Here is a 72,089-nt window from a genome sequence, read left to right as displayed (position 1 = left end):
ATTCTCCACTGTGCAAAAGGCATTACTTCCATCGGAGCAACCTGTCCCTGCCATAATAAGTCACTGCCGAAGTAAATCTAAAAGAGCACCTAGAAATGATATGAACATGAAGAGGTCAGCAACATTAATGAAGATAGAAGAAAAAGTAGATGAAGAGAATGACTTTAATAGTATGACAATTGAGGAGCTTAATTGGAGATTTGAGGAGTTTATTAAGAAATTCAATAGGCAGGTTAGGCTTGAGGCAAATAGAGATGTCTTGCAAATAGCTGATTAAGAGTGGTGTAGATCCCAAGAATTTTGCTTTTACCTTTAGAATGTGTTAAAGGTGTTGATGAGTTGATTTGGATGGAGTTTAGAGATAATTGATCGTGTTTAATTCAGTTGATTTAGTTTGGGTTCTCAATTTTATTTTATTTTTTGTTTTGGTTAGTTTAAAATTGGTACCAAAAATTTCTTATTTTGTACGATTAAAAAATATTTGTTAAATAAATTATGATATTTTTCAAGTTTTTATCCATGTTTATTATTTATTTTATATAAATTTTAAATTAATATAAAATAGAGAGAGAAAATTTGTTCTTTAATGAATATATTTATATGCTTTAATATTTTTCTATAATTATTACTTTATATGTTTTATTAATTTTATTGTTAAATTAAATTTTTGATTTGCTAATTTTGTAAATTTTCAATTTCAATCCTTTGGTTTTAATTTTAAAATAGATACATTTAGTTGTCATAATTTTGTCCTTATCATCAAATTGACATTTGTTAATCATTAAATTTTAATGTTAATCAATGACATCTAGACCTATTAATACTTAGGTGGCATGATATTTAAAGATAATATATATATATATATATATATATATATATATATATAGATAGATATATATGTGTGTGTGTAAATGAAGTTTAATAACAAAATAAATATCAATTATATGCTAAAATAAACACAAATGAAGATTTTTGTATTTTTTAAAACTTTAAATATTATGTCACTAAATATCACATTATTTAAGTGATGATAATGTCATGGGTTAATGTTAAAATTTAACGAACAACGAATGTCAAATTAGTGATAGGACTAATGTAACGATCCGTTATAATCATCACACTTACGAATTATAACTACAAGCAACAAAACTATAACTACTATTTAGAATTATATACTCACAATATCAGGATATGTACATTATAGCAAATATATAGGTAGATAGAACTAAAACAACTATACAAATATATGTACAGTAACCCAATAAGTATATAATATAAAATCCTAAATTGTTGGTCAAGCAATGTCTATACGAACTAACAAAAGTAGTTATCAACTACATCACCAACAATAATGGTCTCACTACAACTCCAAAAGCCCTCTCTTTAACTAACATTGTCCTACTCCCATGAAAATCATGATCATTGTAGTCCATACTACATGAAAAATACACAAGGATAAGTTAGATTTTAAAAGAATCAACATATCAACAGATTGACATAACTATAACCTAGAGCCCAGTTTAACAACACAAAACAACATACAACATGGAATTTACAACTTAACCCCTTAACAACTTACAACTTAGCATATAGACAAGACAACTTTTAAATGATCAACATACTTATACAACATCGTAACATGGCAACTTCCAATACAATACAACTTGACAACATGTCAACTAAAAAACATCAAGCAATATAACAACTTAACTTCAAGTTAGTGTTTCAACTTTAAACATAACAACAACTGAAACAACATTTTATTAATAACTTGAAAATAACTAAACATCTTGACAACTAAATCAACTACAATCACTACTTTCAACAACTAATACAACTTACAACAGGTATGACATTCTCAACATAACAACTTCAATCACAACATAAACAATTTAAACAAATGATGTGTCGTTACACATATCAATCTATGAAGATTTCTTATAACACATGATGAATAGTTTAAGTGCTAGACCCTACTGAATCACAACAATTAGTATAAAATCATAAATAACAGTTGACACCAAGGCTAGAAACAATGGCTGGCATAAAGTTAGAAGCAATGACTAACATAAAATAGAAGCAAATATCGACACTATGGTAAAAAATAGTGGTTAACACTAAGGTCAAAAAAAGCGGCCATCATAAAGCTAAAAACAATAGCTAACATAAGCTAGAAGCAACTGCTGACACTATAGTCAAAAACAACGACTATCATAAAATTAGAAACAACGTACAATTTCACATCTTAATTATCTTTCAACTTAAAACTTAATAGCTTTACATCTTTCAAATTACAACTTAACAAATTTATATCTTTACAATTTAAACATCTTTCATCTTACAACTCAACATCATAACTCATCTTAAAATAAATCAAATTACATCACACAACTTAATACACCTTTCAACACTTATCAACTTACAACTTTCAACTTTAACAACTATAACATTTTATCAGCATGCTAATTTACACCATATACCTCATCACAAGCAAGATCAACGTATACCCATCTATATGGTTAACATATCATTTTGTCAACTAACTTACACAATTTAACTTATAGCATATGCAACATACTTATAAACCATTTTTCACCTTAACAACATAATTAACATCAGTCATCATCCATCATGTTCTTACCGTAAGTCCACTGTCATCGTTAGGATCACCGCATCCGAGGTATTGTCTGCTTTAGCACTCGTTGGGCCGTCACAATTTTGTTTTTTAAAAGGCGTCTCGATGGGTTAAGGAGGAAGGGTGTTTATAAACTACCCTCAGCCTCGATTCCTAAGCGATGTGGGACTTTCAGGCATATCGAAACACATCATATAGTTCATATATCTTCATTCAACAATAAGACAACTTAAAACATCATACATGTATCAACATACAACTTATCAAAATCAACTATTATGCAATGACAACTTTTGCATAAAACAACACATAGGGAGTTCTACTACTCTTATCAAGTTCATCCTTACCTCATGAGAAAGCTAAAAATGTCAACTACAATTCTCATGAAGATCTCAATTTTTTAATCAATCATTTATTACGTTGAAAATCACAAAAACCACAACATTTATGACTAATGCTAACAGCTTGACCTTTTATCATTAAAAATATTATATCTTGAGTTCTAGACTTCCTTTTTAGGTGATTCTAAAGTTATTGGAAAGCTAACATTCAAAGCTACAACTTTCATGAAGATCACATAAGTAAATTCAATCATCTACTCACTTAAATGAGTCAATATTTCACTTAAGCGAGGTTAACTTGCTTAGAGTGACCAATAGCTCGCTTTGAGCAATCAAAATTCACTTAGAGCGATTGAAAACTCACTCAAAGTGACCATAACTCGCTTTAAGCAACCTAATTTAGAAATCATCTTTGAACAACCACTCAGATTCACTTGGAGCAACCCCATAGGTGCTTTAAGCAACCCAAACCCAGAAAACATGTATGATTTTAAGAAAAACTAGCAAACTCAAGATCAACTTCAAATCCTCTCAACCCAAACCCAAAACATGCATGTAACTCCAAGTATTATTGTTATAACAACATGAAACTCATAAAATTGAAGAAACTAAGACATATCAACAACACATCAATCTGTCATCATCAAATCTCCCCATCGAGAACACCACACTCACCCAAAAAAAATCATGTATATTTTTCTCAAAAACTTTCATGTTCAGTAATGATACTATATATTTTCAACAATCGTCTAGTAATTGATAACAAAATTGAAATATAAGTGGTGGCATCATTGTTATTAACAAATTTATATATAATATTTAAATTATTATTAAAACTTACCATCAGGGGATGTTAAAGACACAAAAATTGAAAATTCTTATTAGGAAGAAAAATTATTTGCACATTACATTAAAAAATATATAAATCCTTTTTTTTCTTGTCGAAAACTTTTCATTTCTGTAATACTTTATTAGCAATAATTATACTTACAATTTTTTTTAGATAATTAAACATAGGCCTTTTTATTAAAAGATTATGCTTGTCTTTCTTACACATTTGCGGGATAACAAGTAAACATGTATCTATGGATAATGTCTGAACTCGTCTTGACTTTGATAGGGAATATATGATTTGACAAGATATGAGTACAAATATGGATAATACCCAATTCATTAAATCGAGTACAGGAACGAGAATGAGTATATATATACGTCTCGTACCTGTACCTATAGCTACTTAAAATTTATAAATATTTTATTTTATTTTTTTAGAATTTACGTAAAATTTATGTAATTTCTTACTCTATTTTTAATTTATGTCAAATAAAGTTTAATTAATGTAATTTTGTAATTATTATTTTATTTTAAAATTATTTTTTATATTCTTTTACAAAAAATAATATTTAATTAATTTTTGAATGGGTAGAAGACAAGTACAGATATATATAATACATGACAGGTACATAGGTGAGAACACAAATTTCACACCCTCTAGATATGGGAATGAGGATAGTTATAGGATTTGAAAACTAGAATGAGGATGGATATAGAAAAATCCGTACCTGTCCTGTCTCGTTATCATCCCTAACTTTAAGGGTGCTACACATAATTTAAGGTTTAATTTTTTTATTGCAAAATTTTAATAGGTATGCACTGTGAGTGTAAAATTTTTTACGTCGGCTATCAATTAAAAAAATTATTATAAAAATCAACAACCATATTATATATATATATAATTATTTATGGTGTAAGACGTATTTATATTATTAATATAATTTTTTTATTTAATTTATAGTTTATATCAAAATAGATGAGGTACATATACCTTTGATATTGATGAATGATGTATTCAAATAACATATAGAAAGAGTACATTAAAAATTTTATAAAGTTAATTTGACTAGTTTATAGATTAATTTAATCAAAATATATTTATTTAGCAACTTATTTTCATTAGTTACTCTGACTGGTCTGGTCTATGGAGATAAGTTAGTTTAGCTTTTTTATCTACGTTAATTTATTTAAAAATTATGTTTACCTTAAATGATTAAATATGTTTTTTATGTTACTAACTAACTTATTAATTAATCTTATCAAAGAATTTTAATTCTTCAATTTCTCAGCTCTTAAACTTGTAAGTTTCAATTAATTTACATGGTAGTTTTACCAAATACTATATTTGCTCCTATATATAAAAAATAAATACATAATTCATCAGTGAAAGTAGTTAAATTAGTTAATTATAATTAATAATGTCATAATTTAAAATTTTATTTTAAAAAAATACTCATAGAATTAAATAATGCATGTGACAGTTATATATAATAACACTACTCAAAAATTAAGAAATAATTTTTTCATCGATTGAACATAATTTATAGTCTAATAAATTCATTCGGTTTTATGAAAAATAAGTAAAAGACTTGTTAACAAATGAAAGGTATGAAACAAAAATCATTTGGAAGTTTTATGCAATGAATTGAAGGCACTCTGATAAGTGATAATTTAGTGCAGAGTATTCATTATGTTGGAGAACCAAAAAAAAAAAAAAACACTAGTAAGGATGTGCATAAATCTGATGTGCTATACATAACAGTACCCAGTCCTACACTGATTAAACAAGCAAACTGAAAAACTGCTTGGCTACCTAGGGTACCCACTTGAGTACATCTATTACTTTAAAAAAGCCAAATCGATATAAAAACCCATAAATCAACATTGACCGTAAAGCAAGGCAAGGCTACATAATGAAGATGAGAGTACGTTGGTTTCCTACTAAGAAGGATGGGATGCTGATAGAAAGCAATAGAGGAGCCAAGAAAGTCCGTGTTAAACAGATAATTAAACTGTGATCCCAGCCTAGCAATTCACGTGTCATGTCTGGGGGATGACAGTTTGCCCAACCTCAAGGTTTAGATGAAGATATATGTTGAACTAAGCATTGCTATCGGTATTTTAAGGACTGGTTAAGAATGTATGAACAAGTTCCAACTCTCTTGCTATATCTATATTGGATGAATCATCAATCATCCTTTCATCAACCTTCAAAAATCTAGCAACTATTGAACATAAAAGCAGTAACTAACAAATACTAAAAATAGATTTACAACCATACACATTAACACATCCTATCATTAAATCAAGTCATCAACCATACTCATTGTCATTGAATCTCGCAACAATATAACATGAGTTAAATGCATAAACATAAACATTCCCCAAAACATAAATTGCCCATAAACACAAACAAACTTCTTCATTTCAAGTTTCGCCAAAATCTTCATTTCAAGGAAAAAAAGCTCCCTGCAATATATAAAGCTAGTGTTAAATGCAATTAATATAAAATTAGATATTCTAAGCTAAATGCAATTAATTATCATGTTACCTTGCTGCGGGAGACTAACAATCACAACCAGAAAATCTCTTCAAGGTCTGAATCTTCTAAGATATATAATAACATAATTAAACATCATTAAAATGAAAAGATTAGATGATGAGATGTAAAGCTAAAAGCTAAAAATCGATAAGTTAAAATGATTAACTTATATAATCATATACCTCCTTCATCTTGCTCCATATCAAATATTTTATGTGAATTCCCATTATTTCCCATGCACCAGCTTCTTGTACAGACCATAGCCTCGACTATGTCATGATCCAAAAGGTCTGAATCTTCTAAGATATCTAATAACATAATTAAACATGATTAAAATGAAAAGATAAAATGATGAGATGTAAAGCTAAAAGATAAAAAACAATAAGTTAGAAGGATTTACTTATATAATCATATACCTCTTTCAACTTGCACCACATCAAATGTTTTATGTGAATCCCCATTCTTTCTTATGCACCAGCTTCTCGCACAGACCAGAGCCTCTACTATGGTAGGATCCAAATAACTACGATAACGATTAAGGACACGATCCCCCATGCTAAATGCATGCTCAAATGACACAGTAGACAATGGAATGGCTAATATATCCCTAGCCATATGTGCAAGAACATAATACTTGGTGGACTTGCCTCTCCACCATTTCAAAATGTCAAATCCATCATAATTAACCTCTACATGATCCTCCATGTATCTCTCTAGCTCATTTCTTTTACGTTCATCTAGCATCTTCTTCACCATTATTTTATACTCCTCATCAATGTCACTAATACCACCATCATCATTACTCAAAATTGTTTGGGAGGTAACATCAGAGGATAGGCCACTAGACTCACAAGCATCAGGGATAATAGGATGCAATGACCAATAGTGTGCAAACAATTTTTTTATGAAATCCCCCAACTTTTTAAGTATGTCCTTGCATTTTTCAGGACCATACATTCTGCCAAAACAGAACTCGAGATATTTAAACTTGTATCGTGGATCAAGAAAAATGGCCACAAACAAGAGATTATTAATGTTCCCATCAATATCCCAATACTCGTCAAATTTCAATTTCATGTTAGTTGCCATACGTTGCAGCTCAAGATCATCACTCTCAATCCATGATCTCAATGCATTTTGAATCTTAACCCACTTCCACAAAAAAGAGTTAGAACTTACGTTCAAAAAACCAGAGAAAGAAAGTGTAGCCTCATAAAAAATCTTTAAAACCTTAATAAATACACGTGCACGATTCCAATCATCAGCATGTGGAGGCCCCCCTTCATTACCAAGAGAATTCACATAAGAATCATCCTCAACTTCAAGAAGATTAAATGCCTTTTCAAACTTTTCAGCAATCTCCAACATTAGATAGGTTGAATTCCATTTTGTTGGATCATCAAGTACAATCATATGATCAGAAGATATATTTGCTTCATTGACACACTTCTTAAAACATGCCAACCTAGATGAAGATGACCTAACATACTTACAAGCAGCCCTTATCCTTGCAATGCAACAATCTGTTTCTTTTAATCCCACAGAAACAATTGAATTCAATATATGGGCACAGCACCTCAAGTGCATATGCTCCCCATTCAGTAAGGTGGTGCCATTCCAAGCACTCATATTCTGAATCAAATGTGATGAAGCCAAATTATCAGGATTAGCATTATCAACTGTAATAGTACAAATTTTGGTAATTTCCCACTCGTTCAAGCAATTCACCAAAGCTTTACCTATGGTGTCTCCCTTATGGTCAGTAATCAATCCAAAACTCAAAGTCTTCTTGTTTAATTCCCACCCTTCATCAATATAGTGAGCAGTCACACACAAATAATTCCTATCCTGGATTGAAGTCCAGGTATCAGTAGTCAATGATACCATTTGCTTGTTGAGAGACAAATTAGACTTTAATATCTCTTTTTCAAATATGTACATCCCCATGCAATATTTAGCAATGGTCTTCTTACTGGGAATTTCAAATTGAGGTAGAAGAGCACTAACAAATTCACTAAATCCCGGATTTTCAACAAATTTAAAAGGAAGCTCATCAATGACAATCATCCTTGCAAGCACATAACAACAAAATTTTTGGTTGAATTCCACAGCCTCAAAACCTCGTTTCCTTTTGCTACCTACCTCTTGAGAAGATGAATCACCTTCGGATGAAGATGAATCACCTTCGGATGAAGATTCAGTGTTAGCAGCAGTCGGTAATCCAACTGGAGTTGGTAGAAGAGCACAAATAAATTCTCTAAATCCCGGATTTTCAACAAATTTTAAAGGAAGCATATCAATGATAATCATCTTGGTAAGTGCAGTTCTAAATTTTTCTTGGCTGAAGAATTCTTCTTGCTCATAACTACGTTTCCTTTTGTAATCTATCTCTTGCAAAGATGGAACACCTTCAGATGAAGTTTTACTGTTGGCATCAGCAGATGATTCCACTGGAGTTGGTTCTCGCAATTGTCCACATATCGGTGGAGTGGGACCACTTGCCCCAAGAGTCTCACTGGTATTATTTGTTCCACCGGGATATTGCCCCTGTTCAGCCATGTATTATGAAGCCAACTTGCACTTCTGAAATTTTGTAAAAGACAAAGTCGATGACAGATAAGTGCATATAGATAATATATATATATATATATATATATATATATATATTGGTGTGTTCTTAAAAAATAAGTCTAGTCAAAGACACTCACCAAATTTATAACTTCAGTCAAAGATGTTATCGATCACCAAATCAAATAAATCCCACTGTACACAAAATCACATATCCAAAATCAAAAGACATTTTTTTTTATATTGTGCTGAATATTGTACTAGTAGCTTCAACTAAAGCATCAAAGACAAGGAAAAGTAGCTCTGAGTATGTGTTCGAGACTTGGGAGAGGAAATATGGGATCTTTTCACGCTGAATGCTCAAAGTTCAAACCTTTTGTTCTTATTTTGATCCTTTTTCTTCCCAAAAGCTCAGCACTGGATTTTTTACTTTTATGTTCTAGAACTACTGGATTCCAATATCCATGGTCTTCTTTATAGCTGCTACAATATCACTTTTCTAAAGATACATGGCAAGTTACATTCTCTCTAAGCTAGTCACTACAAGAGTTAATCTTATAAATTTAAAATAAATAAAAAAATCCTTTTATTGGATTATTTTCATTGCTACCTTGGAGAAGCTTCTAACTATTGGAATAACTTCTACAGATTGATTTTCAAACTTTAGCTTGAGCTCTCTACATCTATTCTTTTGTGATGTTTATTAATTATCCTCAACTTTTCATTCAATCTGTGAAACTGATGCTAGTTTAAAATTTAAATATGGAGACATTCACTGTGTTATTACAGTATTTTCTTTCCTCATTCATGTCAAACTGATATTGCTTTTGTGAATAAGAGATATTTACAGAGTTCTTTGTGTTAACTTTGTAGCGGGCTCTACATTACAACGAATCATTAAATTGGAGAGAAAACGCTCTTTTGTTTTTACTATTTTGTTAACAATTGGCAGAAGGTTACAATACTCACAAAAATATTAAAACAATGCTAAATGACCCAATAGTTGTGTAACAGGGTCTAGTTCTGCAACTGATGCCAAGATTGATAGTTATACTAAGCTGAAGAGTACAGGAAGAAAAAGAAATATGCGCATAGTTAAGCTACGTTTCAAACTCGTGATACATCCATATCCAAATCCCAATCAGAAATATGTGCATTAAACCATTTTCATCAACTCAAAAGGTGTGTCTCTACTAGGTTGTTTGCTTCTATAATTTTTACAAAAATAATAAATATTTTAATATGTGTCTGTGTGTGTGTGACAGGTCTTTTGTTCATAACTGAGCACAAGTGAACCCCAAAACAGAACAAGAGTGCATGCATGATTGATGAAGCTTCAATGAATAGGTATCAGCAGGGTTTGAAGCACAAAGAAGAATAACAACTAGAAAATGATAGACGTAAAAAATGATCGAATGCGCACATATGTAATGATCAGAAGGTGGGTTCTGCAAACGCAACATTGAGATTAATATTAGATGTTTGTGGATGAAATGAAAGGAAAGAGATATTAGGGATACCTCATACGTGGTGTGTCAATGGAAGGACTAAGGAGAAAGGAATGCAGAGCTAGGGCACTTTGGCTCCATCATTCCAAAAGACACGTTGATGGACGTTACACTCTCATACAATATATTTTTATTTTTTACAAAAAAAAGTACCACTCACCAAAATACTTTTAAAAAAAAAAATGAGAATTGGGCTTCTCAGTGTGCCAATTCTAAAAAATGATATTCATTCTCTGTGCACACATTTTTTTATATATATTTTTATCTTCTATATTATAAAAATAGTTCATTATAGTGTGGGTTAGAAATAAATTCCAAGAACAGAAGTTCACTTTCAAAATAAAGTAACTATATACTATTGTCATTACACCTATCTTTCTTCCGCAAATATGCTAACTATTTTTTTTTTTTTTAAATTAATTATATACATTTAAAATATAAGAACACGAAATGTCTTTTTTCTCCAACTAAGATAACATGCATAAGGTCATATGTATAAATTTGTTATTATTGTTGTAACATTTCTTTCCAATGGATACAAACTATTGAGTAACATGTATTTTCAACTTTGAGAGAAAACTTTTTCTCGTGACACTCACATTAATTCATGTGTTACTACTCATATTCGGTTACCAAAAAAGAAAAAAATAAGTCCACCCAAATCTATCCACATACAATCATTATTAACTCTTTTTAAGAAAAATATTTCATCCAAAAAAAACGACCGTCACCCTATTAACATTTTTCCTTCGATTTTCTCAGGTATTGGTCTTGTGGGCGTGATATTATGAATTTTGGTAAGAACCTTTAGATTATTGTAAGAGATCTAGTCAATAAAGTGAGATAAGGACTGAAGCATATGAGTTGCAATTGAGTAATAATTCGAGTAATTAAGATAATGATTGAAGCATATGAATTGCATATGAGTAATTGGTTGATAATTCGAGTAATTAATAGTTGGTAATAATTTGTTTGATAATGAAATTAATGTTTTGTTATCTAATTTTTTTGTATGAAAATATTTAAATATTTTTATGATTTTTTTATGTGATTAATTAATTGGTATTTTATTTGTTGAGTTGGAGACTAAACATTTGAGTATTACAATTTATACTCCATAATTACATAAAAATGTAAAAAAAAAAAAAATTGAATTACATGAGTTATATAAGATGAGTCTTATGTATTGTGCACAAAAATAAGTTATGTGAGAAGGCTTAAATGGTTGAATTTAGGGATGGCGATCAGGGTTGGGTACGGGTTTTATGATACTCGTTCCGTCTCCGCGAGCCAAATTCATCCCGGTCCCCATACCCGTACTCGTCAGGTATGTGATTTTCATCCTCATCCCCGTCCCCGTCGGGTATCAGGTATACCCGTACCCGTCAAATTTTTTAATTTTTTTATAAAAAAATGATATTTTTAAATTTTTTTTATTATATTATAATTATAATTAGGTTATTTCTCTATCTCATATTATAATAAATAATCACACATAAAAAAAATATTAAATTTTTTTAATATAATTAAATTGAGAGTGAGTATTAAATTAAAAATGAGAACGGAAACATGTACGGGTACGAGTACAGGGCGGGTAAGTACATATTCATACCCGTACCCATACCCGATTTAAGATATCGGGTTTTACCCATATCCTTACCCGTACTCGATCAAACCGGGTATTCCCCGTCAAAGTCGCGACGGGTTTAGGAATTACCCGCGGGTACGGGTATATTTGTCATCTCTAGTTTAATTAGCTTTTCCAATGTGCATAATAATTGTAGCATTGTGTAATAGTTTTCCAATGACTTTATAATCACCTAAAAAATAAGATATATAACTCAGTTATTATCAAATTAATAAGTAAATGTCAAACTTAGGCTCAAGCACAGTGACTTTGTATTTTTTTAAAATAGTAGATGAAAAAAATAACTCATGAGATAAATATAAAAGTTGTATATATTTGTCTTAGTTTTTTAATAATTAATATCAAAATGATAGTGCATGCATATCTTTATATATTGTATTTGTACCACACAAGGTCATAAAAAGCTTAAGATAAAAATAAAAAAAAAACGTTTGTGAGTTATAAACTTATGGTGAGTGTTAAGAACACAAGAAAATAGAGAGAAACTTTTTCTTGTGATTTTTTATGTGAGAATTTAAATAATAATTATTGTGTGTATATGAAAAGTATTAAGGGTTTAAATTATGTGTTTGATATATAGTGTGATAACTATTAAGGTAGGAGTTGTTATGTGCATGTGAGTTATATGTTCGATTGAACCAAGTATATGTAGGAGTTATATGATGAATTTGTTAAGTGAATGACATTAATGTGTGATGTGTTCATGAGGTGAAGTGTTGCATAGAGTCTAGTATGTGATATGTGCATCATATGCATGAAATATTTTATTACCATATATGAGTATTCACCTTTAGGCCATGTGTACTAAACTTAAAGCCTTTAGTATCAGTCTCCAAGCCATGAGTACATGAGATTTATCGGCGTCACATGTATATATATTTAAAAAAGTTTTTGTCCATTGCATCGAGTGTATAAGTAGGATATATGTATGTTTATATTGGCAAGTTGTTATTACTTGTAGTTACATTGTTTTGTTTATGTTCTTAATTATAAGTTGTGTTTATGCGTATGGCTACTTAGTCTTATCTCACACTAGGAGTTAAAGTAATATGTATATCATTCTCCTATTTGTTTTGTTGCCATTTTCGACATGTTTTGCAAGAGGATCATTAGAACAATGATGATACTAGTGATAAGATTTAGGCCTTAACATGTTTATGGGTGAAGTTTTGATAAAATGTGACATCAGAGTCTATAAATTAGGATTTTATGTTCATTTTAGTTCATGGTGTACCATTCTCTTTTAATTATGAATTATAATTATTTGCAAAAAAAAATATATAACGATATAAGAGATCATTTAAATTAAACATCTTATATTACCAAAGTACATTGAGGTAAAGAAAATACAAGTTTATTGATTACACATACATTTTATTACAAGTCATTAATACTAACATTCTTACAACTAATAAAGTCAAGACACTTTGTACCTCTATATTTACTTAAAGGTGTTTAAATATTACCAATATTTATTAAATCAACTAGTGTTGTGCCTAGCCATTGAATCTCAAAGTATTGGATTAAAGTTTTGACTTTATAAGAATAGTTAATTTTCAATATTATTTTTTATTATTTAAAAGTTTAAGGATAAAACAGTTCAAAAATTATGTACATAAAATTAGGAAAACATTTTTATATATAGGTATAAATAACTGGTTTAGAAATAAAGGAAACTATTTTTTTTCACAAGTTCGCTTCCTATTTCTTATATTTATTTCGCAAGAAAAAATGTTACATGATTTGTTGACGAGGAAATAAACAATATAATTATAAGACCATTAAAGATGATTGACATTGACTCATTTGGTAGTGATATTATTTAAAAAATTTGTCCTATAAAGACAACAATATTACTTTGAATGTCTATTATCGATATATACATTTTTTAAGTTATAATATACAAATATAACTTACAAAACACATAGTAAAAACAAGTAACAAGATAAAGAGGACATACAATTTTTGAATTATTTTGATAAATAAAAAGGTGGTTTAGGAACTGTTATTTAACACCTTAATAATTTAAAATATGAAATTTTCTTAAGAAAATTCTATCATGAAAAATATTTTTTTTATTTTATATTAATAGTTACAATAGAAAAATAATATTTGGAATTTCCTACATGACTTGTGCTTAGGATTTTTTTTGGTGCCGTTTAATTTTTCATGGTAATTTGTTAACCATGAATTATTCATCCGTTGGATTTTGCTGATGTGGCTGTTAGTAGAGTAGCAACATAAAAAGTATGTGAAATCTAATCCTCTTTTTGGAACTTTGCTCCTTCCTTTTTTTGCCGTTAAGATTAGTAAAAAAATATATATATATAGTGATTTTGTCCAATACGTCATATACGCGGTAAAAACAAAATTTAGCAAACACTTATTCGAAATATCATAAGATTTTCATTAACCGTTATTTTTTTTTTTTTAAAATAAGAAAGATTATAAAGATGATCCCAGATTGAATCTAGATCTCATACTTATAACTATCCCAACTTTCCTACCCAACTATTAGGCTAACCCTAATGATTTACTTTTGAATTTACTTATTTAATTAAATAAATAACATTTTAATATTATATTAAATATAAACATTTTCTCTCAATATGCATTCAACAAAAATCAAATCAAATCTTTTAAATTACTACCATGTTTATTTTATTGTAACTACAAATTTTAAAAATCATTCGAATGATTTTAGGCATTGACAACTAATATTTTTTAATTATTAATGTATTTTTAGATTTTATTATTTTTAATTTGTAGATGTTCTTTTAATTTTTTTGAATTGTATCGGTAAAATTTAAAATAAACTTAAAAAAGAGAATTTACTTGGAAAATTTTGATTAACCTAAATCTAAAATATATTATTATTTGAATTTAAATTAAGATATATTATATCATTGTCTTCTTTAACATTTGTAATTTTGCTACAATTTAAAATATTAAACATTGAAATTTTATTTCATTTTGTATTGTGTTATTTTTTTTCTTCTATATTTCAAAGGAAAAAAGGATTTTGTCACGCATCTAAACAGTCTCAGAGTAAGGATTTTTTGTTGGGTACACAATAAAGTTTAATTGTTTTGAATCTAAACTATTATTGTTCAAATTTAAAACTGAGACAGTTTTATATCACATTATTATCATGATAATTATTATTATTATTTAATTTAATATATTTAATTTTATTATTAATTAAAATATTTTATTTTTAAAATTAATTTCATCTTATACAATATTTTTTCCCCTATATTGTGTTAGGTATAACTTAGGGTGAAAAAATCACTAAGCATATTTTTAAAAAATGATATAGCATAAGATCCACCAGCCTCCATAGATTTATGTTTTTGTGATCCCTGTACCAAGGATCTTAGGTTTTGAACCTCCAAAATATCATGAACATGAATTGAAAGTGTAAGCATATTTTATCGTACTATAAGGAAAAGAAAAGAAATAAATGAAGTTAATTTGAATAAGAAATGCAAATATAAGAAAAATAGTTTAAGTACTTGTATTTTTTAACTAGAGATTGAGATTTAACTCTCAATTTAATCATAAAATCGTAAATCATTATTAAAGTATTATTTTATTCTTAAAAAAGAGTTATGCCTCTTTATCATTTTACTCCTGTGAAGGCTAATCCAATAAAAAAGAGTTATTCTTCTTTATTAAAAAAAAAAATATGAGCTTGCAAAGTGATACAATTCTACGAAGGTTGAAGGGCCTTGCAAGGAAATGATACAATAATGGTGCTCTAAGGGAAGATTGGGTGCTCAACCAACAAACATGAGAAGAGAGAATGATATGCAGTGACTTTAGGGCTTCCAACACATTAAAAAAAAAACAATTTTAACATAATATTAAAATTGATTTTAAGGTAAAAGTGATTTGAATCACTATAAATTTTTTCAAATTCATTTTTGGTATTCCAAATACTTTTTGTATGCAATAAGTCATTCTAAAAAATAAAACATGATGAGATTGATTCTTAGTTGTACTTTTAGAAAGACAAGTCTTGTACACATATTTTAGTAAATAAAGATAGGCCTTATCAAGTTTTACTTTTAGAGAGATTAATTTAATAATAAAAAAAAGAGAATTAAAAATAAAATTTATTTTTTTTAGAGGAATTGACATTTAAAAGTAACTTTTACCCTTGATTTTAATAAAATTATGTATATGGATTTAAAATGAAAAAAGTTTTCCTTCAAATTGTTGATAGTGGTGTAGAACGACTGTTCTCAAGGGTTTGTTTAAATTTTAATATAATTTGCTATATTTTAATCTTTCATCAATACTTAAAAGCGAAAGTTTTAATTTTAAGCGTGTGGTTCAGTGGTAGGGGTTGATCCACGCTTAATCAAGGTAAGGGGTTCGAATCTTGCCTTGTGTATGTAGCCGCGTTATATCTTGGGCCCAATTATCCCACCTTTTGAGGTGCCTCCAACATAGCGAGGAGATTAGTCACTGCTATCGGCGATGAATACTCCAGGGACGAAAAAAAAAAAGCAAAGGTTTTCCCATTTGATGTAAATTCATAGTTAATCATGTTTGATGTGTTAATTTGTCTCATTAGGTCACATAAGATAAATAAAAAAGTAAAATTAATTTTTCTTAAGTATGATGGTGAATAGTACTATATATATGTAAATGGTGTTCATAAGTTAGGGTGACCTTTGAATATGAATTGACTTAATTATATTGGTTGAATTTTTTGAGAAATCAGGTATTACCTAACCCAATTCATTTATACTAACAAATTTTAATTTTTTAAACTCATCAACTTATGAACATAATAAAAAATAAAATAAAATAATATATATATATATATATATATATATATATATATATATATCAAGTTAAAATAAAATGAAAGATCCTCAAACCTCAATTGTACTATTTTTCTCATGTTAAGTTTCCATGCCATGCATAGATTAATTATCAACTTCATTAGGACCCAACAAGATACTTAACTTGGTTACTTCTCATTTATATTATTTTTAGTTTGTTATGACATTTGCCAACTAGGTCATATTAGACCAATCGAGGAATAACATTTGAAATCATTTAAAAATTTATGAAAATTTAAATATTTTCTTACTATCACATTCTAAAAATAAATAATTAAATAAACATAATTAGATCAAGTGATTTTTATTTCAGATTCAATAAAGCTTGTAAATGTCACAAATGAAGCTAGATAAAAAATACAACAAATTAGTTGTTACACACTTTTAGGATGCTTAAAAAAGTTATCCTCTCGGTGATTTTATTTTTCTCGACAATCAAAATATGGTCTATTTGGCTTATAATCATGTACTTCATGCCCACACCAAGCACATGGAGGTGAGTATTTTTTTATTTTTAATATATAAGAATTGATTATATTATTTTAACTTAAATTTGGTTTAGTCACACGTGTAATTGTTCCGAGCTTAAAAAAATGGGCCAAACCGTAACTAACCCCGTGCATGAGTTGAGATGGATTTCTAAAGTTGAAGCCCAGATTTATTTTGGGTTGCCTTAACCCAATTTTTTATTGGTCATGAAAAACTTATTTGCTCAATTTATTTATCTTTTTATTTTTTTATAATTATAAAATCACAAATTATAAATTAATGCTACATATTTTGTTACGTCAAATTCAAGGTTAATATTATATATTTACCGGATTTTATTTTTAATTTCAAGCATTTATTTATTGTTTCAATATTATACATTTTATGTTTTTATTATCATGATGATTATATTTATTATTTTTATCAACAAAAATAAAATTTATAACAATATATAGAAATAATATTTTTCAAAGACATTTATACTCCTATTTTATATTTAAAAAAAAACATTTTATAAAATAAATAATTACTCACTTAAAAGTAATCACTAATTTTTTTTGAGATGCAAAATACTTTTTTCGCTCCTAATTATGATAATAACAATAAAATCCACACTTAAATTTATGTTTACAATATCTCAAATTTTCTAAAATTAGGCCAATTTTAATGATTTTTATATTATTTTTATAATACATATGAAAAATTAAAAATATATATTGTTTGTGTTTATTAATTTTGTATGCTATATAGTTATGAAAGTTTTTAAATTACTTTAAAAGAGACTAAATTAAATACCAATGAATAAAATATAATATTTTTTTTAACATAAACAAACCACATATATTTTGATATATTAACAAAATCAATCAATGTTTTTTTTAAGAAATTTAATATATTAAAGTTAGTAACCGTTATTTTTTTTTCTTTACAAAAAAGTTTTAAGTATTTATTATTGATAAGTGAATTTCAAAATAAATAAATTAAAAGAAATCTTTTTTATAAATATTATAAAGGAGATATTGAGATATATAACCAATTTTTATCTTATTTTTTAATAAACTATTATACTCTTTAAATATAAAAAAAATTATTCTATTTTCTTTAAATAATTAAATATAATATTTTAATATTTTATCTATATATATAATTATTTGAGACACAAATTTATATATTTATATATATTATAAAGAGAATATTAAAATATATAACCATATTTGATCTGTACTTTTTAATAGATTATTATATTTTTTAAATATAAAAAAATTCTTATATATATTTTAAATAATTATATATAATCTTTTAATATTTTATCTACATAATTATTAGAGACCGAGTTGTCTTCATCCTTATATAAATAGAAATCCTCAAACCTAATTAGGGTTATGAGACGGAGAATCCTGGATTGCTTGCAGCATTGACCTACCTTCCTCTCTCTCTCTCGTTTCGCTAGGGGTTCAAGTGTTCTCTTGTTCTCTCTAAGAACCAGGTATCTTCCAAGTCTTCTATTTGTGACGTTCATCTTATATTCTGTTCTCTTTTCCATCTGCATCAGTGCAGTTGTAGCGTTTTCGATTTTTTTAATCTATCCTTTTACTCTGGGTGGAATAATGGCTTTATTTGATGGAGAGACAATCTTCTTAGAATTTCTTTTTTAAAATATTTATCTTATCTATTTAATTGATGGTTGCGGTGCAGTTGATAATGAATCTTACTTTTGCAATTTTTTTTTAATTCTGACTCCGTTTTCTCCATTCGCCGAATTGTTACTCTGTTTTAAATCTTCTGTTGAATGCCTTGTGTCCAAATTTTGTCTCACTGATTTTTTGTGCCTTTTGGTCGCACTTCGGGGGGAATAGACCTTGTTCAATCGGAAAACAGTTTCAATTTGGTAAATTTTCTTTGTGATAAGTAATAGGTTTATGTGGGAATATGGGATTATGCATGTGCGATATTTTTTGCTTTAATTTAGCCTTTTTTATTTTATGAGAAAGGGAATAAGGGAGGGAGGATGGTCAGAGACTGACAAACGTAGTATTTTTTGTGCTGGTTATGTATATATCTAAACGTATATTTTGTTTCCAGGAGTTGAGTGATATTCAACAAAATGGGCGAGGCTGGAAAACGATACTATTCATATAGAGACTATGATGGGGACAGGAAGAATCAAAAGAGACGCATGAATGACAGAGATGATAAGGGCAATGATGAATTGGTTGTTTATAGGATACTCTGTCCAGACGAAGTAATTGGTAGTGTTATTGGGAAGAATGGGAAAGTGATAAATTCGATAAGGCAAGAAACCAGGGCGAAAGTCAAGGTTGTGGATCCGTTTCCTGGTGCCAATTATCGGGTTATAATGATCTACTGCTATGTTAAGGAGAAGGAAGATGTTGAGATTGACGAAGAGTTCGCCGGAAAACAACCCTTGTGCACTGCTCAAGATGCTCTTCTCAAGGTTCATGGTGCCATTGTGAATTCCATTGCAGCTCTTGGAGATTCTGAAAAGAAAAGAAAGGATAGGGATGAATGTCAAATCCTTGTTCCGTCAAGCCAGTCTGCGAATATCATTGGCAAGGCTGGGACTACCATTAAAAAGCTGAGAAGTAAGACAAGAGCAAACATCAAAGTTACTGCCAAGGATGCAGCTGATCCATCACACTCATGTGCTATGGAATTTGATAATTTTGTCATGGTTAGTAAACTTACTTTTGAGCGATTTATTGCTTTGTGTCATAATAATTTCCCTGATTAGAATACTAGCATCTAATCCTCCCCCACTGACACATGCCAATATTAATATTTTATTTATTAATAATGTATGGTATCATCACTGATTCAATGGCATATAAGTCTTTACAGTTTGTCTTTCTAATTGTAAGCATTTAACTTGATCATATTTCTGATTCTGTGCTGACTTATGTATGCATTTTTATTTTTTCACACTAGTGTGCAAGCAACTGTGCATCTTGAGATGTCATCTGTAAACAATGTAATATGGATGTCTTATTTTATTTATGTGATGACCATTTTTCATGGTTGTCTACTAGAAAGACTAGTGACAAGACAACTGTGTCAATAATGAATAAATTACAAATTTAGAATACATTTCTTGAAGTGTTTTGCTTGTTTTGTTTTTTTAAGAACTTTCAGTTGTTTTGACGGGTCCCATCCTGAATACTTCATCCTTAGAATATAATATCCTTTGACCGAAAGAGGTGAAGGAATGTTCTATGCTTCTTAAGACTGTAATCTGAAAGTAAATTTCAAACCACAACAGGTGTATTAAACAGGGAAGGTTGAATTTTAACTTCTTCCTTAGAATATAATCTCTTCCAGGATAAGCTGTGGTTTTTTGTTGTTGAAACATATGCTTTGTCTGAAAGATGTGAAGGAATGTTCTATGGCTCGAGATTGTAATCTGTTAGAAAATTTGAAACCACATCAGGTGTATTAAACAGGGAAGGTTGAAGTTTGCAATGCTTTTCTGTTCCCAAAACCTTCTACTCTCTCAACAGTAAGCATAATTATCAACAGTGGCAAATAGCGCTGCTATCTTGTCATAGTGGAGCACCACAACTGTCAGCCATTACAGGAAACTCTTAGCATTATGTTTTTGTGTCACATCAATAGCAGCCAATATTGCAAAATCTTATCATATGTCATATTTTTATCATATTTTTTTTGTTTTTCATTTGTCAAGACATGTACTTTTGCAGCAAAATTGTACCTTACTATATTGTTGCTTTCTCTGTGAGTAGATTGCTGGTGAATCAGAAGCCGTTAAAAGAGCATTGTTTGCAGTTTCCTCTATTATGTACAAGTTTGGTCCCAAGGAGGACATCTCTCTTGACACAACTGTACCAGAAGCCCCAGCCAGTATTATTATTCCGTCTGATGTTCCTATTTATCCTCCTGGTGGACTATATCCCACTTCAGATCCTATTGTCACACCTAGAGCAGTTTCTCAAATTATGGGCACAACAAATATACAAGATCTACAAGGTTATGCTGATGCCGGAAATACATGGCCTCTGTACACATCTGCCCTTCCAGTTGTTTCTGGCACTGGTGCTTCCCGGTCCGAGGAGTTAATTGTTAGAATGTTGTGTCCCTCTGACAAGATTGGGCGTGTCATTGGGAAGGGAGGTAGTACAATTAAAAGTATGAGGCAGGCAAGTGGTGCACATATTGAGGTTGATGATTCCAAGGCTAATTATGATGAGTGTTTGATCATTATAACTACAACAGAGGTGAACTATCTTTAGCCTTTTTACATTTTTTTTTCTGTAACATAAAATTGATCATCCAATAATTGTTAGAGTTCATGATGTACCCTTGTGTATGTTTGATTAGCATATATGTTTTTCTTTTGGAAAGTATATTATAATCAAAATGCTAGAGTGCTTTGGACTAGAAACCTTTTGAGAGAAAAATAATTAAAACAATGTATGTTGCTGTTCAGATGGAATTATTTTGACAATCACAATTTATCAAGGAATTTTTTGGTTATTTTAATGAATTTATTTCATAGGACCTTTCAATTGATAAGTCAATTGATTATATCAATTGAATACCACTAAATTTTGACACCTTTAGAAAATCCTGATACTTATGGCAAAAAATCTCTTAAAACCCCAATCCAATACACCCTTCATACACTTGTTAACAACATTCACGAAAGAAACCAGAAGGAAAAGGAAACCAAGGGTGTTTTTCAAAAAATATTGACACATCAAGATTTTTACATGTTAATCTCTTAAAGCTAAAATGTGTCAATTGCACTGTGTCAGTATATGTGAATAGTCATTTTGTAAGGTGGAAATCAATTATACAGTTTTGCTACAGCTTTTGTGCTCTGAATCCTTGGGCTTATATATATGGTTAATGTGCAGCCAGTTCAGGTGTACAAATAGATATATTTGGTATCCTAATTTTGGGTTTTCATGAAACTTCTTCAAATTGTTGAATTTCATTCAGTAAGTTTGATTAACTAGTTTGTGGATTTTGTGTTCCCATATTCTCTATTCTTTGCATATAGTTAATTAATTTTCCTTTTCCAAAACATTGATTATATATACTTATGTAGTCTTATTTTATTGTTATAAAATGGAAAATGATCATACGGATATGTATTTTGTAGTCGCCAAGTGATCTAAAGTCCATGGCTGTTGAAGCTGTTCTGCTGATGCAAGGGAAGATAAATGATGAAGATGATACCATTGTTTCAATCCGGCTTCTAGTTCCTTCAAAAGTGATAGGTTGTATAATTGGTAAAAGTGGTTCAATCATTAATGAAATTCGCAAGAGAACTAAGGCTGATGTTCGAATCTCTAAAGGTGATAAGCCAAAATGTGCAGATGTGAATGATGAACTTGTTGAGGTTTGACTTTTCTCACTTCTTGTTTTAACAGTATATTTTTTCAGAAATTCTATTTGGTATGAAAGCTTTTTATATGTTTGACAACCAATCATGATTGGAGAGGAAAAAAAAGCAAAACTGGAAAGTAAATGGGTAACTGATAAATGCAACTTTTTTAAATAAATTTCATGTTTCATGCTTTAAGACTCATTAATAACAGTGATACGGCTTGTCACTTTTCATATTTATTAAATTCAATACCTTTTGGGATTTAGGTGGGTGGCTCAGTTGATTGCGTGAGAGATGCACTAATCCAGATTATATTAAGACTCAGGGATGATGTATTGAGAGAAAGGGATACCGGCCATAATCCTTCTCTAGGTGCCGCCGATTCATTGTACTCAGGTACTGCTGGTTTTTCTTTGCCATCTGTGTTGCCTTCAGTTCCTCCTGTTGCTGCTCCGTTGGTTTATGATCAGAGGGCTGAAAGTGGAGCCGGCTTGGGCATGCTTTCTTCAAGCAGCCTTTATGGATATGGATCTTTGTCGGTATGTCATATTTTTCTTGCCATATGGTCATAATATGTTGTGATAATTTTTTACAGGGATATAATGATTTATTTTTCTCTTTTTCTAATACAACATGCTAATAAACAGCTTTCAGTATTTTTTTGTTGCATGTTTATTTCATGTTTTGTTTCTAATAGTGTCACTAATCTTTTTCTTGATTGATTATATGTATTAGATGGGGGAAAGTGGCTATGGATCCTTGTCATCGTATACCACCAAGCTGTATGGAGGGTTAGTATACATTTATATAACAATTATGTGAACCCTTTACAACTGATTTAGTGTTTGTTTGGACTGGTATTTGCAAAATTGATTTTGGATAAACTTGATTTTTGTAAAACTGGTTCTGCAGTGGAGTGATTTGTATTTGGATGCCTTTAAGACTAATATTTTGGTTAGAAACATATCCAAGCCGATGTAAAAGAGACTCACTTTCGCTGACACCATGGTGTGAGAGTGAGAATGATATTCTATTAGACACCCCAACTAGACTTTTGCCTAACAGTTGAATTGAGGATGATTAATCAATCAATTGTGCACTTAAACTTCTATTTTAGATTTCTCAACTCTATATTAAATTGGTTGAACTTATGTTTTTATACTCTTATTGTGCACAGTTTCCCTCCCCCATCAGCTCTGGATATCTTGATTCCTGCTAATGCTGTTGGTAAAGTGTTGGGTAAAGGAGGGGCAAATATAGCCAATATCAGGAAGGTTGGTTAACACGTCCTGAATTTATTATTCTGTTTTTGTTATTGCAGGGTGAACATTTTTTTTATTTGAAATTATCTATTGTTTTTACTTTTCTTAAAATCATTTTGTAGTTTGGTTCTTGCTGCTGTATGTCACTCACTGTACGCATTTCAGCTGTGATGAACTGAAAAGAGTTACTTTTCTTAAAAATTTCATATCATGCATTTCAGTGAGTGAAGAGAATCGGTTAGATGATATCCAACCAAAAGGATGGATTCTAAATGGTTTTGCTGAGTATTTGGGTGTTGATTGATCCATGTAACCAACTTACCCATTAGGATATGTCCAGGTTGTATTATTAATTTTCGTTATTTTTAGTTCAGTTCTTGGTGGTGTGATATTATTGATTGCTCACTTACACTGATTCAATTTACTCGAGTTATTCTAGGAGGTATGAGACATCCAAATTTTCATCATATGAAGTGATTTGTCTAGACGAAAACTCTGTAACAACTAATTAGAAAATTAAATGGTTAAGGGCTTTTGTAGTCTTTGATCAGCAATGTTTTTCAGTTTTTCACATTTGCTATGCCATAAAATCATTTTGTCACATGTCATCTAATGAGGTCATTTCATGCAATCTATTCTATGAAATGTTTTCTTTTTCTTATTCTTTTTTATCCACGAGGTATACAATAAAAGTTGTATATTTACTTGTTCTGTATGATGTCAGGGGCTAGACTAGTTGCCATAATTGAGTTTATTTAACTTTGGTTTATGATGAAATACAATTTGTTTATACTCCCATACCCTAATACATGTAAAATACAAAATTTTCTTCTTTTGATACCTATTTAATGCCTTGTTTTGCACCAGATTTCAGGAGCTACAGTAGAGATATGTGACTCGAAATCTGTCCGTGGTGATCGTATTGCTCTTGTATCTGGCACACCTGAACAAAAGCATGCTGCTGAAAACTTAATCCAGGCATTTATAATGGCAACCTGAATTATTGAAGTTCTTTCTCAGGGTTGAAGGTGAAAAGTTTAATTCTTGAAGTATGTTCTTGTTTCTCTCCTTAGTTCTCTTAGGTTGGTCCCGGAGAGACAATGTTCTCTAGTGTTCATCAGCTAGACTCCTGCTTCTTCCACAACAGTGGCTAACAAGATTGGGCTTGGGGATCCATTGCTGGTTTTGTATGTAGGAATTATAGTTCCTTTCCTTTTGTTTCCTCTTATTCTACTCTCATCTGGGTTTTATCTTTAGAAATCTAGGATCTCTCTGCCCTTTCATGATGTTTGTCTTGGATTAGTTTGGTGTCATCTCAATGTCCTTAAATTATTCAGTGGAACCATAAAGCGATGTTTATTATGTTTCTGATGGTTCACCCTCTTATTCTCCTTGCTGAAAATATCTTCCCTATTGACGCAAAATGAGATGCTGAGTCTCTAAGCAATCTGCACTTTCTCATATCCTTGGCTATCCAAGTAATTATTCAGAAGTGGGAAGTTGTCTCATGAATTCAAAGGATTTCAGAAAATCCTAGATCTTTTTCTCCCCTCTAATTCTATTTCCATATCTTGTAAGCATGAGGGCATTTACCGCTAGATATAACCATCTCATTATCTCACCAAACATGATTCATTAAATATATGTATCACAAGCCAGAAGCCATATTTTTCATAGTTAAAAAAATCATTAAAACAGAGAGAAGGTAAATATAAAGTAGGAAGATACGGCTTCCTTCCTCCTTTGCATATAAAGGAAATACAAGAACATGAAAGAACAAAGAAAAGTGTCATGAGTTGACTCTTGGATGGTTGAATGATCTCCACTACCGTCTTGATTCAACATTAATCCCTGAATGTTACAGAATTCAAGCTATTTTGTTTTTTAATCGAGTAGCACTACTCATAAATTATCTGAAAAGCGTTATTCTATTTTGAAACTTGTATGCTTTTCATTGTAATCTGTCTTGTGATGGATGTCACTCACAAGAAATATTTACTAAGAGGTGTCTCCAGTGGAATTTGAACCCCTGCACTGGAGGTAAAGTTTGCTCACGCAGAGCTCAGTTTGTCAGCTGAGCCACAGATGTCACATTTTAATGTTGCTAGCCTTCTCTTCCATTATGATGCAAAATTGTTTCATTCGATCTTCTAAATTCTATGAAGGGTGGCTTTTGAATTTATACTATGATCTAATCGATCCCTTTCTGGCTTATTTGTTTTCCTGTTTACAGCATAAAATTTTGTATTCCTAGTAAACTTAGATTATAGTTATGGTTACATGGATAATACCTTGCCCTATATAATTAGTGATCTCACCCTACCCAAGTAAATTATATCTGTGGGCAATAGCTTTGGTTTATTATTATATGACTAAACGTCTAAATTATAGGATGCGGCAAGATTACATCTTATTTCAGAAACATTATCCTTGTATCCGTACTGCCTTCTTGTGTTACACTGCCTCATCCAAATTACTTGTTGCCACGTTTCAACATCAGTGTGCTTGGAATTCCTTGACTCTTTTTCAAATGTGATGCGCCTCTTTCTTCCTTTCTATCTATTATAATATTCAATTAACTTGATGCTTCTCTGATTTTCCTAGCAAGTTTGAAGTACACTTTTTCTTTGTTTTTCATTAGCCATCTAGTTTATTGAACTCTCACCACGATCGTCTCGGCGTAATTATGCTCGTTAAAATGTTTTTAAATCTTTAAAAGGATATAATACTATACACGTGGATTAATTCTCCCGTTGTTCTAGCTAGCTGTAGATTTTTGAAAAGTATAATCACTCATTCTTGTTCCTGTACGGAGTACTGTCCGTTCTTTTTTGCAAAAGCCTTGATTATTCTGCTAGTAGTATCAGTTAAGATGTCTGCTTGAGTTTGAGTTTGGTCGTTTAGTCTTTGGTTTTTGATGGATAGAATTTCAGAGATTGATAATGTTCTTCACTGTGACATTGTCTCGGAGGTTGGGTATGGTTCTTTGAGGGCCAGTACGTAGTCGAAGTTAATATTAGAAGTCTACTTGTTAATTATGACTGTTTTGTATATAAATTTGCATCTATGGTGCACATTAAGTAGCTCAAGTATAGTGCTGTTATTCGTGTATGTATTTACATTTAAACTTCACCCTTCGTAAATTAGTACATGTTAGGCGCCTCAGTTCCTTTGATTTTACGTCGTTTTTGGCAAATGGTTAACGTTGATTTGTGTTGATCTGTTAAATTCTACGTCGTCTTGATTTTTTTATTATTAATTTTATAGAGCCTTCAATGTTTTACATAATTTGTGATATTGACTTTTTAATTAACCGAAAATCACATTGAAATATTTTTATTGCATATTTTTTCATAACTTTCGATGAAATTTAGAAATACAATCTTATTTTTAGTATAACTTTGAATTGGTGGGGGGTTATTAGTTTCGAGTTCACTGTGCCCCTCATTTCTTTTTTCACTGTTATTCATTATTTTTACAAACAATTATGCGATTGACTTGTTGAGATATTGGTTGCTATTTTTCTTGTTAAATTGGGGTTTATTTTTCACTCGAACTCGAGAATGTTATAGTTAGAATGGTCATAAAACATTGCGTAGCTGGTATAAACTCACCGTGGAGAAATAGAAGTTGTAAATTTATGGTATACCAGCTACCACGCGCTCGTAGGGGCAACTCGAATTTAAACATGCAAATAGATGGAAGAATAATGGACAGACATGTTTTTTAAATTTATTTATGTTTAATTATTTGCTAGTTTAATAACTAATAAATGATTATTTGTATATTTTTTATTATTACTAATATTAGGATAACGGTGGAAGGTAATGGTTTGGGTTTAACGTTTTAACTAAATTAAAATGTGCTAATGTGATTGGAGGCTGCGTAAGAAACATTTTGTGGGAGTTGTGATTTCATTTCACTGCTCGGTTCTGTCTGTTCTATATGCCCTCCTATTTCTAGTGTTTATGTTGAGGTCATTATCAGTAACAAGTCTTGGCAGCATGTGATCTATGTTTTAATCTGAGTGCATTGACTAATACCATTTAGATGTCTATTACTTTTGTTACTAGTTTTTTCAATTGATCTCACCATTCTATTTTTAATCTTTTTTTTTTTTAATTTTTAAATTACTCTATCTGAACAAGACAAACAGTGCGTGTTTGTTGCGAAAATGTATTAATTATTTTTATTTTAGAAATTTAGTTTTGTTAAACGTTGAAATTTTTTTTCAAAATTAAAATTTAGTTGGTGTTTATAAAACATTTTGGAATTAAATATTTGGTTGGGAATATTTGTTCTATAATTTTTATCCTGCAATGTGTTAAATATACTTTTAAAACTCTTGTAGACGTACTTTAAATAAAATTAAAAGAAACAATTTTTTTTGTTATTTACTATATATTTTTGGTAAATGTAATGAGGGAAAGTGGAGTTCCAATTCCAACGTAGAAAGCAACTGTAGTAGGTTGTGAAGTGTATGATTTATACGTGTACGCAACCTGATGTCCCTACTGATGTATCTCCACACAAAAAAAAAGAAAAAGGAAAATGCTATTTCCTCTGATTGTGAGGCCGAAAATCCTCCGAATTTTAACATATTAAATTAAATGAATATTTTACTTCAAATCATTGACAAGTGTCACATTTATTGGGCTATAGAATGATGGTTTCATTAAAAAGAATATTCCGTGAATGAATTTTCTACTTGCAACAAATAAAAAGTAACGATTATTAAATGGTAGGAATAATGATAGAAAGATTGAGCAAATCTAAATATTTTTTGCAATGTTAGTAATTATTAAATAGAGTTGTGAATGGAACGACAGTGTATCGTGGTGACTGGTGACGGTGTATTATTTAGCAGTAGTTGATTGATGAAAGAAATCCAAAAGTGTGATTATTGTATCCAATCCAATAATAACACGTGGGCTGCTGATATTGATAAGCTTGTAAGTTGTGCCAAAAAGATAGACGCCCGCCGCTGATGCACGAGGCCCAATACAAATAATATGAGTTAATAAATTAAAAAAATGAATAGATTTTAAGATTTTGTAAGTCGAGAGAAATAGAAAAAAATACAAGGAAAATACATATATTTGTATTAATATCCTTCTACAATTTCAAATCTAAAGGACAGATTCCACGTTTATATTAAGTTTAATGGGTTCTACAATTCTCATCATCTCGAAGGATATTTTTTTTTTCTTAGTATTGATCACACTAATTTTATTGTCTCTTCTACGACATTTTTCCTTTCAAATAACTTAGTGTGTTTGAAGGGTGATAAATTTACCTTTATTTTGTATTCATCATAACTTTTATAATTAAAATTAAATACTACTAAAAAATCACTTTCTTTCATATACTTCTTTTTCACTTATTTCGAAATACGTAAAATGTGATAAAGAGATAAGGATTAAAAGAATCATCATGTTAATCTAACAATAAAATATTTAAATAATATGTACAAGTTTTTATATTTAAATTTTGTTGTCGTTGTTGTAAAATAACACATAAATGTATTTTTTTAACATGTTAGAAAGTTTAAATTTAATACAATGTTAATATATATATATATATATATATATATATATAATAGAGAGATTGAGGTACTTTGTGTCTTTAATAATTACACACAAACAAATATTAAAAGTTGTATATAATTATTTAGAAAAAAATTATAAATTTTTATTTTATTTTATTTGTATTTTAAGGGATATAATTATCTACTAAAAAGTGGAGACCAAAAGTAATTACTAAAATATATCCGTTTTATTATAAGTATGAATATATATATATATATATATATATATATATATATATATATATATATATATATATATATATATATATAGTACAATTACAAATATATTAGATTTAAATATATTTTAATTTCCTTAAAACGAGTACATTTCAATTTTGATTATTGTAATTATCTTTTTATTTTCATCCTAGTAAAATTTAAATGTACTGGTTTTGGCCTTATAAATGAATTAATTATAGTTTTACTCTTTGCAAAATATATTATTTGATTTTTATTTATTTAAAATTTAAAATAAATATTTTTGGTTTTTGATTTTCATTTAATTAGATAAATAATATAAAAATACAGACAAATTTTTAGAGATGTGACAATACTTAAAATTCTAATAGATGTTGTATGAGACAATCATTTGACATTCCATTAAATACACAAACAATTGTAGGATGTCGCATGATAATATGCATAAAAAGTAATAATTTCAGATTTGTGGGAGATGAAAATAAATATTTTTTTTATAAAAAAATATCAAAATTCACTTATATGATAATTCATAATTAAATAACAGTATAAAAAGTTACCTTACGTGTGAATTTTAATTACATTTTGTTCAGAATTGGGCCTACAGCACAATCCATGTGATGAGCTATTTTCAATTTAGAGTCAACCATTGGTAATTTACTAATTTTGTTGAATTCCTATTAACGTGAATGTTAAAGTATTTTTTATTTTATTTTTGTAAGTACTTACCCATTTCCCGCAAAAAAAAAAACTTCAATTGAACTAAAGTAGATCTTGAATCTCGATCTACTAGAATTGAAACATTCTGGTGTCAAAATTCACGAGAGATTGGTTCACGATCAATATTCCATTTCGAACAAAAGAACAAATTTTATTAAAAAAAATCTCAAATTTAAGATAAATAATTTAAAAATTCATCTTTTTAGTCTTAATTTTTTTTAAAGATAGGAAAGATTACAAAGATAGTTGCAATGAGAATTGAATCTAAGTTCTCATACTTTTAATTACTCCAACTCCTTCCCACACAATCATTAGGCTAATCCTAATGGTCATAATTTTTTCTTTAATCTTAATTGAAAAAAGATTTTTATTTTAATTTTTATATTCAAATTTTGTTAGAAAAATATTATCGTATAAAATTTATATAATAATATTTTTATTAATAAAAATATCACATTAAATATTATATATTTATTTTAATTTATGTTATCGGTGATTAGGGATGACAATGGGGCTCCATAGAATTGGCCTCATACCCACCCCATATCCGTGCAGGTATCCATTAAGCGGGTATCCATGAATTTCTTGAATACCCACAGATATCCATGGATATTTATAAATTTTTTAAGAAATTAAAAGAATTATATTACAAATAATTTTAAGTTTATATTTAATGTCATTGAAATATTAAAAATGAAAATTCAATGTTAATTTTGAACTTGTATTCAAGGTTAATCTTGTTAAAATAATAATAAAAATATAAGATAATTAATAACTTAAAATACATCAATCTCACAAGTATGATAAAGTCTCATCATAAAGCTACAATAATTCAATCTCATAATTCCAAACGAAAGTAAACAATTTAAAATACATAATTTTATTGGTCCAATCAAAGCTAGAAAATTAATCAAATTACATCCATAATTCTATAACATGCTTAACACATGTTGATAACTTCATCAACCTCACTTTTGTAAGAAAATAAGATGACAGTGTAGTTTTAGGATTATGTGGTACAAAGATAATTAGGATATTTAAGAAACATTATTAAACGGGTACCCGCGCGTATGGATATCATCATACCCGCCCCCGCCCCGTTTATAAACGGGTAAAAAATTATCCGTCCCTATTATCCACGGGTACTCAATTAGCCTATCCATTTATTATCCGTAGCGGATTTTACCCGCAGATACGCGCGGGTGCAGGTATTTTTGCCATCCCTATCGGTGATCTTAAAAATTAAAATAAATTTTTTAAAAAATTATAGAATTAAAAATAATAATTTTAAATTTGATAGAGAAAAATAAAATTTATCCAAAATTTGATGACTAAAAATATATTTTAAAAAAATAATCTAATATAATCTTTGCATATGAAATCATTTCCAGATTTTTTTTCTTCTTTTTTTAAAGATTCATAATACATAGAAATGTAAAATTAAATTTAAAATAGGTAAAGTGCTGTATTTAATATTTAAATATTATATTTAAGTTCCGTGAAGTGACAAAAGTTAAAAAGCATGTTGGGTGATACTCATTAGAACATACTTTCATCTCTTTCATCTTACATTTTCGAACGAAAATCCTGAGAAATTTGAGGAACCTTTGTGTCTCATCAATGGCTACCACGAGACCGGTTCAATGTTTGTTACGAAGGGTTTTCAGGGGAAGTAGGAGTTTTGGTGTTGCCACAGAAGTTAATGCTTCTTCTTCTTCTTCTTCTTCCTCCCAGAGAATCATCGACAAGGAACACGAGCACAGTGCCCACAAGTACGTTTCTCTTTCTCTCCACCCCATGTCTTGCTATGCCCCAAATACAAGATTTTGGTTTTTTCAAATCTAATTATGTTGTCCCACTTAGATCAGGTTAAACCTTAGTAATTTTTAGTTAATGATATAAGTTTTTGAATCATTCATTGGAATGTTTGAGTTTTATAATTAAAAAAGAAAAATCATTAAGCTAATCATGAGTTGTAACTTGAAAGTACCCTCCAAAAACTGTACTTTATTGTAATCATGTTGTTTATTCCTGTTTTTTTCATCACCTAAGCATAAAAAATACCAGCAGCACTCTGCCATTTCAGTCAAGATTATAAATTTATGTTTTTTTTTTGAACTTTTGTTATGTCTGGAGCTTCTTTAAAAATTCTCAGTTAGTAAATAATCTCAATTGGTCTCTTGTGAGCATTATTGCAAGAAAAGGATGATGGGGATTCGCTATCTCTTGGCTGTCAGCTTATACTGAACATAGCTTTCTTTTGGTTACTTGCTTAGGGGCCTTTTCTTTTCACACTTTCCTTTTGCCTGGATTTTTAATGAGTTTAATTAATTGATTTTGGTTAAATATTGAAATGATCTTTCCTGTTTTCAAATGCAGTTACCATCCGCTTCCAATTGTATTTTCTCAAGCAAAGGGAACCTCTGTTTGGGATCCTGAGGGAAACAAATACCTTGATTTTCTATCTGGTTACTCTGCTGTTAATCAGGTACAGTTGGCTGGATCTTGTAATTCACAATACTCTTGATCTGAAATTTTTCTTCAGAATGGTCCCAAATGAATAATGATGTTTGTACACATTTTCTTGTTTCCTTTCTGGAGTGAGTATATTACTGTGGCCAGATCACTTCTACTGTTGCTACTACTTTTCCTTTTCTTCTTTATTTTTAGGAAAATAAATGGTATCAAAGTTCTAATAATCTTGGTGTTTTGTTCATTTCACCTTAGGGACACTGCCATCCTAAAATTCTGAAAGCATTACAAGAACAGGTAGAAAGGCTGACTGTGAGCTCTCGAGCCTTCTACAATGATCAGTTTCCACTCTTTGCTGAGTATGTGACAACCATGTTTGGTTACGATATGGTACTTCCTATGAATACTGGTGCTGAAGGTGTGGAAACAGCTATGAAATTAGCGCGAAAGTGGGGTTATGAAAAGAAAAGAATTCCCAAAGATGAGGTATAAATATGAGAATCATGCATGCTAATAGTTGTAATATCATGATATGTTACAATTTTGCAAATTTTTGGGGTCCAGCTAAAATTTGCTTAATATGGGCCAATTGGTATTGATTCAATCGTCATCATGTCATCATCATGTTTTTAATGTTACCTGTACTATAAAACTTATAATTCACATGTTCTGTGTACTGTAGTGGTTTAGATGTTTTCATGTTTACCATTTGAGGCCATGTTGTAGTCTGATTGTTAATGTCAAAAATATAATTATACGAGGATACATAAGATGGAAACCAGAATACACGATGAATCAAATTATCTATTATAATATTTCCTCTGCGGAATGCTTGGGCATCCACAGATGTCAACTTTGACAACATTAGAAGGAATGCATTCTAATTATGACCTAGGCATCTCACGTGACTTTTTCTTGTGAAATATTTTGCAAACTAGATGCATCTGAGATGTTTAATTCTTTACAGCTAAACATATGGTATTCTTCTGGTACAAATAGAAAATGTAGGAAATTATTTTATCATTCTCTTTTCTGTTTTATATGTAGGAAGTTTAACAGTCTATACTTTTTTATTTTTTACTTTTGTTGGTCAGTCATAATGTCAGGAGTTTACTATTCAATTTTACAGCCTGAAAGTTATCTTGCTACATTTGAGCAAGCATCTGTCCTTTGTTGCTATTGTACTTTGGTGGTTCTTTTTATGAGAATCAGTTAAATTGTTTTATGAAATGAAACTTTTTACTCATGGACACCTGTTCCAGGCTATTATTGTCTCATGCTGTGGCTGCTTCCATGGTCGTACACTAGGTGTCATATCTATGAGCTGTGACAATGAAGCTACCCGTGGTTTTGGTCCTTTATTTCCTGGCCATCTTAAAGTTGATTTTGGTGATGCAGAAGCCCTTGAAAGAATTTTTAAAGGTTCTGCACTGTGCCATATAGTTTTTCCTTCTTATCAGTATAGTTTGCTTTATCATGATAGATCTTTGAAGTTTACTATTTGAATTTTCCCTATGAACTGCAGAAAAAGGAGAACACATAGCTGGATTTATTTTAGAACCTATGCAAGGCGAAGCTGGGGTATGTTTTATGCAAGTGCAAATTTAATGAGCTTAACACTCAATATGTTGATTGAATCAAGATGCTAAAGAAGTTGCTATATACCCCTCTCTTTGTCTTATCTGTTTATTGATATTATAACTTACAGAAAAAACTGATGTATGCTTTCAATTAAATTTTTTTCCATGTTGCATATTCTTGGTAAAGAGAACGGCTAAAGAGTCGACTTTCAGTAAAATACATAATGCATGTCTAGAATGGAAAATTTCTACAGAAATTTTGACATTTTCATTTGACATGGATGATAAATCACACACCACAATTCTTTATTCACCAAATTATGTTTTGTGAAAGTTAATTTCCAATATTCACCTATTCTTCTACTTGACATACCACATAGAACATGCCTAACGGCTCATGTTTTGAAAAAATTTCACTGTTTGCATTCCCTGGGTTACTTGTTCATGGCGACTTATACAAGTCAAGTGAACTGACGATTGTGTATATTTAGGGTAGTTTTGGTTACTTTTTGCCAGTCCATATTTAACCATCCTTTTCTCCTAATCTAATTTAATTTTTTTTCTTTTCATTTTATTAATCTTTCAACTGGTTTTATTCCATATAGTGTATAATTTTATGAAAAATACGTACTCCTTATTGCTTGTTCGAATTCTTTCAAATTAGTTATTTGATGGAAAATTTTTCTGGTACCCTTGTATATCTCTTCCGGGAGAATGGCTATAACATTCTGTAGACTTTTTTTTTTATTATGTTCTTTCTTCTCAACATATAATATCTTCTCTACATTTTTTTAATATATGATAATTATTTTTTTTAAAGATTATAATTCCTCCAGATGGCTATCTAAAAGCTGTTAGAGATCTTTGCTCCAAATATAACATCTTGATGATTGCTGATGAAATACAAACTGGGTTAGCAAGAACAGGGAAGATGCTGGCTTGTGAGTGGGAAGACGTTCGCCCAGATGTTGTGGTTAGAAATCACCTTTACTTCTTGTATACTGTATATATCTCTGGATTCATTTCCAAAACAATAAAATCAGTAATGAATTATGGACTTAGACTTGAAATTGAAACTATGGCAAGAAAAAATAATTGATTCCAATAGATGCTTTCGACTACCTTCCACTTGAAAGACTTGACCACCCAACTTTATGTTTCTTTCAAGAAAATGAGGACTATACTGCCTCTACCACAAAGTGCAAACTCTTCGTTTTTTGTCACCTTTTTTAAGGTTCTATTTCCTTTTTTATTTCACCAAGCATAGCTGTTTTTAACTGTCTCTGTACTCAGATACTTGGGAAAGCACTAGGTGGAGGAGTTATACCGGTTAGTGCAGTTCTTGCAGACAAAGATGTGATGCTTTGCATAAAACCTGGACAGCATGGAAGGTTTCATTGTATTATAAATTTATAATTTATTTTAATCTGCTCCCTTTGTTTAGCATTTTCTTGCTTATAGTTGTCAAACTTATGAGGTAATGATGGGCGTCTGTTTTCATCCATATAGGTCCTTTATTAGTCAGATGATGTGAAGACTGAAGAGATACAACTCTCTTTTTTGTTGAATATATAGTTTGTTTTGTTTTGGGTTAGATATGTAACGTTAGTTCTGTTCAAACCGATAGGACCATGGTACAAAATTCGACTACGTTGGCAGAAGTTATCTGTGAACTGGACCATAACCATTTAATTTTCAAAAGACTGAAAAATCGACTGAGATAAGATTTTTTACCACATGGTAAATTCCCATAAGTGATACTTCGGAGTTTGTATCTGATGATAGTATGATACTTAAAAACACTGGCTTGGTCATTCATATTGTACTTATATTATTCATGCTTAGAAGTTTTAAAGGTAGGAAGTATCTGAAAATTAAGATAAATATTGTTGTAAAAAAATTGGGATTATTATTGTGGTGGAATTATTATTATGTTTCATTACAAAGTCATATTATGAATGTAAACACCAATGTTCAGTGCAGCAACTGTAGCATCACCAGCACATTAAATAGTAGGTTATTTTCGATTTTAATAGCCATTAAGTATTTGATCCTTCAAGGATGGTAAAATTATTTCCTATTTGGTGTAAGGTCTCCAAGTTAATAAACCGATTCTGATGGCCCTCAGTTTTTTTATTAAACTGATTTCTTCATTTAAGGACTTTGATTGTTATTTACTTTTAAATTTTTCCATCCTTTGAGTACTCAGGAAATTTTTCTCAGTTTTGCATTCATTTCTTTTTATGTAATTAGTCATTAACTTCATTTATGACAATAAAGTTAATGTTATTAAAGTATGAAAGCTAAGATGAGACTTATAATGCTGAATTTTCTTCTTCTCTTTTATTGTTTGCAGTACCTTTGGTGGAAATCCGTTGGCCAGTGCAGTTGCAATTGCCTCACTAGAGGTGATCAAGGATGAGAGACTCGTTGAGAGGTATCAAATGCATTGCAAAATCTTATATTGTCAATATATACTTATTATAATACGGGTTTCAATACAAGTCTTGACAAGTAAATTTTATTCATTTCATAAGCATCATTTGAAATAAAAGCTTCAATACTAAGGCCCTGGGTTCTGGTAGTTGAATAACTGTATGAAATATAATCTTATTCTTATCTTTGGGTAAATTTGTTTATTGATGATTGAGAATTTGTCTCCATGCTTCTTGTACTTTTCAGAGAATGTTACAAATTAATCCCATTATTTTTATCAAATCCTGCCGTGTATTATCACGTCTAAAGTGTCTTGGTAGGATGTCCTGTGTTATTAGGGATTTTTGTTCATCCAATATTTAAATATTTGCGTTTCCTACAGTACTTAATTTTGATTCGGATCCTCACCCTTCTCCATAAAGTAATCACAACTCTTTACAATACCAGCAGATCTAGCTCAATAATTTATTTGTATTTTCAGTCTCTGCATTTCTAATTTCGTCCCATTTATAAGTTTCAGACCATGTTTAGAAAGCTTCATGAGAAAATGGTCTCATAATTTTTTTTATCACGCAAGTTACAACTGTGTGCAAAAAAGAATTTTCATTGAAGACTCTAAATAATGCAACAAGTTCTGGAGATCCTGAGGTAAAACTTATTTGCAAAGAAAATTTAAATGTAGGAAATTGATACTTCTTTCTAAGCTCTTTAACTTTCTACTCTGTCCCCTCCTCAACTTAAATTACAGTGCTTATGCTCATCAATTTATGTTCTAAACTTTTTTATTTTGCTTTTCAGCAGTGTTTTTCTACCTATGTTGTCTTGAATCCTTTCAAATTTTAAAGTTTCCAAGTTTCAGTGAATGGTTTATTAATTTGGTTCATTCATTCTCTTCTACTGTGAATTTCTCTCTTTGAGAAATTAATACATAAAATCTGCAATTGATGTATGTATTACTATTGAACAGATCAGCACAAATGGGAGGGGAGCTTATTGGTCAGATGCTTAAGATTCAGCAGCAATACCCGAACTACGTGAAGGAGGTACGTGGAAGAGGATTATTCGTTGGAGTGGAGTTTAACAGCAAAAGTTTGTTCCCAGTATCCGGCTATGAGCTAACTAAAAAATTGAAGAATAGGGGAGTGCTTACCAAGCCAACACATGATACAACTATCCGCTTTACTCCCCCACTCTGCATAAGGTAATTTATGAAAACGACAAGCAATGTCTTTATACTAAGTTATCATTATAGTATGTCAAGTAGTCAAAGTTTTCCCTCTTGGAAACTATTAGTTCATATTATAATAATTATTGGAAACGAAGACTACGATAAATATAAATGACAGAAAGACACACGGCAACACATAAATGGAGAAAAAGAATCTGCTGATGAGTACAGAAAAGAATAGATTATAAATGATTGAATTGAGGAGGGGCTGTGTTGTATGCAACAAGGATCTCATGCTAACTTTGAAATGGCAGAATATAGCGTTGCATAATTGATCTTACATGAGATTGTTTCAAAAAAAATTCTTTCTTTTTTCTCTTAATTTTCTTATTTCTCAAGCTAACTGCATTACATATTGATTCTTAGCTGAGTGGCTAAGAATTATCAGTATGGATTAAGGAAACATTAACTGAAGATGGCTGTACAGCTCTAGTTTGATTTGTTATTTGTTAGGGTATAGAAATAACGGTTAGAGTAGTTAGTTACTTGGTTTATTAGTTAGAGAGGTTAATTAGATATAAATAGGGAGAATAAGGGGAAAGAGGGGATCTATCATATATCAGTGTTGTATACCTTTCTGAATCAACACCTCAAAACTTTATCACTGATAGATCTTAAATGCTTGAAAGGGAATAAGCTTAGAAGATTTACAAATTTCAAGCTAGTCAAAGCTAAGGTTTTGCCATAAGATTCTTTAAATATATAACCAAAACCTTTCCAAGTAGGAGTATATTAGCACTTCATTATGCTAATATAGCCGTTTTTAGGCGTATTTTAAGCTAAAATATTTGAACAAATATAACTTGTTAACATACTCTTTTAAAAAAATAAGTGAGAGTATGTTGTGTGTATCTCATCCTCCTCCTTAGTCTGTATTAACTTTGGCCTACTGATCCATCATAAACTAATGGGGAAATTTTAAGGCTGAAAACATGCTCATGCTTTTAAGATGTATCTTTCTTTTACAACCTAAACCAAAACAAGCATATGCATTATTCTTGTTACGATCATGAATACTAATTTATGATATTTAGAGTTTACAACAAGATAGATTACTGGGAATGGTAAATACTTAGATAATCTCATGATGCAAGAACCAAGTAGGTTACTTTGTGTCTTTGTCCATTGCAAGTGTCTTTGGTATGTTGTTCTAGGATATGACCTAAAGTAATCTTTGCAGTGGGGATGAGATTCAACAAGGTTCCAAGGCTCTGGCTGAAGTTTTGGAAATTGATCTACCAAAGTTGCAGAAGGAGAAGCCAAAAGATGCTGCTCCAGTTGCCTCTAGTGCATGTGATCGTTGTGGTAGAGTCTTGTATGGTTAACCAAATAAAGACATGGATTGCATGCACCTTTGATTTTCCATCGAAAAAAATATGACCTCCAGAATGTTATTTCTTATACATGAACCGCTGGAGACCGTGTTCCCCTTCCATACCATATTATGAAATAAAAGATCAGGGCCGTGGCTAAGGCAAGGCCTTGCCTTAGGCCCCCAGTCGGTTCTTTTTTTTTAATAAATAATTTTAATATAAATAATTAAGTAATATATTCTATTATATTATAATTAACTAATTAATGCATATTTATTTAAAATTTATATATACACACACATAAATACTATAATATATAAGATTATTAGTTTGTGAATTTTATTACAATTTAAAAATTATTTTACATTTGTTTTGAATTTTAAAAAAATGGTATCAAAATAAATATAAGAATTAATTTCTATAAAAAATTAATAAAAACAATTGTGATAAGATCATAAGAATATCATGTTAATTTCGCTCTTCTAAAAAAGTATTTTATAGTTTTAATTATTTTTATAAATATTAAATTATTTTATTTTATTATATTCACATCAGAGTTTAAAATATGAAATCGCTTTAAGAAAATCTTTCGAATTTCAAAAAATAAGATTATGAAAAAAATATTATCTTAATTTTATATTAGTGATCACAAATTTTTCTCTAATTTGAAAATTTTAGAAATTACTAACAACAAATTAATCTTCCATTAGAAGTATTAAATATATTAAAAAATTAATTTATTAAATTTATACAATATGTTTATAAAGTACACTGTAAAATTGTGATTGAATTAGTTATCATTAGATATTGAAACTTTTTAATTATTAATATTTAGTTAACAATTTTATTTATTAAAAATAAAAATTATTTAATTAAATGAAGGTAAAACATAAATGAAAAATTTGTCTTAGACCTAAAATTTATTACACACGGTCCTATATAGGCATACCAGCAGGACGGGGCGAGTTTTACGTTTCCCGTCCCCGTCTCTGATACCTGTTGAGAGTAAAATTTGGGTACTTATCTCGTCCTCGGCAGGATTTGGGTTTCCCCACCTCGCCCCGCTCCTACCTTTTTTTTCTTCTTTCTTTTTTCTTTTCTTTTAAATAAATATGAAAATTTTTTTAAAAAATAAAAGAAAAGTAAAATAATACAAATTTTTACATATAAATATTTTTAATTTTGATTTATATATATAAATAATTTTTTAATTATATTATTAAGAGCTCTCGATTTTATTAATCAAGAAAAATCCGAACCTGAACTCAATAAACACAAGTTTTTTCTATCTAAATTAGAAAGGGTTCTGGCGGGTATTCATGAGGGCGGATTAGATTATTCCCTAGTTTCGTAAAAGATGTCACACAAATAAAGAGATCATGTATTACTCGTATCATCGTATAATATATGTGATAGGTAGTTGTATAAATAATTATATACTCATATCATCGTATAATATATGTGATAGGTAGTTGTATAAATAATTATATAGGAGTTGGGGAATTCATTGTATGACTTGGATAATTGATTTTTACGATTTTATTAGGCTATAACAAAGTACTCTACAATTGCCATTCGGTCTACTTTATTCGCATCATGTATATTGTTATTTGTTACACTATTGCTAAGTCTTCATGGTAGGTTTTGTTCTTCAAAAAGGAAGACATCTAAGATGAGTGTAGCTATTCATTTTTTTTTTCTGGAAGGAAAGTGTTAGCTATTGTTGAAGCTGAGTCGCTGTCCGCAATAATATTCTGGATCCCAATCTCCAAGAAATTTCCTGACTTTTCACACTGATATTAGTACTGCTCAAGTCTTAATTATTATAAATATAGAATAAATTATCGAAACTAAGAAAAATGATTAAATTAGTTATTTTTTTATTAAATATGTCGTAAATTTTAATTTTGTTCCAAAAATACTTTGTTTTAAGTGATTGTTATACTTAATACTTGTTATAAGTGAATTTGTAGAACATAAAGTTAACAATTAATTAACGGTATAAAAAAAAATTTATCCTTAAGTAATTTAAAAACTAATGACTGTTTTTTCTAGATAGAATAAAAAAAAATCTAATTTATTGTCTATAATTAGATCAGAAACAATATAAAAGAAACACTTTTATTGAGAATATATATATATATGAAAATGACTAATAATAATAACTTATATTAAGATTAAGAACAAGTGTAGTGATTATAATTTTATTATAGCCATTTTTTATGAAATTACTAATGTTAACATTATTAAATATTCGAGGCAGAATTTGGTTAAAGAGGGGTTAAAATCAAAGGTCATATTTAAGTAAAAACAAAAATTTAATGACAGACATAATATATATGCTTTATTTTTTTAAAAATTTTTTAAGTATAATATTATATAATTTAACGATTAGATCGGTTAAATTTATTATTATACAAAAAGTTTTTTAAAATGTAGGATTTTGGGCTAGCTTTTAGACTTACAAATATCGGTGCAAATTTCTCTCTATCTTGTTTTTATTTATTAATCAAGTGTAGGAGAACAAATTTTATATTAGTCGGTTAGATACAAATTGAGAGGTATATAAGAGATTAATGAATCCAAAGTGTCATAGTCAAGGCATGTCCACTGTATAAATTTAAGCCCAAGTATATGGAGTGCAAGTCCAAATAATAAATGAAAACAAAACCATGAGCCTCTAAAATCCAAATTTGAAATACAAGCTCAAACTGAAGATTGAACTTGAGGGATAAGTATTTGAGAACAAGTCTCACAATGATAGGATACAAGAGGATGAGTTCAAAGTGTCAAGGCAATTTTGGATAGTTAGACCACTAGAAACACATACTTTTCCTCACTTTTTGGGTGAAGATCCTGCACATAAATTCTAATTATGTTTTTTGGATAGCTATGGCTTATTGGATTATGTCCTGTGCAAGGCTTGTGAAGTGAGGTTTCATCGAAGCCATAACGCACTATTTGCTCTTAGTACTTACTGTCGATCTTGTTCAATCTTGTTTGTATTGTAACTCAAACGGCAACCTTGTGAGGCAAAAACTTGATTTCGCATACACTTAACTAGTGGTGAGAAATAGGAATTTGCTAGATCCTCAAACAATTGGCGATGAACAAAGAAAACGTAAGCTTATAATATAACTAACTACAAGGTGCTTATGCATGTCTTGTTTATACCATAAGGTTTTGGGTTGGATCCATCGCATGTGATGTGCATCTTGGACCAATTTTAAAGGACCCAGTCCTTATCTTATTGAGCTATTTTAATTGGGTTAGACCTTTTTACCAGAACACTTTCATATACATTTTAATTTTATTTTGTTTTGCATAATTGCCCGCAAAAAACTTTGCTTAGATTTTTCCACAAAAATAATTTAGGTATCGAACAAAGAAAAGAAAAAAGGTGCAGAAAAGGACTAAACTATCATCATTTGTTTTTTTTGGTAGCAGGAGATATGAATATCAAGATTTGTTGGATGAAAGCAATGTGCATTGTTGTAAGGCTCTTCATTAGCACCATGTGTTTTTTCAACCTTAGCAAGGCATTTTCAATAAGTAATCCTTTGAAGAAGGAAAAGAAGACAATTTTCATTAATAATGAAAAGGAGAAAAAAAAAGTGGAGGATGTGTTGATCACTCAGCCTTCCAAAGACCTGCAATTTATCAAACAAATTGAAGGTTAGTTTAGTTTGGTCTGGTCTTATCTGGAACGAGTGTTTAACAGTTTAATAACCATGTCCGGTTTTAAAAAAATGACAATTCTTCAATCAGATAAGCTCATTGCTTTAATCCGACAAATATGTCGTTTATAACTATTTAATATTTAAAAATTTATATGCCTCTATATGGACACAGCATAAAAATTTGGACCCCATGTCTTCAACTTGAAATGCTTTCAGCCCTCGCATGCTTATCCTTATTTAACAAAAGAAAAGGATGAAAACTCAATATGGCTCATGCAGTTGAGGACAGTTCTCAATCTCAAGTTGGTCGTGAGTGTAGTTCTCAAGCTTTGAACGGAATAAAATTGCGATATAGTGCAACCCAATTATTGCACAAGTGGAGAAAGTAATTCTTAAAAAAACGTTGAGAAAACAATGAAAGTCCATATGGAAGTGATGAGAACGATGCGCTGAATCCTGTTGACATGTCAAGCAGCGCATATAGCGATAAACAAACAAATAAATAGAAGAATTTAAAGCAATTGCTTGAGAACTACGGAAAATAAGAGAAAAAAATGTTGCTATTGGCATACTGGATTCAAGTTAAGCAAATTGCGTAAACTGGAGCATAGTCGGTTCAAGTTCATATTCTATTTTTGTACAAGTATCTCAGCCAGCCAAAGCCGAAAACTAATCTCTTGAAATGTAGATCAGACCACCAAACTTGCGCAGTATATGCCTGGTCCCGAAGCAGTAATAAATTCTCCATTATAAGAAATGTAATTACAACCTAACACTCTTTTGAAGTTTACTCGCACACTACCATATGTAGACAACTAACTTTTCACCAGTTGAATAATTGCATGTTTGACAACCCATCAATTACAATCCAATGTTGATCAACAAGAAGTAACTTATGTCTACTTCACCAATTTCCTCTTTTCAATGTGGTTTTAAGGGCGCAACGTGTGGATCACCGAAGCAAAACCAGACATGCACTAAATATCTTTAGACTTCCAATCACAAGTACAACCATGAAAGGCAACAAGGTTAATAAACTCTCCCAAAAGCCGATTGAGTTCAATGGCATTTATGCGTGAAACATAAACCATTAAGGGATCTACGTCACTCTCAAATGGGTTTAATCAAAAACCAAAACTAATAGATTAGGCTTCACTGTTTAGGCATCAAACCCCCCCCCCCCCCCCCCCCCCTATTCGGTAGAGGACCCTTGATATCATGAATGAAAAACAAAGAGAAGACCAAAGCTGCGATAGCACCGAGTCTGATTCCAAATACCCTCGTGGCCTCAAAATCTATGCCGATCCAGCAGTTTTTCAGAGAAAGGAAAGACGGAACAACAATGATATTTAAGACAAAAAAAAATTGATGTAGATGTTCATCCACAGATTCCCAGAAACCTAAAATTTTACAACTGACAAACCATGAAAAAGATTCCATCAAGGAGAGAAGAGATCTAGCCTACACAGACACACAACTACTAAGTCACAATTTAAGCTAAAGTTACAAGTTAGCAATTGATTATATAAAAGGGCATAAGTTCTTGACAACACTATATATTTAAATAGAGAAAGAGAGTAGGGGAGGAAAGTTTTGAGATTTAAAAAATTCTATTGTTTGAAGAGAAATAAGGAGCACAGTGGAGAGGAAAGAAAATTCAATAAACATTTTTTTTTTATAATTTCTCTTCCTTTTTTCATCTTCTCGTCCAAACAAAGGATAAAAGAAAACATCATAGTTATTAGATATCAAACTAGAAGTGAAAGTGCTCGACCAAAAAAAAAAAAAGTAGAAGTGAAATTGGAGAGCTTAGCAAAGAAACAGAGAAATCAAAGTAGAGAAAGGAACCGCAAAGTAAAAGGTGAATAACAAATGTAAAGTCTCATGAATAATTAGATTATCAAAGTTTCAACAGGGAGGATCAATAAACAGAGAGGTTTGGACCACCTGTGTGAGAGGCAACAAAGAAGAGAGACGGAAAAACTGAGTATTGGGATTGAAAGAAAACAATGAGCACAAATTAGATAAAATATTATTCACTATGATTGCCGGTTGCACAGTTCTATCTGTGAATGTCACAGGAGCCCAACTCGTAGAGGATTACCGATTCCATCATTTTTTTATGAACTTTCCTGACGTTCCCACTAGAAAACAATCTTCTGTCTACACAAGGATCACAAGGCAGTCATGATTTTGACAAACTTGGCCTAGCCCAATTATACCATCATATAGAAGTTAGAACAATAGCAATCAGAAATAAATTGAAGTCAAATGAGGTGTTATATGCACACAAAAATCAGAAGAACTGAAAAAGTATGAAATTAGAAACCAAATGGCGGTCTGAATCATCATGCTTAATTCACAAATATCTACCTAATGTCTCAACAAAAAAGAAAATGGAAAGATGCGATTACCTCTGCACCCAGATTTTCTTAGTTTGTGAGCAGAACAACTTCTGAGTTTATAGAATCTGCAAAACAAAAGTCCAGTAGCCGTAGAATGAGGGTTAAAAAAATGAATAATGTTGTATCTTGCTGTCCAAGGGCATAACAGATTCTGGGAAGTGGCAGATGTTAGAATCTCAGTAAGCATAATAAGCAAACACAGCAAATTCCCAGTATAACCCAAGACTTAAACTAAAGACCAGATATGATGCTAGGTGCCTGGCTGTTGCATTGTCAACACTCAGTATGATAGGCTGATGATGGCAGTTTCGGGAAATGGGATGGATTCAACATCATGTATATTCGACATGGAAAAACAGGAATTTGGAAACCACAGTTCAGTTCCAACTTCTCACAGTTACGTCACATCATTCCAAAGAATTGAGTGATATATAAAAACACATAATTGGAGACCCTGGTAGGATTAGGTTAATGACAACAATATGATAAAAAAAAGTAAAAATAGAAAACAACTGATGAGTGTCATAACAAATCTCTGATCCAAAACAAAAAATGTTGGAGTCAGTCAGAACACAGGATTTGCAAATTTGGATTTGAAATAAAGAACAATTCATGAATTCTCTTCCTCATATGATAACTTATTACAACCAAAACAAATAGGAGTAAAACCTCTCACCTCTAAAACACAAAAAAGAAAATGAATAGAGAACAAAGTTATGTAGCTAGAGTCGCTTTTCTCTTTCCTTCTCTCTTCTTTACGGGACCTCCATCTGTTCCCTTGATCATTCTCGACAAAACATCTGCTTGCTTTGTGTTCCCCTCCTGATTAAGGCTCTTGATCAGCTCATCACGGCTGCTCCAATCAGTTGATCCTCTTTTCTCCAGAATTTTACACAAAATGGAATACGCATTGAGGGTCTTCCCTGCTGCTAAAAGAGCATCTAAAACCTTATCATAGATTGAAAACTCTATGATACAGTCTCTCTCAAGAACAAAATCTAACAGTTTGAGAGCGGCAATTGTCTTTTCTTTCTCACAAAGAACAGATAAAAGGTGGTCAAAATCAGGCTCACACCCATTAACTGTAAGCAAATCAATTCGACCCAGAGCTTCTTCCACATGACCTCTCATGAGAAGAGCCTCCAATATCTTAGAAACCAAGTCCATATTCTCCTTCACCCCCTTCTCCACCCCCTTCTCCACCATACTCTTCATCACTCTGCTTGCAGTTTGGACCCTGCCATCATCAAACAAACTCTCCATAATCGACCTGTACAGTGATGACTCCGGTTGATGCCCACTCTCAAGCATGCTATCCAAAGCTGTTTTAGCATCAGCCGGCTCCCCTTTCCTCAAGTAACTCTCAATAAGCAATTTGTAGGAATCCGCATCTCTGGGAACCCCTCTCCTTCCCATGATCTTAATAATCTCAAATGCAGAATCAGGGTTGCCTTCCTTCGAATGCCCCCGGATCAAACTATTAAAAGCAGCCGAATCCTGCACACCCTTTTTCATCAACTGCCGGAAAAACGTTTCCGCCTTGCCAGTCCTCCCATGATCACACAAATACTCAATCATCAAATTATAAGCACTCGGCTCCATCTCAAACGCATTCTGCGGCCGCAACACAATCTCCTTCTCAATCAACTTGTCCAACAACTTCTCCGCCTTGTCATACACACTAGCCTTACAAAAACTCTCAATCAGAACCCCATAGTGACCCGCCTCAGTCGGAATGCTCAACCTAATCATCCCCTTCAACACATCCGCGGCCGCATCCAAGTCCCCAGCCTTACAATGACAACTCAACAGCTTCATAAACACAGCATTATCCTTGGGCGCGATAAACCTCTCCACCATCTCCGCCAAAACCTCCCTGGCCTCCGCCGTCTTCTCAGCATCACACAAGCCCGGCAACAACGTGGAGAATGTGACCGCATTGGGCTTAATCCCGCAGCTCTTCATCTCCTGAAAAACCTCCATGGCACCATCAATCCGCCCCGCGGCAACATAGCCTTTCAACATGGTGGTGAAACTAATCACATTAGGAGCAATCTCCTTCCCCTTCATCTCCGCAAACAAATTCTCCGCCTCCTCCACCTTCTTAAACCTCAAAAACCCGTTAATCAAAGTGTTGTAAGTCACAACATCAGGCACAATACCCCTACTCTTCATATCCTCGTGAAACCTAACCGCAGTGTCTAACCTCAGGGACAAAAACATTCCCCAAAGGAGGATGTTAAAGGTGTGGCGCGTGGGGTCCACGCCCTCGCGCAGCATCGCGTTGTAGAGGCGCTTCGCCATCATGTACCTCCCGCGGCGGAGGATGACCTTGAAGAGCGCGTCGTAGGACTTGACGGTGCGTTGGACGCCGAGGTCGGGCATCTTGCGGAAGATGTTGACGGCCTCCTGGACGATGCCGGCGCGGCCGTAGCCGTCGATGAGGGCGACGAAGGCGTCCTCGGAGCGGGGCGCATGGGGATCGAGGAGGATGCAGCGCGCGTGGTTGAGCTTAGCGTGGCGGGCGAGGATCTGGACGATCTTGAGCGTGGTGTCGGGGGTGTGGGCGAAGAGGCCGGCGCGGGGGAGCCAGCGGTAGAATTGGAGGGCGTGGTCGGGGGAGGCGGAGGCGGCGTGGAGGACGTTGTAGACGAGGGAGGGGTCGAAGTGCGGGACGAGGGAGCGGATCGAGTTCTGGAGCCGCGTCGTCCAGGCGCGGTTCGACATCATTTTGCAGATGGTCAGTTCCAGGTTTTTGTGGGCTGGGCTTTGGGCTTGGGTTTGGGTTTGGGTTTGGGTTTGGATTTGTGGGGAAGGAGAGGGGTGTGGAGCGTGGTCGGGCTCTGAGAGGGCTTCGGCGGTGGAGAAGGTGGAGAGAGGGTTGGGGTGGAGTGTGGGTCTCCATCGGAGGAGCTTCGAATTGGAAACCAGAGCCATGGGATTGGAGTTGGCCAAGGGTGGCAGCGCTAGGGTTTAAGAATTAAGACTTCACAAACATACCTCAAACTAACACTACACTACACTCACTAGTCACTAGAGTGATTTTTTTTAATTACACTTTTATATATATATATATATATATATATAAGTGATGAATTGATTTTGTTCTTACAGTTTTAAGAGAAAAGAAGTTATTTCCATTATTTTTTTTCGTTTATTTTTAAGAGCTTTTAAAAGATTTTTTAAATATAAAAAGTCGTGTGATATAAAAAAAATTATATAATATTCATTTAAGATAATTAAAATTTTTAAGATAAAAATACACTTTTAATTAAAATAATCATGATTTTTTTTAACAATATGTTAAAATTTTATGATATTTAATTAACACTTTTTTTCATATTTAATTAAAAAGCTTACTAGTATTAAAAAACATACAGAATTTAATAAATTATTTTTATGGTTAAATTTTGTGAAATTTTTTTTAATAAAATTTATCTATAATTCATTTCTTCATTAATTTCATCAAAATTATTAAAATTTCATAAAAAAAATTCTCATTTATCTATGCTCTCTCTAACTCTCAATTTATCTTTCCTCTCTCTTTCTCCTCCCTCTCTTTCCTAAATCTCTTTCCTAAATCGTTTAATTTTTCTCTATTTTTTTTCTTCTTTCTTCTCATATATTCTTCTTTTCATATTTTTTTTCACCTCATTTATTTATTTTTCTCTTATCTTTTTTTTATTTGTCAATATTTTTTTTACATATATATATATATATATATATATATCAATATTGATATATGATTTATTAATATTTATTTTTAATTAGTAAATATTTAAAATTATTTTTGAATTATTAAATATTTTGTTAAATTTTTTAAATTATTAAATTTTAACAAATGTTTATTTTTAATAAAATTTAATATTAAAATATAAATTTTTTATATCTCAATAATTTTATCGATTAATAAATATCATAAATTTAAATATATTATTTAAATTCAATAGTATGAATGAAAAAATATAAATTTATATAAGAATGAATGTAAAGAAATGTTACAAATATAAAGTCAGAATCAATTGTTTATTGAAAATTTTTAAAAATTATTCGTAACAATCCATTACAACACAATACAACACACTATTAGAATATATACTAAAATAATAAAATAAAAATATTTACAACACAAGTTGTTAGGCAAGCAACCAAAAACATCCAACTATAAATAGCAAAATGTGTTACTATAAGGTAGACTACAAAAGGAACATCCACTCTAGGGACCTTCTATGGCCTCTAGCATTGCTCTCATATATCGTATGATTATCACAGTCCAAATCACATGAAAACATGTAAAGGTAAGCTAGAGAAAATAAACAACTCATAATAATTAAATATGCAACATAACAACTATATAATCATCTTCACATCCAATACAAATAACAAATAACACATATACTACACATCTTAACATCATTTCAACTTAATTCAACATATATGCATTGATCAACACAATATCAACACCTCAACACAACTACTATACAACTCATCATCACAATATCAACTCATCAATACATATGTGTCGTCACGCATTTCAACTCGGAGATCTCCTAACAACATGAGCAATCTAAGTGATTTCCACCCTACCGAACCAACCCAATCGTTTTCACGCCCGAAGCGCCGGCTCGATCACAATAAAATGGGATATCAATCCTTCCTCTAGTTTCTCGAGTCTCATCACTTACACTAGGAAAGTTCAGTTCCACCGTCAAGAGTAGTATAACTAGGTATAGACTTACAATAACCTTGACGTGCATTACCAAGTCACATATAGAATTCGCCCAATTATTATCCTCGAGGAACCACACAACCTTTCCAGGTATTTAGTTAAGGATTGTTACCCTTGACCTCCTACCTTACTCAACCACTAACTCAGGATTTGGAGGAGACTCAACACACCTCAAAACCTACTCCAAGAGACACAACTACTCAAGGAAGGTTTTCCAAACAGTGGCCTACTCGAGCACCACTCCAAGATACCCTATGTGGGATCTTCAATTTTCAAAATTATTTTCTCTCCTCAAATTCTAAGTTAGCCATCATGCTATAATGCCACACTGCATTCTCAGCATCCACACCATACCATACATCTACTATATACATTACATCCAGTCAATGCATTTAGAGATCAATACCATCAATCATGTGCAACATACCAATACTTAACATTTTAACCAAGAATAACATACCAATGCTTAACAATTTATACAATGATAGTATATAAATGCTTAACATCTCAACCAAGAACAACATACCAACACTTAAAAATTTATACAATAATAGCATATCAATGCTTAACATCTCAAGCAAGAACAGCATACCAATGCTTAACAATTTATACGATATGCTAATGCTTAACAATTAATTCAACATAACATATCAAACATATAAAGCATACCAATGCTCTCACCATTTCAAGTGCACAAGGATAACATTCTAATGCTTATTATCATCATCCTATAACATACAACATGCAATAGACACAATCATTCTATTCATGTTCACCAATTTCACCCATCATACAACATGTATCACATGCAATTTATCAAAATCACATATTTCTATATTGACAACCTTCACATAAAATAACTCCTAGGGAGTTCTACTAATCCAATCACTCTCATCCTTATCTCATATGAAAGACAAGAACATTTTCTACAAATTTCATGAAGAACTTAGTTTCTAATTCCCTCATCTATCATGTTAAAAATTGTAAAAACTGCAACCGTTTTCCTAAATGTTGACAGCTTGACTTTTTCTCACTATAAAGGTCATAACTGGAGCTCTACACCTCCTTTTTGGGTGATTCCAATGCCATTGAAAAGATAACATCCAAGGCTACAACTTTCATGAAGACCTCAAGACCAAATTCGGTCATCTACCCTCACTGCTGCAGTGCTCAAATTAGCGCTTCAGCGTTGGATTTCTGCCAGCTCAGTTTCCTTTCCACGGCCATAGTTGTTAATCTACGGTCATGGCTGTGCGTTTCTGCCTCCACATTTTTCCCTACGGCCATGGCTGTGAGTCTCGGAATTTTCTAAAATTTCATGGATTTCACCTTCAATCCTCTCCTTTTCTTCACCAATCTTCCCCCTAAATATGATCTACACTCATGATTACTACTACACTCATTCAAGCAACCAAGAAATCATGAAAAACTTAACATGCATGCATCAACATTCATGATCTCCCATTTTTACCCAACACATTCAAGAACACCACAGCCCAACAACATGCAACCCACCCAACTCAACTACTCAGCCCCCAAATCACACACTAGATGATGATCCAACCACATGAAACCCAAAAGGTACAACAAATTCGAGTTTTAACTTCCCTTACCTCGAAACGGAGTGAACGATGAACTCCGAGCTACTCCGAGGTTGAAGAAGAAGAAGAAGATGGAATAGGAATCCAACTATGGACTTCAAAGCTCCCTAGCACATCAATTGCTCAACAACCTTGAGAATCAACAAAAAATGAAAGATGTTTGGGAGAAGGAAATGAGAAAAAGAAAGAGAATGAGAAAGAAAGAAAAAATGAGAGAGGGGGGAGAAGGCTACGAGTCTCACATTATTAATTTTATTTTCTTTTGTAACACCCTGAATTTTCTACTAATAGGCTACTAATTATTATTTATTTTTATATTTATGAAAATTATTATTTTAGTTAATTAAAAGGGGCTTTATAGAATATTTTAAAAGTTTGTAATGATTTAAATTATTTATAAAAAATTAATTCTGATTTTTTTAGGCCCAGAACGGCCTGTTCCTAAAAGCGGAACGGGCGTTCCAAAAAGTGGAACGGGCCGTTCCAGATAAACAAAATGGCCTAAAATCCAAAGTTGAAAACGGACTGTTCTCCTTATGGTCAACCTGTGTAAAAGTGAACTCCAGAACGGGCCGTTCTGCTTTTTGGAAACGGGTCGTTCTGATTTCAGAACGGGCCGTTCCAGTTGAGAATTTTACGTATATTTGAAGGTTCCGGAACGGGCCGTTCTGCTTTTTGGAAACGGGTCGTTCTGATTTCAGAACGGGCCGTTCCAGTTGAGAATTTTACGTATATTTGAAGGTTCCGGAACGGGCCGTTCCGAAATCAGTACGGGTCGTTCCCGGGACCCCAGAATGCCTATAAATAGGAGGCATGGGGGGTGAAAAATTATAACGAAGAAGGGTGAAAAATTTTAGAGAGAGAGAGAGAGAGAGGGAAAGAAAGAGGGAATCCAAATGAGGTGGTTCTGCTCAAATTTTAGCTCCTACTTATCTAGGTAAGGGGGAGGAGAACCTTATCTCTTTAAAATTTTATATACTACTATGTTTATTTATTTATGTTATTTTATTTAGTGGGGTGTCCCTAACCTCATTTATTTGTTTAACCTTTGATTATTTTTGTCTATAATAATTATTAAGGTTTTCATATTTTATATTGTTTCATTATTTTATAATGATTGTCATTTTTATTTATATTATTAGTACTATTAATATATTCTTTTTACGTAAATATATTTATTGTAAATATATTTATAATTAACTATGATATAGTTTTGTTAAAGTCTCTTTGACTCATATCGTTATTATTTCTTCACGTATTTATGAAGATAAATATTGTTCTATGGCCATAGAAGATAAATTTTGAATTATTTGTAGCTGGAGGTTTGACCTTGGGGATTTAAATGAGTAAGAAATGAAGGTGAAATATCCTATTGTTGGTTAAGGTGAAATATTCTTTTATTGGTTGATATTATGATGATGCTCATTTATCCTGACTAGTCACTACAAGTATAATTCAAATTTTATTGTATCATGAAAATCTAATATATGATTTGTATATATATATATATATTTATATATATATATATATACATATATATATATATGTTTAATATTGATTATAAATAATTCGGTTTATTCTTTTGAATTATTGTATTTATTGGATATTGTTCTTACTCCTCTCTTTTCTTTGTTTTTAAAATTAAATATATTATAAAATAGATGGATCTACTTGGGATTCCAGAGCATTTTGCAGTGATTATAGCTGTTGTCTTTCTTAGAAAAAATTGGAATGTGGAGGCTATTTGATGAATCTATTATAATTGTTATTGTAAATTTATTTCTATTATCAATGTAAAGTTTGTAATAGAAGTGAAAGAAAGAAATATTGTGTATAATAATACATTATTATAAATACTTTAGAACGATATGTTATGTATTAAATTCACAAAATATTCTGTTTCTTTATTTTTATCCATAAAAAAAAATATTGTTAACGATATATTTGCGAAAATATTATATAAGAAATTATAATTATTATTATATAAATTGGGCGTTAAAATCGGGCGTTACATCTTTATTCAAACCTTATAATTTATATTTTTTAATATTAATTGAATTATTTTTTACAAATTCATGTTATCCTTTAAAATCTAATAAAATCTTTTCAAATTTTATAAATTCTTAAGATACAAATCCATTAAAATTTATATTACAAAATCTTGATTAAAAAGGTCTTTTAAAAAAAATCTTCAAAGTTATTACATTCCTACACAAATTTTTAAAAAATATTAAAAATAATTAAATTCTTATAAAATCTTTTAAATTTTACAAGACCTTTTTTACTTAAAAAAGTATAAAATCTTAATCCAATAGACCTCCTAAATGTAAAATTTATTGTTCAGTCGATTAAATTAAAACGTTAATAAAGTTTACTTTTTTAGATTATCACATAATCATTAAATTGTGAATTTTCATTATTTAACTAAAATTTTGATTAAGTCAATGTATTACTATTTTAAACAATTATATTTAAAAGATTAGGTATTAGAAATTAGATTGCCATTTATTTATTTTTCTTATTAACATTAAAATATTTAAATTTAACACTTTAAAAAATGTTAACATGAATTGAAAAATATAACTGATATATATATATATATATATATATATATATAATATAATGTTTTATTCTGTTATATTCCTAAAATAAAATAATTAGCATAATATTTTATTACATAGAAATTCAAATAACATTATTATTTATTTCATAAATGTAACAGAATATTTATGATGTTACTTAGTTTATAATTTTATTTTGATGTAATAAGATAAATTCATCTTATTTACTATTTTATCTTATCATAAACTTTAAAATTATTTTAAGGGCCAAAACTTTTGCTTTCTTTTCATATTGATTCTCAGAATGTGAAATTGTCAAATTTTATCTGACATCTGAAAAGTTTTTTAAAAAAATATTAATGCTTGAATCGAACATTAGAGTGCAATGTTGTATAATGGGAAAAAAAATGCTGCAACATATATGCTGATGACTGCAGACTGATAATTATATATAGAATTAATATATTTATAGTTCAACCCTTATGATTTCATAAGAATTTTTAGGAAACAAACTAGTCAAGCACTAACTAAATAAACACAACAAATCTTAAGAAAAACAGTCTCTAACAAAAACTAAAAAATATCTAAACATATATATAATTATTGACAACTTAATCTTTAAAGAAGCCATAATTATCTCGCATCCCGCATAAGAGTCAAGGGATGTGAAATAAAACTTATTCTTTAAACAAACATATAATTAAAACATAATCAACCCTTCTGGGGGACACTTCTCTTCTGCCAAAACTTCAAATGCACAGCTCTTTCTTCCAGCATCTGCTCAACTTCCTCCATTGGAACACCTTTAGTTTCTGGCACGAAAATGAGGACAAAGAAAATTCCAAGGAAAGCAACAAATCCGAATAACATGAATGTCCATGCTGTCCCAATACCTTCTGTCAAAGACAAAAAGGACTGAGAAACAATGAGATTTGAAACCCAACATGTTGTTGAAGCAATTCCTCCACATATTCCACGGTATCTTAGAGGATAGATTTCAGAATTGACAACCCATGGAACTGTTCCCATCCCTGGTGAGAAAAATATGATGTATAATGCAAGTCCCAATATTGCAAGCCACCCACTTTTGCTAGGACATCCTTTTGTGTACCATGCTCTTTTATCTTTTTGGCATAGACCCTTTGTGGCATCATTAGAAATCAAACATGCCCCGGGTAAGAGCTGCACATATAACAACAAACGCTAGTGTGAGAACAACCATATCAATTTTCCATAAATGAATTCAAAGAATAATAATTACAAATCATAATATATGGAGAGATTTGTAGAAAGAAAAAAGTATCATTACAATTTTAATAATTATATGAGAAAATAGGCCATTCTCAGACACCATAAAATAATATTATACTGTCATCTAATCAGAAATCATTATGTATGAAAAGTTTATCAATGGTGAATTTTATTAATTAATTGTGTAAACCTTTATAATATTGTATCTGACTTACCCTGTTGGAGCCAGATGCACAAAAGCCACATTCAGGTGAAGCCTTGAGACACTTCATGCAATCCCATTCACTAGGATTCACAGTTGTGTGGAAACTAGGGCAAGTGTTGTTGAAATGAGAGGTCTCCACTGGACTAACCATTGGAGAATGAGTTTCAGTCTCACGAAAAGTTGCAGTTAGAAGGGCCAAGGCTAAAACGCAGCCACACAAACTGAACAAAGCAAGTTTCTTTCTACCAGTCTTGTCGATGAAGTATATGCTCACAATTGAACCGAATGCATTCAGACCAGAAGTGATCAGGGACAAGAGTAGTGCCGTCTGGTTGGATGCAAAACCAGCTAGCTGAACAATTGTGGGACTGTAGTACATGACAGTGTTGATTCCTGCAAACTGCTGGAACACTTGAAGACCCATTCCTGCAATCAATCCTCTCCTCACAGATTTGGTTTTTAGAAGGTTGATTATGCTGATCTTTCCTGAAGACTCTGCTTCCTTCAGTTCCAAAGAAACTGAGTCCCGCAATGCTTGAATTTCAGCTTCAACTTCATCAGCTGCATAAATTTTTCTTAAAATTGCTTTTCCTTCCTCCTCCTTTCCCTGTTACATAAAGATAAGACAGATCAACTCATAAAAATACAGTTTTCAGAGAAAAAAAAAAGACCAAAAAAGTGTATGAGTGATGATTTAACTAACCTTTCGGAACAACCAACGTGGTGATTCTGGGAGAGTAAACATCAACACCACTTGTATTATAGCAGGTGCAGCAGCCACACCCAGCATCCACCTCCATGTTCCAGGCGCCTGAATGAAAAAGTAACTAAATTATATGAGCATATTACATAAAAGAGGAATACTAGTAACACATTATCTGATACACTCATGAAAAACTCATTAAATAGGATTTGAGACCTATCAAATTTTATGAGATTTCTAATAAACTTCAAATAATCAAAGAAAACATGTGTGAGGGTGTGTGCTTCTAGCATTTCTCTCACAAGAATACAAATGTCTAAAATTTTATGTTGGATTGTTGTGCAAGTAAGACAACATAAACTAAGAATGTTGTGTAGTTTCCATTTATAATATGAATATATGATAGTATCTTTTATAAAACAAAGCATTAAAACAAGCAACAAAATTTGGATATAGTACCATAAGTATGGTTAGTGTTCTACAATCAAAGTAAAACTTCTTCCTATAACAATACCAATATTTTGCCCAAAGACAAGTAGTAAGTAATGGAAAAGATTGGGTGACCTTAGTGAAAGCCAAGTTGATGAGGTAGGAGAGAAATTGTCCACCAGTGATGAGGAAACTGTTGAGAGCTACAAGGGCTCCTCGAACTCTAGTGGGAGAAGCCTCGGAAATGTACAGGGGAGAAGCCATTGACGCCATTCCAACACCAAGGCCAACAAAAACTCGACCCACGATGAGAATAGCAGGGCTTATAGCCGCAGCCATTATCACTGACCCAATAAAAAAGAGGGTATCTGCTACAATGATTGATTTTCTCCTTCCAAATCGATCGTTCATCCACCCACCAACTGCGGCACCTATGATTGCTCCAACAAGTGCTGTACTCACTATAGCTTCCTGCAATTTTTTACAGGTATCAGCATACTACCATCACAACATCAGGATAAATCTTTTTTTTAATTCAGATCAACCCGTATAATTTTAGAATCCAACACCATTAAACATAATTAGATTAGGTGAACTTTACATTTTTCATTTGACTCGATCCAACTATTATAAGGTTGGATAATCAAATTGCTTGATTAAAATGATAACATATTTTAGTTTTTTTTAAAGAAAATACATAATTAATTTAATTTAAATTTTAATACATATCCCAAACAAACAACACTAAAATGCAGTTAGATTAGATTGAATAAGTTGGATTCATAGCGCCATCCTAACTCACTAACACTTGGGTAGCTGTTTGTCAAAATATTACAGGTTAATTTAACATCAGTTATACCACATTCTAAAAGAATCTAATCCTGCGGTAAAAAAGATTTATAATCCTTATAATTTGTTTGACTTGAAAAAAAAACGAAGAGGAAGAGTAAGAGTTAAACAAATAAAAATTTATAGTGACGCGTGCAATTATGTAGAGCGGTACAGTTAAACAAATAAAAATTTAATTCATTACTTTATATTAAAAATATTATTACATTTTCTTAATGATTATAGTTCCAAAAGCTTTTCTAAAAAAACTATTTTTTAAATAAGCTAAAACTAAATATTTCAAAAATATCATTATCCCTAAACTAAAACAATTAATTTGAATTTTGATGATTATCTAGACGATATTTACATCTAATATAGTTCAAATTCAAATTCACGCAAAACAGAAAAAGTTGTATCTTCAATTAACGAAAATCGATGCCAAATCTAAACAATAAATAACTTCTTCATAAAATAAATAAATGAGATTATAGGAGCAATTGACTAAAAATTATAGGAACCTTTGACTAAAATTAATTTTGATAAACAAAGAATTTATCATGCGTATCGTTATACTATATCAAAATCTTACTTGTTTATTAGCTTTCAGTTATACTACATTTTAAGAGAATCAAATCCTAATAATTAATTTGCTTTTATAAAAATAAAAACTATAAGATAAGAATCTTTTGGTACAAAAACAAAAAAACTGGTGAGAAAAATTATATTTTAAATATATTGATATACAATAAACATAAGTGGAAAAAAGGTAAGATTTTCTTGAGCAATCAATTATGCCATTATCAATAATAATGAATTATAAAGCTAGGCAATGATATTTTAAGAAAGATGTAAAAAATTTATTCTTCTCAATCCTTTTCTCCAAAAATGAGAAAAGAAAATATAAAGTGACCAACCCTTTTCCTTTTAAAGAGAAATTTCTCTTCTCTCTTGTACTTTTTCCCCCTTTTATTTCACCTTAATAAAAAAAAAAAAAAAGCAGAAAAGAACAAGGCAAAAATAACTTTCTAGAATTTCAGTGACGTCTGCACTTAGAATACCGTTTAAGGAATAAAAAAATTAATTGATTACACTGTTTTAAAATAGTATTCCACATTTTTAATAACAATATTTTCAAAAGCTTTCCTAAGATTTATTTTGTGTGTGTGTGTTGAAATGAACTGAAACTACAATATTTTAAAAATATCCTTATCTCTAAAGTAAAATAATTAACTTGAACTTTGATGATTATCGAGACGATTCTACATCTGGCTCAAATTCACGCAAAATGAGAAAATAGTATCTTCATCTTCATTAAAGAAATTTGATGCCAAATATAAACAATAAATAACTAGTATATTAAAAAAACAAGATTTAAATCATTAACTACAGAATTATTCTTTCCGAAATAAAATTTTGAACTTTTAACAATTGTTTTCTTTCAGAAATCAGTGGGTCCCATCTATTTTATATGCCAAGTTGCTGTCTTTCTTTTTCGAAAGGATCGGTTATTATGCAGTTTGAGAATAATATGTTATGATTTGGAAAAATAAGCATTTGTCACTTTATGTGGACTAACTTCAAACCCGAATGAAGAAAAAAACACAAGCAAGCAAAAAAGTAGAGAGATACATAAAAAATATAATTGTTTATATATTAAAATTATGCAAATTGAAACATATCAGACCAGATCTTGTGAAATATTATTAATCCAAAATAGTTATTTAAAGATAAACGGAATCTCAAATTTTTTAAAAGATAGTCACAACTCACAATCTATATTTAATTAGATTAAAAGTTTCAGTAACGCCTTTCTCGTGAAGATCAAGCAAAAATGCAGAAGAAGACAAACTTTACCTGCGTTTGCCAAATCGATCAAACAAGAGTTCATGAACCAGATCACAGAAAAGGATAAATAAAAATTTAAACTTTTTCCACAAAAGAATACTCTAATGTAATAAATATATCAATTTTTACAAATAATATGACGATAAGGTAACGAAAAAATAAACATACAAACTGGGTTATAAAAATTAGTTGCAATATAATAAAATTATTTTCAGAAAACATGCAAAAATTCGGCAACATAGATAAAGGTATATATTTTTCACTCATTTTATAAAAATTAGTATAAATTTAATCTATTACTTATTGTAAACTTTTATAAGTGTCTTTTTAAAAAAATAGTATAATCTATTAACTTATTTAAAAATTTATTTCATATTAACAATGTTAAATACATTAATAAAATTAATTTTAAGAAACTTAATAAATTTATTTTTAAATATGCATATAAGTCTTTTTTTAATTTGTATGATAAAAAAATTATTCTTCTATTATTAAAATTAAATTTAAAATAAAAATAAAAAAGAAACAATTTAAACACATCCATGTATATTTAGGTGTGGATGAAAAAGATAATCTTATTAAAAAAATTATAAATAATATAAAAAAAATAATAGATGAAGATGTGAATGCTAATTTTTTATTTTTTATTTCTTAAAGTTCTTGTTAAAATTTGAAATTTAAAATAAAAATAAAAAAGGAATAACTTTCCTACATTCATATTAATATGATGAAAGAAGATAATCTTATTAAAAACAATTTAAGATAAGATGAAAATAAAAAACGGATGAAAATATAAATATTAAATTTTTTATTTTTTATAAATTTAATTATAGCCTATTTTTATTAAATTTATCTTTTTTAATTAAATAGATATAATCAAAGTAGACATTAAATTAAAATTCCATTTAAAATCTGATTTATTTTTTTTTCTCATGGGTAACGAGAATGAAGAAAACCACGCGTTTTGTTTTGATTTTGCGTGCAACTAACTGAAACAGAAAAAAATGCAGAGGAACGTTAAATTTGATTAAAAATGAGTGAGAATTGACATTGGAAATGAAAACATTTGACGAAAGAGAAAGATTTGGACTTGTTTGACTGAAATAAACATGCATTAATTACCTGTAGCCACGTTTTCCTATCTACAGCTTTGAAATCATCTCTGATATACAAAAGAGCTCCGGAAATGACTCCTGAGAATACACAATCGAAATCCAAATAAAAGAATGATAAACAATGTTACGTTGAGGAGTATGAAAAGAGAATAGTAATTGAATTGATTTACCGGTGTCATAGCCAAAGAGAAGGCCACCGATTCCAGCAGAGAAAGCGAGGCGAAGGACATAAGGATTTTTCCAGGAAAGAGACAAACATTCTCTGAAAGCAGAGATATCAGCCTCAGGTACTCCTCCTTCCATGCCAACTCTCTCAGAAATCAAAAAGAGAGAAATGAAAAGTACCAAAGAAAGAGAAAGAGAGAGAGTTTGGTCTGACTAGAGAAGGAAGAAGGGGGTGGGTGTATTTATAAAGGGAAAAACCCTCTTATGTTATCTCTCCCACAATTCACTCTCGTTTGTCTGTTGCCAAATAATAACAACTCGGTGTTTTGTTCAACAAAAAAGAAAATTTGTAACGGTGTGCATAACACATCTCATTAAATGTATTTTTAATTATTTTCACTAATATTATTTTTTAATATACTCTTCTGTATTAAATAATATTTATTATTTATACATATATAAATATTTTTACAATTAATATATTGGATTGTAATAACATCTATTAATGATTTTTACGAGCACATGTATATTAATATTTCTTTCATTACTCTCCATTATCATAAAAGTGATTAGTCAGGTTTAATTTTTAATGAATTTCGTTTTTTTTTTTTTGTGCACATGTATATTAATATAATACTTTTTTACCTTTTTTTACTACGAGCAAATCTCTACTAATTTTACCATATTTAATATTATTATTATTATTAAAAATATTCCTATAATTAATTGAGATTGTATTTTTAATATTTATTTTTATTTTGGTATCAAGTTCTAAAGAAGGGTAATTTGAAAAAAAAATATTTTTAAATGAGATTAGTAAAATTAAATAATATATACTAACTTTCTTAATTAATGTGATTATGTTTTGTTAGTTTATCTTCATAATCCGATGGAGTTTGCACATCATGGGACTAAAACTTGAGATCCCTTACAAGTGAATATTATAACACGTAAGTTTTGATAGTGTTATATTACTTATAATTGTTTATATTGTTAAGTTGATATGTCTTTGTTGAGAGGCTTGTGAGCTTAAAGATCCCTTTAAGGCTTTAGTATTGTTGAGAGGAGGTTCATTGGACAAACACCCAGTTTGACCCTAGAGGGAAAAATATATAAGATTTTTGTTTTGATAAGAATCTCATAAACTCTTTCCCTCAGATTTCTAGAAATAGGATTTTAGAGAGAAGGTATCTAGTCTATGAATTTTTTTTTCTCTTAATCTTCTTCTTCTTCTTCCAATTCTTGCCTAAGATTCTGTTGTTGTGGTTCAGGTGATGGGAACCTAGAATCAAATAGTTGATTTCATGCGAAGCTTCGATTTCCCTTTCTTCTTCCTCGAATTCGTGCTACTCAAGTAAGGGAAACTAGTTACTTGCTTTTATGGAGTTGTTGAGTTGTTAAAGGTGGTGTTGGTTGTAACTTCCATGAATTCATTTCAAATTCGTGGCTGAATATGGAACCAATTAGAGAGTGTTGGGTGTTGAGAGATGAGGTTTTTGGGCTTTTGAGAAGAATGTGATGATTTGAGTTGATTTTTGGTTGCATGCTAATTTTAAGTGCCTTTTATAGATTTGTTGTGACATAAGAAGTTGTTGTTTTGTGTTGCATGCATGGGATGTTTGATGATTTTTAGGTTTTGGCTTGAGACTAGGTTCTGCATATGCGAAATTCTGATGTTGGGTTCGACACGCCTTCAACGCATCAGACATTGTTCTAACTTGAGGCTCTTTATCTTGATCACGTTGGACGTAGGATTGGTGGCACCGGGCATGAGAAGAGAGACTCGTCTCAAGTTAGAACTGTGTCAGGCGTGGTTGAATGGCGCCAAACATGGATGCCTTGAGAGCTCTCTAACTTGGTAAAGTTGGGCCAATGTTGTGTGGCACCTAGTGTGGCCAAGCTAGAGCTCTCTATCTAGTTTTCGCTAGGCATTGTGGTGATGACGTTGGGCAAGACTCAAGCAAAGACTTTTTGCTTGAGGAGTGGCTCGGCATGGTGTTTTATCATGCTAGGCGTGAGATTCTAGGAGCCTCTACCTTAGCCATGTCGGGCGCAGGTTAGAGTTGTCAAAACGGGTCAGCCCAACCCGACCCACCTCAACTCACTTTTTAAGTGTGTTAACCCGGCCCGGCCCACCAAATTTATCATCCAAAATTTTCTAGCCCAGCCCGGTCCACTACGGGTTGGTGGATTAAATGGGTCAATCCACCAACTCATCTAATTTTTTAAAAAAAATTATAATATAAAATAATTTTTAATCTAAAGTAAAAATTATCAAATTAAGTATTATGCATACAACATTAAACTTAAATTAAAAAATATATAACTTTAAAAAATTAAAACAAAAAAATAAAAATTCTTTCATGAGAGTGATTATTCATTAATACTAAATTTTATTTGAAGTTTGAGTAGATAAACTTATAGCAATTTCATAATGTTTAACATTGATTTTATCTTTATCTATAAAAAAATGATATATTATTAAAATAATACATATATAATAATAAATAGTTAAGTGGGTTGTTAGTGGGTTGGGTTGATGGGGTAGTAAGTGGGTTAGGTGGGCAGTCCGGCCCACCACGGACTCAACCTAGGTGGGCCGGGTCGATAGTGAGCCAGGTCACATTTTTTTAATCGTCATAAAATTTTTTTCATTTTTTTGGCCCGGCTCGGACCATTTTCAAGGTGGGTCAGGTTGACCCACGGGCTGGAGCCCAGTTTGATGGCTCTAGTGCGGGTTGTGTAGCATTGAGTGTGAACGAGGCAAAGAACTCCCTACTTGGATGATGTCGGGAAGGTGAGTAGCACTAGGCGTGAGTTGTTGAAATTAAAACATGATGATTTGATTGATAAAATGTTGATTTCTTGTTGGTTTGGGTTGTTATATGATGAGTTAGTTGTGACTTGTGAGTTGTACATTGAGTGTTGACCATGTCGTGTGTTGACTAAGTTGTGTGTTGATTATGTAGTTATTATGAAAATATGATGTGTTGTTGAGATGCATGTTGATTATAGTGTTGTAAATGAGTTATGATGACGAAGATATAAGTTGAAAAGTTATGTGTTGATTGTGTTACTATGTTGAAAATATAATAAGTTGTTGTGTTATTGAACTATATTGACCACTTAGAACTAGAGAAGATGTTTTCGAAAGTTGAATATCCCATTGTGTGGATATTATGTTGTGGTGTTTCGATTTAACGGTTGAATTTATAAAATTTACATTTAATATAAAGTTATTAAGCGGTGTAATGCTTAATAAAAGTTACACTAGAATCGTTTGAACCCTCCTTATATATATATATATGAATAGAGAGAGAGAGATTTTACGATAAAATTTTATATAAAAAAATGTTAGCTGATTTTTAAATATTTAATAGTTTTAAAATTAATATTAGATGATATTTAATAATTTAAAAAATATTTTGAATGTTCAATAATAAAAAAATTTATTGATATTTTTTGTATAGATGTGATAAGAAAAAAACTATGATGAATTTCAAATATTTAGGAGGATGTAGTGGTTTAGGATTTCGTAGGATTTTAAAAGACTTTTTTTGAGTAAAAAAGGATTTTATGTTACTTAAAAATAATCTGGTGGTATTCAATATGAATTTTCAAGATTTTTTAAAGAGTCCATTAAAATTCGTTGATATTCATTTAAAAACAATTCATTGGTATTAAAAAATATAGAGATTTTAAAGGATTGTTTATTAAAGAGATTTTGAAGGATTTTTTAGTGGTATTTATAAATACCAAATTCATAAAACAATCCCATCAGTGCTTCAAGAATTTTCAAGTGAGTTTTTCAAAGCGACTTTTCAAGTGCTTCATGTAACGCCCGATTCTAACGCCCAATTTATATAATAATTATATATTTCTTAAATAATATTTTCGCAAATATATCGTTAACTATTTTTTTATGGATAAAGATAAAGAAACAGAATATTTTGTGAATTTAATACATAGCATAAGTATTTATAATAATGTATTATTATACACAATATTTCTTTCTTTCACTTCTATTACAAACTTTACATTGATGATAGAAATAAATTTACAATAACAATTATAATAGATTCATCAAATAGCCTCCACATTCCAATTTCTTCCAAGAAAGACAACAGCTATAATCACTGTAAAATGCTTTGGAATCCCAAGTAGATCCATCTATTTTATAATATATTTAATTTAAAAAAAACAAAGAAAAGAGAGGAGTAAGAACAATATCCAATAAATACAATAATTCAAAAGAATAAACAGAATTATTTATAATCAATATTAAACATATATATATATATATAATATATATATATATACAGATCATATATTAGATTTTCATGATACAATAAAATTTGAATTATACTTGTAGTGACTAGTCAGGATAAGAGCATCTACAATGGGAGTTGCTTATAAGCAACTCCCAACCACTTTAAATGGGTCCTATTGTGCCACGTCACTCATAAAGCAACTCATACTATACTTTTACAATTTTTGCTCCAATGGAAATTGCTTATAAGTACTCCTACTTTTTTACAACTCATACTACACTTTTTGACACCTTACACTACACTTTATGATAAATTTTTATAAAATTAATTATTATAGATAATATATAAATATAAATAATTAACAAAATAAATTACATAATTAAAAAATTACAATAATAAAAAAATACCAAAAATTACAATAATAAAAAAATATTATAAATTACAATAATATTATCATTTCTTATTATTTTGATATTTATTTTGCTATTTTTTTAACTTATTACCTATTTAAATATATCATTTCCATATCTATTTTTTTTTAATATTTTCAAAATTTTACCAATAATTAAAAATAATTTTACATCACATTATAAATTATTTATCAAAATATAATTTATATATTAAAAGTTATTTTATTATATAATAAAATATATAATAAAAATATTTATTTACTATGATTTAATTTATATATTAAAAGTTATTTTATTATATAATAAAAATATTCATTTTCTGTTTATCACCTTCGTCTCTTTTTCTTCTCTCTCAAATTTTTCATTTTCACCCTTCACTCCCTCTCTCTCAAAGTTCCACCTAGGATGAGGAGTCTGGTGAGGCTGAGCGGCGCGCACCAGATGGGGCTGGTCAGGGGGAGACTTGCACGCGGCTGACAGGGACTGGTGGGGCGGAGCCGCGCGCCCCAGAGGAGGCTGGTCGGGGGGGAGTGCGTGCGCGCGGCTGAAGGGTCTGGTCGGGGGTTGCGCGCGCGGCTGGGGGGTTCAGCGGGGGGTTTCCGCGCGCGCTGCTGAGGGGTCTGGTCGGGGGTTCCGCGTGGTCGGGGGTCCGGTTGGTCAGGGGTTGCGCGCGCGGAGGAGGTTTCATACATGCATGCGGTCGGAGGGGGTCAACCAAGAGCAATAGCAGGTGCCACGTATGTTTAAGAACCGTTGCTTCTGCAAGCAACAAAGAAAAAAATTTAAGAACCCTTGCTGCCACGTATGCCTGCTCCAACGGGAAGTTCTTGTAAGCACCGTTGCTTACAAGTAAGACACGCACTAAGCACCTCCCGCTGGAGGTGCTCTAAATGAGCATCATCAAAATATCAACCAATAAAAGGATATTTCACCTTAACCAACAATAGGATATTTCACCTTCATTCTTTACTCATTTAAATCCCCAAGGTCAAACCTCCAGCTACAAATAATTCAAACTTTATCTTCTATGGCCATAGAACAATATTTATCTTCATAAATACGTGAAGAAATAATAACAATATGAGTCAAAGAGACTTTAACAAAACTATATCATAGTTAATTATAAATATATTTACAATAAATATATTTACGTAAAAAGAATATATTAATAGTACCAATAATATAAATAAAAATGACAATCATTATAAAATAATGAAACAATATAAAATATGAACACCTTAATAATTATTATAGACAAAAATAATCAAAGGTTAAGCAAATAAATGAGGTTAGGGACACCCCACTAAATAAATATATATAAAAAAATAACATAAATAAATAAACATAGTAATATATAAAATATTAAACAGATAAGGTTCTCCTCCCCCTTACCTGAATAAGCAGGAACTAAAACTTGAGCAGAACCTCCTCCTCTAGATTCCCTCTTTCTTTCCCTCTCTTTCTTTCTCTCTCTCTCTCTCTAAAATTTTCACCTTCTCCCTCAGTTATAAATTTTTATTCACCCCTGCCTCCTATTTATAGGCATTCTGGCGTACCCGGAACGGCCCGCACTGATTTCGGAACGGCCCGTTCCGGATCCTTCGAATTTGTGCAAATTTCTCAACTGGAACGACCCGTTCCAAAATCGGAACGGCCCGTTCTCAAAAAGCAGAACGGCCCGTTCTAAAACCAAAACGGCCCGTTCTCAATCTCAGCAGAACGGCCCGTGCTCCTTCCGGAACGGCCCGTTCTCCTTGTTGGAATGGCCCGTTCTGGGCCCGTTCCCAACCTAAAATTTTAGCATATTTTTAATGCTCAGAACGACCCGTTCCACTTTCGGAACAGCCCATTCCGAGTTACTCAAATACCCCTAATACCTTTATAAAATTACAAAAATGTCCTCGGTAATTACAGAAATGCCATTACTAATAAAAATATCCTTTTAAAGAAATTGGGGTGTTACACTTCAAGAATTTTCAAGTGAGCTTTTCATTTTTTTTATACTTATGTCTTCTTCATTTTTTTCTCTTGCTAATAATAATGCACTACTCCTCATATATAATATTATACTATTGTTTCCATTTCATTCTCCTATTTGGTGAAATTTTTATACATAAATGATAGTGTCATTGACTTGCTCTATTTTTCTCTCTATTCTCTTTAATTGACTTGCTCTATTTAATCGAGATTGTTTCTCAGTTATATAACATAGAAAACGCTTAAATTTCAATTGTAGTAAATTTTTTTATAACACACATCAAAAAAAGGAAAATGTAAAAGCTAAAATTGATATCATAATCTCTATAATCAACTGTAGATCTTCAAGACCTTATAATCAATTTAGATTTATTAGAACAATATATATATTTCATAATCTCTAAAATTTAGGATTTATGTGAGTAGAATGAGATAAGAATGGATCTTAATTGGGGGAAGAACCTTCTCAGCACAAAAATTGTGATCTCCCTCCCTCTCTTGAATTTGTTACTATTATCCTTCCTTTTTTATGACAACAATTATTTTATTTCTTTTTTTACTGCGAATTTTATTTTTTATTTTTTATATTATAAAATTAGGATGTTTTATATTTTAAAAAAGAAAATTAACAAAAGACATTATTGTAAAAATATTTCTTCGCAAGTGAATAATTGAAAATAATTAAAAAAATTATTTTGTACCTGTAACAAATTTTATATGTATATTTTTTCTCCTAGTTGATGTTTGTAATTTTCTACTTCAATACCAATATAAAATGAAGAGACATATTTAGTTATAAGAGAGTACGGTAACTGTCCCACTATTTTTTTAATCATTTATAAATTTATAAATAAATATTTTAAATCACAAATTATAAAAAATTTGAAAAGTTGTTTAGAATAATTCTTAACATGTGCAACACTACATAACTTTTTTCGTCAAGAATGTCATTCTGATGAATTTCTAATTGGAGTGGTAGACAAATATTCATCTTTAACATTATCGGTTAATAAAAATTATAATTTTGAGCATATTATTAAAACCCAGGAGAAAGAGCGAAAATATGCTAATACTTGGAGGACTAGTATAGTTATAGATATGTGAGTGAATGCTATTTAGAAGGACATGATATTACAGAAAATTATTATTATTATTTATCCATACTTTGTTGTTGTTTTTTTTTTTTTTAACTTTTTAATTTTTATCTTTGACTTTTTTAAAATTTGAATGTATGAAAAAAAAATCTCAAACTCTTATCATATGTAAAAAATTTACGAAATTCTACAAAGTTTACAAAGTCCCACAGAATCCATTAAAATCTTGATTAAAAGTTTTGCGAAATCCTACAAAATCTTAAAAGTCATAAAAATCCTGCAAAGTCTTTTAAAAATAGTATTACATATTTTTTCATAATTATATTTCCAAAAGCTTTTTTAATTTGTAAAATAAGCTAACACTAATATATATGAGGAGGGTTCAAACGACACCGGTGTAACTTTTACTAAGTGTTACACCGCTCAATAACTTTATATTAAATATGAATTTTGTAAATTCAACCGTTAGATTGAAAGTTCTTTCCTCTTAGATCATATATACAAAATTTTATATTAATCCAAGATGATTTGATACTTCATTCTTATAAAACAAAATTGACGTAATATATTTATTTTAAAATATACTAAAATACGAACACTTTGATTACCCTCAAGTTATTGTTCGATTTTAACAAAAAATGATATATACATATAAAGTGATATGAACTTTCAATCTAACGGTTGAATTTACAAAATTCATATTTAATATAAAGTTATTGAGCGGTGTAACACTTAGTAAAAGTTACACCGGTGTCGTTTGAACCCTCCTCAATATATATATTGTAAAGTTATGGCACAAATTTCTTCCATATTTCCTGTTTTAAGGAAAACACGTTTCCTTGATTTTAGGCCATGATTCCATGCATGGTTTCCTCTTTTTTGCTCCTTGTTTTGTTCCAGGTTTCCTTATTCTGGGTGCATACGCTTCTTCTCAATGCCTATATAAGGCATCAAGCATTTGGAGCAAATTGCAATTGATTCAGCAATCTACACACTTGAGAAAAATCATACATAGAGAGGAAAGATTCAAGAGAGTATTTTTAGTCTATATTTGAGAGATTATCTTTGTTCTCATGATATTAGAGAACTTCTTGTACTCTCCTATTTCTACATAGTGGAATTATCTTGCTCTTGATCGCCCGTGGTTTTTTCTCCGTCTTTGGAGTTTCCACGTAAACTTGGTGTGTATTTATTTTTCTTGTCTCTCTACTTACTTCTCTCTATCTCTAATTAACTTGATCCGGTGCTTCCGCATTCCGCTCATTCTTTCTGATACCCAACAAGTGGTATCAGAGCTACTTGTTTAATTAGAGATTCAATATGTCTACCGTCACTAAATTTGACATTGAGAAGTTTGATGGCAAGATTTGTTTTTCTATTTGGAAAGTCCAAATGAAAGCCGTTCTTACACAGAATGGATTGAAGAAAGCTTTAGATGGAAAAGCCAAAAATCCGGTCAACATGACTGATGAGCAATGGGACGAGTTGGATGAAAAGGCGCTTTCAGCAATCCAACTATGCTTGTCCAAGGAGGTTCTTCGTGAAGTAGCAAATGAAACAACCGCTGCTGCTTTGTGGCTGAAATTGGAATCTCTTTATATGACCAAAAGTCTCGCAAACAAGCTTCGTCTCAAAGAAAGACTATATACGATTCGTATGGTCGAAGGTACTCCTATTCAATCTCATCTTAATGAGTTTAATTCTATTATCATGGATTTGGAAAATATTGAAATTAAAATTGATGATGAAGATAAAGCTGTTTTGTTGATTGTCTCATTACCTTCTACCTATAAACACTTTAAAGAAATTATGTTGTATAGCAACAATGATACCTTATCCTTTGAAGATGTTAAATCTAATTTGTTGTCCAAAGAAAAGTTTGATCTTGATATCCACTCTGAGGACAAGGGTGAGGGTTTAAGTGTCAGGGGTAGAACTCAAGAAAAAGGGAGTACCAGTAACAAGAAAAGTAGATCCAAATCCAGAGGGCGTAAATCCAACAAAACCTGTCGTTATTGCAAGAAATTTGGGCATGATATCTCCGACTGCTTTATCTTGAAAAAGAAACAAGAAAGGCAAGAAAAAGGTAAAAATCCTGCTGAAGCTGCTAATGTTGAAACTGATTCTGATGGTGATGTTATGATATCTGTCTCTTCTGATAAGAGGAGCAAAACTGAATGGATTCTTGATTCTGGATGTACATTTCATATGTGTCCTTATAAGGACTTATTCACCACTCTTGAACCTGTTGATAGTGGTGTTGTCTTGATGGGTAATGACACCCAATGCAAGATTGCAGGAATAGGTACTATTCAGATCAAGACTCATGATGGCACTATCAAGACTCTTTCCAATGTTCGCTTTATTCCTGACTTGAAGCGAAATCTAATTTCTCTTGGCACCCTAGAGTCTCTTGGGTGCAAGTATTCAGCTGAAGGTGGAGTTCTAAAGGTATCAAAAGGTGCTATTGTTTTATTAAAAGCTAACCGTATTGGTAGTTTGTATATCTTGCAAGGATCTATAGTGACAGGATCAGCAGCTGTCTCATCTTCTATGTCTGATAAAGATGCCACCAAATTATGGCACATGCGCCTGGGCCATATGAGTGAAAAAGGCATGCAGCTTCTGAGCAAGCAAGGTCTCCTTGGTAATCAAGGCATCGGTAAGTTGGAGTTTTGTGAACATTGTGTCTTTGGGAAGCAGAAAAGAGTTAGCTTCTCCACTGCAACTCATCGCACAAAAGGTACCCTTGATTACATTCATTCTGATCTTTGGGGTCCTTCTAAAGTTCCATCTTATGGAGGATGCCGTTATATGATGACTATTATTGATGATTTTTCTCGTAAAGTCTGGGTCTATTTTCTAAGGCACAAAAATGAAACATTCCCCACTTTTAAGAAGTGGAAAACTCTTGTTGAAACTCAGACAGGAAAGAAAGTCAAGAAGCTCAGAACGGATAATGGATTGGAGTTCTGTGAAGGTGACTTTAATGAGTTCTGCGCAAATCATGGTATTGCTAGACACAAAACCATTCCAGGTAAACCCCAGCAGAATGGTGTTGCAGAACGTTTAAACAGAACTATCCTTGAGAGAGCTCGTTGTATGCTCTCAAATGCTGGGTTATGGCATCAACGTGAGTTGTGGGTCGAGGCAGCATCTACAGCTTGCTACTTGATCAACCGATCTCCACACTCTTCACTTAATTTCAAGATTCCAGAAGAAATTTGGTCAG

At 30.9% G+C, this 72,089-nt stretch overlaps 5 protein-coding genes across 7 annotated transcripts in view; 3 read left to right on the top strand and 2 right to left on the bottom strand.

Annotated features, from left to right (window-relative positions):
• Positions 1–277, top strand: part of LOC109819261 (uncharacterized) — a 768-nt gene extending 491 nt beyond the window's left edge. Inside the window, exon 1 of the mRNA XM_020384931.1 lies at positions 1–277. This exon is cut by the window's left edge and continues 491 nt beyond it. Coding sequence (XP_020240520.1) covers positions 1–277 — 277 coding nt within the window.
• An 18,476-nt stretch (positions 278–18,753) lies between these two features.
• Positions 18,754–25,417, top strand: LOC109819264 (RNA-binding KH domain-containing protein). Its single transcript, XM_020384936.3, has 8 exons — positions 18,754–18,907; positions 19,504–20,113; positions 21,180–21,671; positions 22,562–22,801; positions 23,056–23,328; positions 23,525–23,580; positions 23,967–24,063; positions 24,919–25,417. The coding sequence occupies exons 2-8, from the start codon at positions 19,526–19,528 to the stop codon at positions 25,048–25,050; spliced, it is 1,878 nt and encodes a 625-aa protein (XP_020240525.1). The 5' UTR covers positions 18,754–18,907; positions 19,504–19,525; the 3' UTR covers positions 25,051–25,417.
• Positions 25,418–32,071: 6,654 nt separating this feature from the next.
• DELTA-OAT (ornithine-delta-aminotransferase) lies at positions 32,072–39,796 on the top strand. Its single transcript, XM_020384941.3, has 10 exons — positions 32,072–32,328; positions 32,936–33,044; positions 33,284–33,514; positions 34,291–34,450; positions 34,554–34,609; positions 35,429–35,581; positions 35,902–35,999; positions 36,965–37,045; positions 38,012–38,245; positions 39,453–39,796. The coding sequence occupies exons 1-10, from the start codon at positions 32,177–32,179 to the stop codon at positions 39,595–39,597; spliced, it is 1,419 nt and encodes a 472-aa protein (XP_020240530.1). The 5' UTR covers positions 32,072–32,176; the 3' UTR covers positions 39,598–39,796.
• A 1,999-nt stretch (positions 39,797–41,795) lies between these two features.
• LOC109819266 (Tetratricopeptide repeat (TPR)-like superfamily protein) lies at positions 41,796–48,708 on the bottom strand. 3 transcript variants are annotated; one of them, XM_083068857.1, is made up of 3 exons: positions 46,347–48,708; positions 45,680–45,735; positions 41,796–43,235 (listed from the first exon to the last, which is right to left on the bottom strand). In XM_083068857.1, exon 1 carries the CDS (start codon positions 48,605–48,607, stop codon positions 46,385–46,387), a length of 2,223 nt encoding a protein of 740 aa, XP_082924983.1. In that variant the 5' UTR covers positions 48,608–48,708; the 3' UTR covers positions 41,796–43,235; positions 45,680–45,735; positions 46,347–46,384. The 3 variants fall into 3 exon arrangements, with proteins under 3 accessions (XP_082924983.1, XP_020240528.1, XP_020240527.1); XM_020384939.3 differs by lacking the exon at positions 41,796–43,235 and adding an exon at positions 45,121–45,472; XM_020384938.3 differs by lacking the exon at positions 41,796–43,235 and adding an exon at positions 45,121–45,428.
• Positions 48,709–55,125: 6,417 nt separating this feature from the next.
• LOC109819265 (putative inositol transporter 2) lies at positions 55,126–61,375 on the bottom strand. Its single transcript, XM_020384937.3, has 6 exons — positions 61,111–61,375; positions 60,948–61,018; positions 57,285–57,620; positions 56,721–56,828; positions 56,028–56,624; positions 55,126–55,743 (listed from the first exon to the last, which is right to left on the bottom strand). Exons 1-6 carry the CDS (start codon positions 61,241–61,243, stop codon positions 55,273–55,275), a joined length of 1,716 nt encoding a protein of 571 aa, XP_020240526.1. The 5' UTR covers positions 61,244–61,375; the 3' UTR covers positions 55,126–55,272.
• Positions 61,376–72,089: the final 10,714 nt, after the last annotated feature.

Source organism: Cajanus cajan, chromosome 2, assembly GCF_000230855.2.
Source record: "Cajanus cajan strain Asha chromosome 2, NIPB_CcT2T_4, whole genome shotgun sequence".
In the NCBI taxonomy this organism is placed as follows: Eukaryota; Viridiplantae; Streptophyta; class Magnoliopsida; order Fabales; family Fabaceae; genus Cajanus; species Cajanus cajan.
This window is presented reverse-complemented; position numbering and strand designations above follow the sequence as displayed.

Excerpts from the sequence above, each read along its gene's own strand:
- LOC109819265 (XM_020384937.3), bottom strand. The coding sequence starts at position 61,243 with ATGGAAGGAGGAGTACCTGAGGCTGATATCTCTGCTTTCAGAGAATGT. Across the intron at positions 56,829-57,284 it reads TCAACTTGGCTTTCACTAAG|GCGCCTGGAACATGGAGGTG; the intron begins GTCACCCAATCT and ends TTTTTCATTCAG. Across the intron at positions 56,625-56,720 it reads CACGTTGGTTGTTCCGAAAG|GGAAAGGAGGAGGAAGGAAA; the intron begins GTTAGTTAAATC and ends TTTATGTAACAG.
- DELTA-OAT (XM_020384941.3), top strand. The coding sequence starts at position 32,177 with ATGGCTACCACGAGACCGGTTCAATGTTTGTTACGAAGGGTTTTCAGG. Across the intron at positions 33,045-33,283 it reads GTTACTCTGCTGTTAATCAG|GGACACTGCCATCCTAAAAT; the intron begins GTACAGTTGGCT and ends ATTTCACCTTAG. Across the intron at positions 33,515-34,290 it reads AAAGAATTCCCAAAGATGAG|GCTATTATTGTCTCATGCTG; the intron begins GTATAAATATGA and ends CACCTGTTCCAG.
- LOC109819266 (XM_083068857.1), bottom strand. The coding sequence starts at position 48,607 with ATGGCTCTGGTTTCCAATTCGAAGCTCCTCCGATGGAGACCCACACTC.
- LOC109819264 (XM_020384936.3), top strand. The coding sequence starts at position 19,526 with ATGGGCGAGGCTGGAAAACGATACTATTCATATAGAGACTATGATGGG. Across the intron at positions 22,802-23,055 it reads TGAATGATGAACTTGTTGAG|GTGGGTGGCTCAGTTGATTG; the intron begins GTTTGACTTTTC and ends TTTGGGATTTAG. Across the intron at positions 24,064-24,918 it reads ATATAGCCAATATCAGGAAG|ATTTCAGGAGCTACAGTAGA; the intron begins GTTGGTTAACAC and ends GTTTTGCACCAG.